At 41.0% G+C, this 72,089-nt stretch overlaps 2 protein-coding genes across 2 annotated transcripts; one reads left to right on the forward strand and one right to left on the reverse strand.

Annotated features, from left to right (window-relative positions):
• Positions 1–11,221: 11,221 nt before the first annotated feature.
• On the forward strand, positions 11,222–50,251 carry Hprt1 (hypoxanthine phosphoribosyltransferase 1). Its single transcript, XM_052739602.1, has 9 exons — positions 11,222–11,414; positions 22,222–22,328; positions 25,529–25,712; positions 32,552–32,617; positions 37,890–37,907; positions 44,281–44,363; positions 48,006–48,052; positions 48,225–48,301; positions 49,195–50,251. The coding sequence occupies exons 1-9, from the start codon at positions 11,364–11,366 to the stop codon at positions 49,240–49,242; spliced, it is 681 nt and encodes a 226-aa protein (XP_052595562.1). The 5' UTR covers positions 11,222–11,363; the 3' UTR covers positions 49,243–50,251.
• On the reverse strand, positions 39,534–41,145 carry LOC128111223 (heterogeneous nuclear ribonucleoprotein A3-like). Its single transcript, XM_052739592.1, has one exon. The coding sequence runs from the start codon at positions 40,888–40,890 to the stop codon at positions 39,787–39,789; it is 1,104 nt and encodes a 367-aa protein (XP_052595552.1). The 5' UTR covers positions 40,891–41,145; the 3' UTR covers positions 39,534–39,786.
• Positions 50,252–72,089: the final 21,838 nt, after the last annotated feature.

Consider the following 72,089-nt stretch of genomic DNA (forward strand, 5'->3'; position numbering starts at 1 on the left):
GGTGGTGGTGCACACCTTTAATCCCAGCACTTGGGAGGCAGATGCAGAGAAACCCTATCGTGAAAAAAACAAAAGAAGTTGAAAAGCACCTAATGATGAAAGGTTAACCACTGAAACTGTTTCTCATCAAAGTTGATGACTGTGTAGCACTCATATAACATTTGTCAATTTTTATCATCTACCTTTTGGACACAATGGAGCCGACCACATACACACCAGAAAGTGCAACTCTTAAGAGAAAAGGGAATGCATCAGCAAATGCCTCAAGACCTGAAGTTGTTCATGCCTGAAGACCCGTGGTTATTTGCAGATGGGCATACTGAAAGACAGTGATTTACAAAAGTGCTACTGCCCAGAGGATGGCTACACACCACCCCGTGAATCACGTTCGTGCTCAGTTTCCATAGCAAGTTTCCTTGACACAGAATGAAAAGTGATGCTATACTTTTTAATGAGTACTATTAGTTAGTCACTGAACTTCCCAGGCATCTCAGGAATGCAGGTTAGCTACTGGACATTTCAACTAGAAAATCAGTCCTATTATGTTGAGGTCTTCCACAGGAACAGCCAATCTATCTATCTATATCTCTCCAGATATTTATTTGGAGACAGAGGAGGTGGGGTTAGAGAATTTTTTAAATTTGACTTACGTGACTGTGAAGGCCTGGTGAGTCCCACTTTTATGGGGGTAGTCCAGTAGGTTGGAGACAAACTGACATTCTAATCCAAAGGCAGGCTGCTGGGAGAATTCCTTCTCACTCAAGGGAGGGCAGGCTTTACTCTTTAATAGTCATCAGCTGAGGAGGCCTACCCACACTGTGGAGCATAATCTCCTTTAGTAAAAATCCACTGATTTAAACATTCATCTCGTGCAAAAGCACCTTCACAAAAACACCCGGAATGATGTTTGACCAAATATCTAGGGACCAACAGCTGGCCAAGTTGACTCTCAAAATCCATCATCACTTTCTTTTATGCCAATAATGATTCAATTTAGCATCCAGTTCATGTAGCCAAAGTTGTGTGTTTGTATCGATGTAAAATTGCATCAATGTATTCTGATGAAGGTCACTTTACACATTTCAACGTCATGGGTTAGAGCACTTGCTAAGCAAGCGTGAGGACCAGAGTTCAGATCCATGTGATCTCCTGTGTGTCTGTAAGCCCAGGGCTTCCGGGGGCAGGAAGAAGGGGAGGATGGGGGATGGGACAACATGGAACTGGACAGGACTGGATGGAGACAGAACTGTGAGGCTGTATGGCTGCCAGCCTAGCTCTAGGATCAGTGAGACCTCCTATCTTAAGAGAATAAGGTAGAGCGTGATAGGTCCTTCTCTAGCCTCCCTGCTCACAGGCACGTATATTGAACATGCACATGTACACTACACACACACACACACACACACACACACACACACACACACACACAGACACACACACAAACATTTTTTTAAAAAATCAATGTTAATGATAAGTGTTTTGTATAATAGTTCTCATGGAAATACATATGTACATAAATCCTTCTTTTTTTCTTTCTTGAAATAGTGTCTTCTGCAGCTCAGACTACTCTAAATTATGCTATAGCCAAAACTGGCCTTGAATTCTTTATCCTCTTTCTTCAGCCTCCCAAGTGCTATCACAGCCAACTCTAGAAATTTGAAGGATTGTAACACTAAGGTTACAAAAATAAGGTCCTTGAGAACTGGGGGGCATGGCTTAGCGTGTAAAACACTTGCTCCACCAGCATGAAGACCAGCATTTATCTCCCCAGTACCCAGATAAATGTTGGTGGAAGAGTAGTAGCCAGCTGTAATTCCACATCACATTCGGAAGAAACGGGAAATCTCTGGAGCAAGCTAGCTAGCTAGACTAGCCAAATAGGAGAGCTCTGGGTTCGAGTGAGAGACCCTGCCTCAGTATATAAGGTGGAGTGTAATTGAGAAAGATGCCAATATCAACCTCTGACCTCCACATGCACACATGTGCACATATCCCTCTCAACACATATACATACATACAAACACACACCAAAAGCAGTAACAAAAAAGCCAAGGTCTTGCTTGACATGGTGACTCATTTCTATAATCCTAGCACTTCAGAGTACAAAAGCAGGAGCTCACCCAAAGTTCAAGTCCAATCTACAGAGGGAGTTAGAAAACAGAGAGAGATCTGAGCTAAGAGAGAAGTCTTGTCTCAAAAAGGAAAAGAGAAATCAAAGAAAAAGAAAACAAATCAAGAAACTTGTGGGGCAGAAACACATATACTTGGAGTTGTTTATGTGAACAGATAGTTCATAATTGTGTCCAAACAAAGGCAGGAGTGAGGTGGTGATTTCTTCTTTTTGCAGTGCTTGGCATCAGTCCCAAGCCTGGCACTTGTCGGAGAAGTGCTCTACTACTGAGCACAGCTCCAGACCCAAGGCAGAGAAATTTTGGTATCCATTGACTCTATATGACAACATGATTTTCAGTAGTCTCATTCAAGAAATAGTAAAATTCACTTTTTTGATTTCATATTAAATTGGAAAACAAAACTTTGAATGAACACACTTAAAATTTCAATTATAAATGCAACACCTGACTTCAGTAAAGCACTTTCTATATGAACCAGATTGTTCACTTTCCAAAAGAGCATTACTTCTTTCAGTTTGCATTCTGTGGGTTGCTTTCCACCGTACACTGAGGCGGGAAGGTTGCAAATTCCAGGTCTACAGGGACTACATAGCGAGACTCTGACTCAAAACAAACAAGGCCCCATAATCCATTATTAAAATATAAGAGGAAAAACCAGGTGTCTTTAATACTAGCACTCGGGAGGCAGGAGCAGGCAGATGCCTTGAATTTTGAGGCCAGCCTGGTCTCCATAGTGAGTTCCAGGCCAGCCAGAGCTATAAAATGAGACACTGTCTCAAAAAAACAAAACAAAACAAACAAACAAACAACAACAAAAACCAAGAGTAAGGGGCACTGATGGGATGGCTCAGCAGTTAACGGCCATTGCTGGTTTTGCAGAGGACCCACAAGGAAGCTCACAAGCATCTGTAACTCCAGTTCCAGGGAATACAACTCCCTCTTCTGGTCTCTATAGCCACCAGGAGGATTTACAACAGTTCAAGCTTAGCCTTGACCTACACATTGATACTCCACCTCAATTTAAAAAGAGAAAAAAAATTTAAAAAGCAAGATATGCTTAGTGGAACAAATTTGGGAAGCAATAGGATGAGAAGCTCAAGTCCAACTTCAGCTACACAAGAAGTTTGAGGCTACATGGGACGGACCCTGTCTCAACCCTCCCTCTCTCTATAGGAATATTTGGTATGCATGATTTAGGGAAAGAAACAGTAAGTCAGAAACAATCTGGAGAAATCTGAGTTGTTGAATATGTATAATTTAGAAACAAATGTGAGGGCTGGGGCTGGTGCTCCATGGTAGAGTGTTTATTAGCATGCAGGAGGTCCTGTGTTTTATCCCATGCATCTTCAAAAAAGGAAAGAGGCCGGGCGGTGGTGGCGCACGCCTTTAATCCCAGCACTCGGGAGGCAGAGCCAGGCGGATCTCTGTGAGTTCGAGGCCAGCCTGGTCTCCAAAACGAGTACCAGGAAAGGCGCAAAGCTACACAGAGAAACCCTGTCTCGAAAAACCAAAAAAAAAAAAGGAAAGAAAGAGAGGCAGGAGAAAAAAAAAGGAAGGGGAAGAAGAGAGGGAGAGAGGGAGGCAGAGGAAGTGAAGGTCTTGGTAGGGAAGGAATGGAAAAATGGATAACTGAGTCCACATGTGTTACGTGCCAAATATATAACTAGAAGTTCCCAGAATTAACTCTCAGGTGGGTCCCATTTCTTAAAAGGGTAAGAATAAAAAAATAAATAAATAAAAATAAAAATAAATAAAAATATAAAAAAATAAAATAAAATATATATAAAAATATTAAAAAGGATAAGAATAAAAATGTACTAATATGAACTTCAATGTCTATACCAAATGGACATGCACTCAAAAATATTTATATACTCAAGCATATATAAAAATGTTCATAATAGCCCTATTTGTAATAGCCCCCCACTTGGAAACTACTAACACGTTTATCAATAGGAGCATGAAGAAGTCTTAGAGGCCAAAGGGATAAACTGTGTGAAGAAATGTTTGGCAAAATTATGGAACACGTGACATTACCATGACCATACATTGAGCCAAGCACTCTGCTAGGAACTGTTACATATATTGTTTCATTTAATCTTTTGTTTTAAGACAGGGTTTCAAACAGCCCAGATTGTCCTGCAACTCCTGAGCCTCCTCCTGCCTCTACCTCCTAAATGTTGACATTACAGACATGTACTACCATGTTTGTTTTGTTTAATCTTTACCACATCCTCTAACAGAGACTCATTTGACTATGAAGAAACTGAGGCACACAGCTATGAAAAATCTTGCCCAAAGTCACAGGGGTAGTTAGGGATGAATGAAGTACTTCAACACAGATCTTTCTCAGACCAAGTCCCGATCTGTCTTTTCAATCATAGCCTCCTGACTCACCATGTTAGATAGGGAAGGCAGGAAAAGTTGGGAAGTATGGAGTTCACATATTAAAACTATTAAATTGGACTGGAGAGATGGATCAGAGGTTAAGAGCAGTAACTGTTCTTCTAGAGGTCCTGAGTTCAATTCCCAGCAACCACATGGCAGCTCACAACCATCTATAATGACATCTGGTGCCCTCTTCTGGTGTGAAGGCATACATGCAGGCAGGACACTGTATACATAATAAATAAATCTTTAAAAAATAAATAAAATTATTAAATTTAGTTCACACACAAATTCTAACAGCTAGTGTTTCATTTTTTATTTGATTGTTTCTTTTTTGTATTCCATTTTCTCTTTTTTTATTAAGAAAGTTTTTATTCATTTTACATACCAATCACAGATCTCCCTTTTCCCTCCTCCCACTCCTCCAGCCTCCCCACCCCCCACTCCCCATTCCCTCCTACAAGAAGGTAAGGCCTCCCATGGACAGTCAGCAGAACCTGGTACATTCAGTTGAGGCAGGTCTAAGCCCTTCCCCCTGCATCAAGGCTGTGCAAGGTATCCTACCATAGGTAGTGGGCTTCAAAAAGCCAACTCATGCACCAGGGATGGATCCTGATCTCACTGCCAGGGGGACCCTCAAGCAGATCAAGCTACACAACTGTCTCACTTATGTACAGGACCTAGTCCGGGCTCCACAACTGTCGGTCCAAAGTTCATGAGTTCCCACTAGTTTGGTTTGGGTGTCTCTGTAGATTTCCCCATCATGATCTTGATGCCTCTTGCTCATAGAATCCCTCTTCCTTCTCTTCGACTGGACTCCTGGAGTTTGACCCAGTGCTTGGCTGTGGATCTCTGCATCTGCTTCTGTCAGTTACTGGATGAAGGCTTTATGATGACAGGGTGTTCACCGATCTGATTACTGGGGAAAGCCAGTTCAGGCACCCTCTCCACTATTGCTAGTAGTCTAAGCTGGGGTCATCCTTGTGGATTCCTGGGAACTTCCCTAGCACCCGGTTTCTCCCCATCCCCATAGTGTCTCCCTCTATCATGATATCACCTTCATAAATGTTACACGAATCTTAAACGGTCTTATTAATAAAAAACAAACAAACAAACATGGGAGCCAGGTATTGGGGTGAATTCTAAAAGATCAGAGAGACAGAACAAGCCACAGCTAACCTCACCTTGCCAACGTCTCAGCCGATCCTGTTTCCTCAAACTGGAAGCCTCTGAGTCCTCATCCAATGGATCTCAGCTGAACTGCTGCTAAAAGCTTGAAAGCTTAAAAGCTTCTAGTTTCTGGTTTTCACACCTTATATACCTTTCTGCTTCCTGCCATCATTTCCTGGGATTAAAGGTGTGTGTCACCATGCCTGGCTGTTTCCAGTGTGGCCTTGAACTCACAGAGATCTGGATGGATCTCTGCCTCCGGAATGCTAGGATTTCTTTCTTTCTTCAGAGATTTAAAGTTCTTGTCATACAGGTCTTTCACTTGCTTAGAGTTACCCCAAGGTATTTTATATTATTTGTGGCTATTGTAAAGGGTGATGTTTCTCTGATTTCTTTCTTAGCCCATTTATCTTTTGTATATAGGAGAGCTACTGATTTTTTTGAGTTAATCTTGTATCCTGCCACATTACTGAAGGTGTTTATCTGCTGTAGAAGTTCTCTGGTAGAATTTTTGGGGTCACATATGTATATTATCATATTGTCTGCAAATAGTAAAAGTTTGACTTCTTCCTTTCCAATTTGTATCCCCTTGATCTCCTTTTGTTGTCTTATTGCTCTAGCTAGGACTTAGTTCGAGTACTATATTGAATAGATATGGGGAGAGTGGACAGCCTTGTCTTGTTCCTGATTTTAATGGAATCTCGTTGACTTTCTCTCCATTTAATTTGATGTTGGCTGTTGGCTTGCTGTAAAATGCCTTTTTTATGTTTACATATATTCCTTGTATTCCTGATCTTTCCAAGACTTTTATCATGAAGGGGTGTTGGATTTTGTCAAAGGCTTTTTCAGCATCTAATGAGATGATCACATGTTTTTTCTTTCTGTTTGTTTATATGGTGTATTACATCGACAGACTTTCATATGTTGAACCATCCTTGCATCTCTGAGATGAAGCCTACTAGGTCATGGTGGATACTTTTTTGATGTGTTCTTAGATTCGGTTTGCCAGTATTTTATTGAGTATTTTTGCATCAATGTTCATGAGGGAGATTGGTCTGTAATTCTCTTTCTTTGTTGCATCTTTGTGTGGTTTGGGTGTCAGGCTAACTGTAGCCTCATAAAAAGAATTCGGTAATGTTCCTTCTGTTTCTATTGTGTGGAATAATTTGAAGAGTATTGGTATTAGCTCTTTGAAATTCTGGTAGAATTCTGCACTGAAACCATCTGGTCCTGGGCTTTTTTTGCTTGGGAGACTTTTAATGACTGCTTCTATTTCATTAGGGATAATAAGTCTATTTAAATTGTTTATCTGGTCTTGATTTAATTTTGGTATGTGGTACCTATCCAGAAAATTATCCATTTCTTTTACATTTTCCAATTTTGTGGAGTACAGGTTTTTAAAGTATGACCTGATAATTCTCTGGATTTCCTCGTTGTCTGTTGTTATGTCTCCCTTTTCGTTTCTGATTTTGTTAATTTAGATGTTCTCTCTTTGCCTTTTAGTTAGTTTGGATGAGGGGTTGTCTATCTTGTTGATTGTCTCAAAGAACAAATTCTTTATTTCATTGATTCTTTGTATTGTTCTCTTCGTTTCTATTTTATTGATTTCAGCCCTCAATTTGATTATTTCCTGCTGTCTATTCCTCCTGGGTGACTTTGCTTCTTCTTGTTCTAGGGCTTTCAGGTGTGCTGTTAAGTCACTAGTGTGAGATTTCCCCAACTTCTTTATGTGGGCATTTAGTGCTATGAAATTTCCTCTTAGCACTGCTTTCATAGTGTCCCACAAGTTTGGGTATGTAGTACATTCATTTTCATTGAATTCTGGGAAGTCTTTAAGTTCTTTATTTCTTCCTGGATCCATTGGTGATTCAGTTGAGTATTATTCAGTTTCCATGAGATTCTAGGCTTTCTGTAATTTTTGTTGTTGTTGGAATCTAACTTTAAGTCATGGTGGTCCAATAAAATACAGGAGGTTATTCCAATTTTTCTGTATCTGTTGAGATTTGCTTTGTGATGGAGTATGTGTTCGATTTTAGAGAAGGTTCCCTGGGGTGCTGAGAAGAAGGTATATTCTTTTGAGTTAGGGTGGAATGTTCTGTAGATATCTATTAAGTCCATTTGAGTCATTTTAATGTCTGTTAGTTCCCTTATTTCTCTGTTAAGTTTCTATTTGGCAGACCTGTCCATTAGTGAGAGGGGGGTGTTGAAGTCTCCCACTACTAGTGTGAGGGGTTTGATGTGGGATTTAAGCATTTGTAGTGTTTCTTTTACAAATGTGGGTGCCCTTGTATTTGGGGCATAAATGTTCAGAATTGAGATTTCATCTTGGTGGAATTTCCCTGTGATGAATAAGTAATGTCCTTCCTGATCTCTTTTGATTGATTTTAGTTTGAAGTCTATTTTGTTAGATATTAGGTTAGCTACACCAAATTGCTTCTTAAGTCCATTTGATTGGAAAGTCATTTCCCAGCCTTTTACTCTGAGGTAGTATCTGTCTTTGAAGTTCAGGTGTGTTTCTTGTATGCAGCAGAAGGATGGATCCTGTTTTTGTTTCCATTCTATCAGCCTGTATCTTTTTATAAGCGAAATGAGTTCATTGATATTAAGGGATATTAGTGACCAGTGATTGTTAATTCCTGGTATCTTTTGGTGGTAATGTGTGTGTATTTCCCTTCTTTGGGATTTGCTGCTGTGGTGTTATCTATTGCCTGTGTTTTTGTGGGTGCATCTGACTTCCTCAGGTTGGAGTTTTACTTCTAGTACTTTCTGTGGGGCTGGATTTGTGGATAGGCATTGTTTAAATCTGGTTTTATCTTGGAATGTCTTGTTCACTCTGTCTATGGTGATTGAAAGTTTTGCTGGGTATAATATTCTGGGCTGGCATCTGTGGTCTTCTTAGTGTCCACATTACATCTGTCTAGGACCTTCTGGCTTTCAGGGTCTCCATTGAGAAGTTGGGTGTTATTCTGATGGGTCTGCCTTTATACTTGGCCTTTTTCCTTTGCTGTTCTTAATATACTTTCTTTATTCTGTATGTTTGGTGGTTTAATTATTATGTGGAGAGGGGACTTTTTGGGGGTGTCTAGTCTATTTGGTGTTCTATAGGCTTCTTGTATCTTCATAGGCATTTCCTTCTTTAAGTTGGATAAGTTTTCTTCTATGATTTTATTGAATATTTTTTCTGTGCCTTTGAGTTGCTATTCTTCTTCTATCCCTATTATTCTTAGGCTTGGCCTTTTCATGGTGTCTCGGATTTCCTGGACATTTTGTGTTATGACTTTTTTGGCTTTAGTGTTTTCTTTGACTGACAAATCTCAGCTAGTGTATCTTGAGCATCTACTGTGTGGAAAGTCTTATACCAAGTACTTTATTAAATACTTTTTCCATTTTCCATACTAACCTTTCAGAGCAGAAATTATTGTTCTAGTTTTAATTCCATTGCTTCATCATTTAGTTTGGAGATGCACTCTCACCGAGGCTGGCCTAAAACTCCTGGGCTGATCTTCCTACCTCCACCTCAGAGTAGCTAGGACTATAGACACAAGTCAGCATGCACAGCTTATTTACAGTTTGACAATCTTAAATGTCCATTTGTGTGTATGTATTCTATATGCATGGGGGAGGGTGCCCTCACCCGTGCATGTGTGTATGAATGAGGTGAGGCCAGAGATTGATGACTGGCATCTTCCTCTATTGCCCTCCGCATTATTTTTTTCAGAGAGAATCTCTCACTGAATCAAAAGCTCACCATTTCAGGTAGATTGTCTGGCCAGCAAGCCTGTAGATCTGCCTGCCTCTGTTCCACCAGGGCTGGGCTTATAGACAGACCCGGTGCCAGGCTTTTACAGGGGTGTTGGTGACCCAAACTTAGACCCTTGTGCTTGCACAGCAAACTCTACACCCACTGAGCCATCTTGTCAAGCCATTTATTTTTAGAAGAAATAGACTTCGGTTCTGAGAAGTACAATGACTTGCCCACTTTCACAAATCGACCTTCACATCTGTCATTTCAGTATCCTTACTAACAGCGAGGCCCCTGACTATATGTAGAGAACTGTGACAGGTGCTAGAAATATGAAAATGGGGCTATCAGGAGTAGCCTTAAGGGAAGCAATTGCTACCTGCACTTGAAAGTAAATCGAGGCAGACTTTGTTGTCTGATTCCACACCGGAAAGTCAGCTGCCTATAATCCCAGTACTTGGGAGATGGAGACAAGACGAATAGGGGCTCCAGGCCATACTCTGCTACATAGTAAGTTTGTGGCCAGCCTGGGCTATTAGGACAGCCTGTCTCAAAAACAAACTATTTAATAAACAAACAAAATATAAAACAAATTCCATGTAAGAAACTAGGGAGACAAAAATAAATGTCAGTAACAGCCACAGTTTCCATACATCATCATATGTTATATGTATGCCCACACAAATGGATGTGTAATCCTTTCATTCCCTCAAAGATTCTGATTATGTACTGTTAATATGCTCATTTTACTTATTTGCTTGTTCATTCCTTCTTTATTGTGGTATAGAAGATTGGATGTGGAGCCTCCCACATGCTGCTGCTGAACTATATTCCAGACTCTTTGAATTTTTTTCAATCATTAGTCAGTTGTTTTTTTAGTCAGGGGCTCACTTTGTAACCCAGGCTGGTCTAGAAGTCACAATTGCAATTCTCCTACCTCTGCCTCCACAGTGCTGGAATTACAAGCATGTGTCACCACACCTGGCTAAAATTCAGTATGTAAGGAATGACAACACCTTACTTGGTAACGTATGAACCTCTATCAGCATTTCTTGCCTTTGTGTGTTCGCATTGCAGTCATGTGCAGGTGTGCTCGCCTGTTCGGGAGCTTGAGGAGGTCAGACGTTGAGGGCAAGATATCTTTCTCAATCTCTATTCCACCTTATCAAATTTTATTTTGAAACAATTTCTTACTAAATTGTCCAGGTGGGTCGAATATATGATCCTCTTTTCTTGGTAGCTGGGCATATAACCCTTTGTACCAGACCCAGCTTAAAATGCTCATTTCATGTAAAGGTAAAAAGCAGTTTGGGGTCGATTTTACAAGGTTACAAAGCAGTTTTTGTCCTCTTGTATTTGTACCTTGATCTGGCTCTTCTGGGGTTGTAGGTCTCAATTCTTAAAACTAAGGTAAGATTTTTGAAAGAACTGGTCCTAAATTAGGAAAATGGAAGCCGGCCACCATGTAGGTCTTGGGAAGGGGGACACCTGGCTTGAGGAAGCACGTAGTGAATGGAACCTGAAGGGCTGTCCATCAGCTTAAGCGTCATGAGGGAAAAAAAAATGCGGACTGAGGTAGGTCTGATTACTTGGGAGTCCTCTGGGATACTGAAAGCGGGCTGGAGGTTGCGGTACGAGCAGCCCCGGATTTTCCCAGCAGAAAATTCCCACGGCCACCTGGCCTAAAGAGCCACGAGCCGCCGCTGGTGGAGGCGCGCCGAAGAATACGCAGCCACGCCGCTGGGGGCGGGGCCTGGGCGGGCCGAAGGGGCGGGCCTGGGGGCGGGGCTTGGCCAGCGGCGGCTGTGAGCGGTTGCTGGGGCGGCGGCGAAGAGCGTTGGGCTTACCTCACGGCTTTCCCGTGTCGTAACGTCTCCACTGCCGGCTTCCTCCTCGAACCGCTGTGGGCTCGCGAGCCCCCCGATTCCGATATGGCGACCTGCAATCCTAGCGTTATGGCGACCCGCAGTCCCAGCGTCGTGGTGAGCCCCGGGACTCTTCAGCAGAGCCGGAGAGCCGGGCCCACGAGGCTGGCTGCATAATGACGCCGGTCGGGGCCCTGAGGCGCCGAGGCGGGCTCTGGGCGGTGGGGCCGCGGAAGCCCGGGCACGGGGGCGGTCACAGGTTCCTGGAATCTGGCCGGCTGACCCTAGGGGGCGGCGGGCAGGCTGGAATGGCGGGGTTCGGGGGTGGGCTGTCCCTCCAGTGAGCCCCGAGAGGGCTGACTGCGTGTGGGCCAGCGAGGTGGAAATGGCGTTGGGCTTGACATGTGCAGCCAGAGGGCATGAGGCGGGGAGAGGCGGGGAGCGACTTCCAGAATGATCCGGCACGGGAAGGGCAGGGGAGCTCTCTTGGGAAAGACGCAGCTCTGGAAGTTTGGGGCTTGGCGGCCAGGGAGGGCTTCGGAGCACCTCTGGAAGGAGCTCTGGCATCCGTAGACGACAGCATGGGAGGGCACGTTCAGGACTGGGCTTTGCCTCTAATTCTGCAGATGTCATAATTCATATTTGTGGAATGCGCAATTGCTCCATTGAATCTGCGCTGCGGCCCTGCTAGTGAAAAATCACGCCTAGTTTCCACCTGAGGAGACTAGTGAAAAGGCAGCTCATTTTTCCCAAGGCCCAGAATAATGAGTTTTGGATGTAGACACGTTTGACTCCATAGCCCATGCCCTTGATGCTGCTAGGAATTTAAAAAAAAAAAAAAAATACGGATTTAGTCGTTAGGCAAAAGGACTTTCCCCCACAGTCGGCCCCTGATATTTTGCCTCTTCCCCCATTGGCTCTATTCTTTGTAAACCGCCAAGCTGCTTCCCGACCCTACCCCACTCCACAACCTTGCTTGCTAAAATAACTTAAAGCTCCTGCCTCTGATTAAATGCTTTAGCCTGCTTTATTGTGGTTATTGCCCCTGCTACTCGTTAAATGTCATATCATGCTTTATTAATATCATTGTTGTAAATTAGCAGTTACCTGGTTACTTGTTGATTGTCTCCCCCACTTATACAAACTTTATTTATTTTGATATTTTCAGAAAAGGTCTTACTATGTAGCTCTGGCTGGTCTGGAATTGGCAGTGTGAACCATCAGGCTAGCACTGAACTTGTGACAGCCCTCCTGACTCTTGCGTCCCAAGTGCAGCACCACCATGCCCTTCTGGTTTTTTTTTCCATGCTAGGAATTGAACCCAGAGCTTTGTTCCTGCTAGGTGATCTCTCTACCACTGGGTCAACAGCTTTGACCCTTAAACAAGTGTTATAAGGGCAGGAGTAACCACTGTAGCTTTTAGCATATAGCACAATGCCTGGTTTGTGGGGAGTTTTCATAAATAGTTTGTTGAGTGAATTAATAACCATTTGAGCCCTAAAAAATGCTGTCTCATAATCGTATTAGACACTGTGGCTTAAGGCAGAAACACTGTGTTCTTGATGACCTGGGATCCTGCTTGTTTAGAATATGTTCTGTGTGGCCTTCAGTGTCTTCACCTAGGCTCAAGCTTTTTTGTAGACAATTTCTTGCTGTGTAGCCCTTGATGCCTTAAGTAGACCAGGCCTTTAACTTACAGCCGTCTTCTTGCCCCTACCTCAGTGTGGGGATTACAGACAAGCATGTGCCATCATCTGGCTTTAAATTTCTTACATCTGAGGTGCTGGCTGCTGGTGGTGTTGAAAGGAGAAGATAGTTTATGCAAATAAGCAACCATTTCACAGTCCCTGGGTAGGAAGAGTAATAATAGCCATCATTGTGCTTACATACATAGTTCTAATTAGTTTTCAAAATAACCCTGTAACAATGGTATGTTGACATTATCAGACATAAGTCACACAATTATTAAGGGGAGAGAGAGCCCCCCCCCCCCATTAATTACTAAGCCATAGTTTAGATCAGCACCAGAAGAAAGGATAAATTTTAGAAGGTGGAACTCTGCCTCAAACCTAGGTCTGTCTCTGGGGCCTATGCAAGTAAATACTACCATAAGATACATTAAATGCTCAACAAATGGCTGTTATTTTTATTCAGTTACTGACTTCTACAGATGCTTTTAAGTTTTGAGATATGGTACTTGTTCAACGTAGAGTTAATTAGTTCTTATTGTTAGAAGTGGCTATTCTTAGTTTTGTTTGAACATCAAGAAATTCACTGTATTTTTAGTTTGCAAATTCCTGTTCCTTTTTTTTTAAGTTTCCTTCCCCTTAATTGTCTGCATGTTAGGAATAACAAACACTTAAATAGTGCTTACTATGTGCTAGTTGCTATTCTAAGCCCCTTAACTGGCTTGATTTTTTAAAAATTTCTGTTTTTTTTTCTGTGTATGGCTGTTTGGCCTGCATGTATGTATGTGCACCACATGCTTGCCCTGTGCCTGTGGAGTCTAGAAGAATTCATCAGATCCTCAAGAACTGGGGTTACAGGTGACTGTGAGCTGTTATAGGGGTGCTGGGAATCGAACCTGGGTCTTCTGGAAGAGCAACAAGCGATCTTAACCTCTGAGCCATCCTCTAGCCCCTACCTGACTTAATCTTAAAGAATCACAGAGGAGTGAGTTAAGTAACTTGACCTAAATCATTCAGTGCTAATACATTTGTACCTGTTATCTGGCCCCAGATTCTACCCTTAACCAGTAAATTTAAGTTAGGAGCTATAGTAGATGTTTATAAGATGCTTTCTCTGTCTTAGGCATTGACAAATGTTTTTGCAGACTTTATTTAATGTCAACACCCTAAAGTTACATAATATGTACCCTGTTGTGTAGATGAATACTGACATGACTGTGGTGACACAGGTAGACAATATAACTATGCTAGATCACCTTCATGAAATTGGCCCCTAGATGTGCCTGATAGATAGAAAATATGCTGCTTGTAACTTCGTTTAAGATAAAGCTTCTGGCTCTTTGCAAATTAGTGCGAAACATTAGGTATGTTTCATATATCATATCCTTGAATTTCAAAATGACCCAGATAAAAGTATAATATACTAACTGAGCTTTTACCTTGCTAAATGATTTTTTTATTTATGTTTTTTGAGACAAAAGCTCACTCTGTAGCTTACAGTGACCTGAAATTCACTATGTAGCCCAGGCTGGCCTTAAAGTCCTCCTGCTCTAGGGTTACAATCATGAGCCACCACACTTGTCTTAAAGTGTGGGTATTAGAGATAGACATATTTCACCATGCCTGGTATGCGAGGGAGAAGGTGAGAGAGAGAGAGAGAGAGAGAGAGAGAGAGAGAGAGAGAGAGAGAGAGAGAGAGAGAGAGAGAGAGAGAGAGAGAGGAGAATTTTGATGATCTAACTCAGGGTCTTACATGTGGTAAGCATATGTTTTACGACTGAGATATACCTCTATCTGCTACTTTTTTTCATTTGTTACGATTTATTTCTATTTTATGTGTATAAGTGTTGTGCCTGCATGTATGTATGTATGCATGATTAGCATGCCTGTGACGGTCAGAAGAGGGCATTTGATCACCTAGAACTGGAGTTACAGCCTCTATGTGGGTGCTGGGAACCAAATTCAGGTCCTCTGCAAGAGCAATAATTACACTTAAACACTGAGCCATCTTTCCAGCCCACTTTTCCCCCAGAATTGGTTAAAATATGGTGGGTTTTTTTTTTTGCCTATCACTATTTTATTTTTATTTACTTATTTATTTATTGGTTTTTCGAGACAGGGTTTCTCTGTGTAGTTTTGCACCTTTCCTGGAACTCGCTTTGTAGACCAGGCTGGCCTCGAACTCACAGAGATCCGCCTGCCTCTGCCTCTCAAGTGCTGGGATTAAAGGTGTGCGCCACCACCGCCCAGGCCCTATCACTATTTTATTGTTATTAACAGTGTTTAAAATAACATTCATTTATAAGTAAGACCAAAGTTAACTATTTATGATCACCAAAAAATGGGAACAGTTCCTCTTAGAGGTTTCTTTCTGTAACTTTTGTCCTGTGTTACCTATATATCCATCTTAATTAGTTTGTATCCTGGGTATTATAGCAGGTGGGAAAAGAACTAATCATACCAGAAAAAAGATGCCTTACAGTTTTATTATTGTTGTTTTGAGTGGGCTTCTTTATTGGGGGATTGGTTTATTTTAGTTTGAGACAGATTTTCTTTATATAGGCCAGGCTGATCTCAAACTTGGAATTCTTCAGTCTGTAAGTGTTGGGGTTATAGGCAAGTACTGCCATGCCCAGCTCTTGTGGGTTTTATTTTATTTTTTTATTTTGAACTCTTTTAGATGTAAGAGGGAAAAAGCCAGCTAAGTTATTTTATTATTACAATTACTAACTGTCATGAATTGAATTTTCATTTTCTTTATTTTTGTGCAGAGTTGATAAATCAGACACCTTTACAGGTTTTTTAAATTCCATCCATTTTCTTTTTTAAAATTTTCACTTTCAGCCAGGCGGTGATGGTGCACACCTTTAATCTCAGCACTCAGGAGGCAGAGGCAGGCAGATCTCTGTGAGTTCAAGGCTAGCCTAATCTACATAGTGAGTTCAGGACAGCCAGAGCTATGTAGAAAGACCTTGTCTCAAAACAAAACAAAACAAAACAAAAATAAAATGAAAGTGAAAAAAATTTTTGTTGTTGTTGTTTTGTTTTGCTTTTGTTTTCCAAGACAGGGTTTCTTTGTGTAGCTTTGTCCTTCCAAGTGCTGGGATTAAAGTGTGCCATGTGTCACTACACTTGGCAAATTTCCACTTTTTAAAAATTGAAGTAAGGGGGCTGGAGAGATGGCTCAGCAGTTAAGAGTACTGGCTGCTCATCCAGAGGTCCTCAGTTCAATTCTCAGCAACAATATGATGACTCACAACCATCTGTAATGAGATCTGGTGCCCTCTTCTGGCCCGCAGGCATACATGTAGGCAGAACATTGTATACATAATAAATAAATCTTAAAAAATTGAAATAAAGTTGTATCACTTTCCTCTTCCCTTTTCTCCCTCCAGCCCCTCCCATTTGCCCTCCCTAGAATCCCTCCAATGCCCCCACTCTCAAGTTGATAGCCTCTTTTTCTTTATTATTGTTACATACATATATGTATGTATCTCTGCGTACACATACATATTCTTGTTTGTGTGTAAATGGTTTCAAGGTTGATTGCTTGGCACTGAACAACCAATAAAGGGGCTCTTTTCCTGGGAGCAGCTAATTCTTCTCCCAGCTGTTATTAGTTACCTATAGTTCTTTGTCTAGGGGTAGGACCCAGAGACATTTCTCAAACTTGGAATCCTCCTACCTTAGTCTCCTGAGTGCTGGGATTATAGGCATGTACTACCATGCCTAGCTCTTATAGTTTTTATTTTTATTTTTTGTTTGACTTTTGAGATAGCATCTCATTATATAGCCCTGGCTGTTCAGGAACTCTCTATGTAGACCAGGTTGGCCTCGGCCTCAATGGAAATTCACCTTCCTCTGCCTTCCAAGTGCTGAGATTAAAGGCATGCAGTACCACACCTGTTTTCTTGTAGTTTTTAAAGATATTTTAAATTTTATTTATTTATTTACGTGTGTGTGTCTGTCTCTATGTATGTATGTGTGTGTGTGCGCGCATGCATGCATGCATGCATGTACACTTGTGCTTTTGCCACTGTGTATGTGGAAGTCAGAGGACAGCTTGCCATAGTTGATTCTTTACCTCCATCATGTGAATCCTGAGGATCAAACTCAGATCAGGTTTGGCAGAAATTGCTTTTATCCAACATGCCATCTCAGTAGCCCTTAAATACTATTTTTTAAGAGATGGGATCTGGCTGTGTTGCCTAGGCTAGCCCTGCCTTTACTTTCCATGTAGGTAGGACTATAGGCACATCACCCCACACCCAGTGGAATGTTTTTTATTCTTCCATATTTAATTAGTCAATGATCCATGTCATTTTTCTCCCCCATAGTAAAGGAATGCTAAAAATGTGTTTGTAAAGTCTTTCTGTAATTTTATGTTATGTGGATTCACTAACATTGATAGATCACATAAAAGTGTTAATTACTACCAATAATAATAATATTGAGACTCAGTTGTTATTTTCCTGTTTGGGACTTCCAAATTACTAGTATTTAAATAATTGCTGCTAATATGAATTCAGACACTTTAAATTGCTGTGAAACTACCTTCTGTTTTTTTTTTTGTCCAGAGCGAACATACCTATTATTCCAGTATGTACATGAGTAAAAAAAAAATTATGGTATTAACTCATGTCCTTATAGATATGGTAGTTACAGGACCTATTTGCCTAGAGTGGTTATAATATATTCCTGGGCTGAATAGTCTATCTTATAGCTTTAACCCTTGGAAGGGAAATAAACAATATATGTATTTGTAGGATTGATAAAAAATTGGAAGATGAACATAGTACTAGTTTAAGTTGTTTTCACATTTAGGAATATCTATCAATAAATTATTATTGTGGTTTAATCATATCTAGAGGTAATATAAATTATCTCAAGATAGCATATCATCTGCTTTAATGTGTTTTATAATCACAGTACTTGGGAAGCAAAGGCAGGAGGGTGGGTTCAGTCATTCTCAGCTACATAATGAGTTCAAAGCCAGCCTGGGCTGTGCACCTGCCTCCAAAAAGAAAACTATTGCGAATTAAGTCTTGTATAATAATAAGCTAGGTGTAGTGGAACTAGTAATCAACATATCCAAACTCTAGAATGGACAGAAATTGCTAGATGTGGCCTCTACATATGTGCACCTGTGTTCACACAAGCATACACCCACATGAATACAAACACATGAGTGTCTCAAATGATAGGCATCGTAAGACTTTTTATTTTTTCCTTTTGGGGAGGAATTGTATCAAATGGTCTCAGTAAACTGGATATGATGGCTCATACCTGTAAACTTCATCATTTCAGAAGCTAAGGAAAATTGCCCTAGGATTGTGGATAGCTTGGGCTGTGTCAGGAGATTCAGACTAGCCTGGACTACAGAGCCGAGACCATCTAAAATCATCAAAACCAAAATTTTTACTCTTAAAATAACAAAATATAAATATTATCAAAAGAACAAAATAAAAATTCTCTGACATATAAATCTGTTTTTATTAGAAATCAAAACTTTTGTATTAGAAACCAGTTTGGTGTGTTGACAGAAATAGGAATCCTATTTTGGAGTAATTCCTGCTCATCTGTTTGGGTTCTTAGAATACATGACTGGGAATAGGATATGTTGGTGTACACCTGTAATCTCAGCACTCAAGGAGCAGAGGCAGGAGGATCATAGCAAGTTTGAGGCAGCCTGATCCATATATCTAGTTCCAGGACAGCTGGAGTTATATAGCAAGACCCTGTCACAAACACATCACAAAGACTGGGATGCTTGGCAGAGTTCACATTGAATTTGTCTTTGAAACAAACAATCCTTGAAGTTCTTAGGTTACCTGTAAAACCTGTAACCAGGCACTGAGCCAGTAGTCTGACGAATCCTGGGTGTGCTATGGTTTAAATTTATGCCAGAAACAGAGTGAGTGGGTGGAGGGGGTGATTATGGAAACCTCAAGGAAGTCATTGTGGTATTCTAATCTTGATTCTAAGGTACTTTAAAAATCACCCAACTTCATTTTTGTCAAATTACAGTGCATACATTCTGATGAGCCTGGTAGAAATGTTTATTGTATTGTCTGATAAAATTGAGCAGTCTGTTATCCTTTCCCAAAACATGAACTAAATTTTGCTTTATAAAACTTACAAAAATATTTTCTTGTAAAATACTCTTTGAATGATCCTTTTTTTTTTTCCTTTTTTGGTTTTTTGAGACAGGATTTCTCTGTGTAGTTTTGGTGCCTGTCCTAGAACTCATTCTGTAGACCAGGCTGGCCTCGAACTCACAGAGATCCACCTGGCTCTGCCTCCCAAGTGCTGGGATTAAAGGTGTGCGCCACCACCACCCGGCTTTGAATGATCCTTTTTATGATACAAGTGTCCAATTGCCATTTTTGTTAGTAAATATGTTCTAATGTAAGTATAAGTGAATATTAAACAGATGCACATTAGCTCCTCCTATTCTTTTAGAAATTGCCATAATGTTTCACAAACATTTTTTTCTGTTTGTGAAAAAATACATGTGTTTTAGGAATAAATCAAAATTTACCTATGCATGCTGCAGACCTGAAAATAAAATTCTACCAAAGGCTGAACTCAAAATAGACCTTTTGGGACTAAAAAGAAAAAAGAGAGAGAGACTACACAAGCCTTATTTTTTCTTCTGGGAGGAACTTCAGAATATATCTGAATTCTGAGCTGGGTGTTCACAGTCCCGGCACTTGGGAAGTAGAGAGAAGGATCAGAGTTTGAAACCAGCATGAGCCTATATGGTGTAATTCTGTCTCAAAAACAATAGCAAGTGAATTCTGCAAAGAATGTAAATTTATGTATTTTCAACTTTTTTCCCAAGTGAAACCACTTGTTGCCAAAGCAACCAATACAATGATAACTGAAAGAGAAACAGGGATTAACTGATACAAGATTTAGTTATTATTTGACTAGTATTCCCTGAAAACTGCCAGAGCTTATACAACCAGGTTTTCTTGTAGTCTAGTTGGTTTGGAGGATTTTTGGGTTAGAGGCAAGAGCTCACTATGTAGGCCACCTTGGCCTCTAACTTGTCATAATCCTCATGCCTTTGTCTCCCAAGTGCTGGCATTAGAGGTGTGTGCCACCATGTGCAGATTGATGCTCTAGTTCCTATGACACCATTCTAGGTACTGCCAACTTCTTAGATGGAGTTTGAAAGTTTTGAATATCATGTAAGAATGAATATTATAAGTCTTCCTTCTTGGCTTATTTTTCTCTGAATAAGTTTTGTTTATTAGATTAACTTACGATCTTTTAAAGTTTTCCTGTAGTTTTTTGGTTTGGTTTTTTTGTTTTGTTTTGTGTGTAAAGAGGGCTGGAGATGTAACTCAGTTGATAGAGTGCTTGCCTGGTATGCATGAAGCCCTGGGTTTGACATAACACCACATAAACTGAGTGTGATAGCACATGCTTGTAGTCTGAACACTAAGGAGGGAGAAGCAGAAGGTTCAGAAGTTGAGGGTCAGCTGCATAGTGAGTTTGAGGTTAGCCCTGGGATCCATGAGACCCCCATCTCACTGTAACACTCACTGTGATTTTGGAGTTTGGGGATACTTTTAAAGACAAGGTCTTGCCTTGTAGACCCTAGCTGGCTTGGAACTCACCTAGTAACCCATACTGGCCTCAAACTCCGAAACTTCTACCTCAGCTTCCCAAGTACTGGGTTAACAAATGTGTCTGACAGATTTACCCTGCTTTTATAATTCTGCTGTACTTTTTTTCTGTGTATAGGTACATGCATATTTATAAAACTGTCATAATAATATTTTGCCACCAAAGGTACCATATCATTAACATTAAATTTTTTGTATGCTGAGTTCTGGGCATACTAATATAACCAATATGCTACAACTCAAAACAATTTTGGAGTATCTACTGTAAAATGACCTTATTAGTGGATTGTAACCATCACATACTTACTGGAGTTTGGGTTTTTAAAGGATCTGTTGGTTTCTTGGTGACACCCCTGTTGCACGAATCCTAAATTGTCTTATAATAAAAACCTGGGGCCAGATATCAGGGTGAAAGCTGAAAGATCAGAGAAACAGAGCAAGCCACCTCTTAACTTACCAGCTCCTTAGCCTGCAAGAGCCTGAAAAGACCTGAGTTCCTGTCTCCTCCCACCTTATATTCATTTCTCTGCCCAACCATATCATTTCCTGTCTCAGTCTTCCCAGTGCTGGGATTAAAGGTGTGTGATCCCAAGTGCTGGAGTTGTGTAGCTCAACGTGACCTTGAACTCACAGAGATCCAGACAGATCTCTGCCTCTGCCTCCCTAGTGCTCAGATTAAGGGGGTGTGCCACCACTGCCTGACCTCTGTGGCTAACCCTGTGACTAGCTCTGTCTCTGATCTTCAGGAAAGCTTTTATTTCTTAGATTACAAACAGTATATCAACACACACACACACACACACACACACACACACACACACACACACACACACACACACACACAAAGATAAGTACTCTTAGGATTTGGATGGTTAACACCAGTTTTCATTTTCTGTATGAGATTTTGTTTAACTTACTAGAATATACTGTGTTAAATTTAAAAATGTTTTAGGGTATTGGGGAGATGGCTCAGTCTATAAAGTGCCTGCCATGTCATCTTCAGGACCTGAGTTTGGAATCCCAGCACCTGGATAAAAAGCAGCACATTCCTGTAATCCCAGCACCAGGGAGGCAGAGACAGGGGAATCCCTGGGACTTCCGGACCAGCAAGACTAGCCAATTTGGTTAAACAAGTTCAGTGAGAGACCCGGTCTCAAAACAAATGAGTGTTTTAGACCCAGTTTCAATCTCTGGACTCCACACATATATTCACATGCACCTGCATATAAATATGCACCCCCACATGCAATGTTCAAATATATTCCAAAATGTATAGGGTAGAAACTGCATATACTAATCTTTCATGTTTAAAATATTTTTGCCATATTTGTCATACCTCTGTAAATTTTTTATCTTTTTCTATTTGTGATCTGAAGGAAATTCTGTGTCATGTTTTGCTTCTCATTCTTGACCCTATTCAGCAATAAGACACATGGTTTTCTTAGAGAAGTATGATTTATTACAAAAGTATAAAATTAATTCCCCTTTATACCCTCTCATACCTAAATTCTTCTGTGAACTAAGGCTGATTTTCTAAATTTAATTAAATGTGGGTATCTTGTAATGCTCTGATTTGAAACAGCTATCTTTCTTTTTCAGATTAGTGATGACGAACCAGGCTATGACCTAGATTTATTTTGTATTCCTAATCATTATGTCGAGGATTTGGAAAAGGTGTTTATTCCTCATGGACTGATTATGGACAGGTTAGTAAGATCTCAATTGAGGTTTTCTGGGGGGTTTTTAGGTCTGTGTATGTATGATATGTGTGTATGTGATGTATATGTATAGTATATGTATTTATATGAAAGCCAGAGAAGGACATTGGGTGTCTTATTCTGTTGCTCTCTGTCTTATTCTCTTGAGTCAGTGTCTCTCACTGAACCTGGGGCATGCCGATTTGGTTAGGCTGCCTGGCTAGCAAGACCCAGAGATCTGTCTGTCTCTGTCCCCTAGTGCTGACGTTAAAAGCAGATACAGCCACAGCTGGTTTTTATGTGGGTCCTGATGCTTGCACAAGTGTTCTTACCCACCGAGCCACCCCTCCAGCCTAAACTGAAGAGTTTTCTTCTTGTATTAATTCTAACTTAGCAACTGTTGAGTAGTTGATATTTGAATATAATCTAGGCCAACTTATTTATGAACAAAGGTTTTCTATTTTAAAAAATATTTGTTGTTATTTTATTTGCATGTATGAGTGCCTTCATGCATGTATGTGTAGCATATGCATTTCAGGAGGCCAGAAAAGTGTAGTGAATCCCCTGGAACTGGAGTTACAGACCATTGTGAGTCACTGTGTGGGTGCTGGGAATTGAACTTAGGTCCTCTGCAAAAACAGCAAGTGCGCTTATCTACTGAACTCTCTCTCCAGCCCCAGTATTTTTTGTTTTTAATATTCTTTTTACAAAAAGAAAAACATCAGGAAATCTTACTAATTAATTTCCCAGTTTGAGACATAAATAGGGGACTCCATACTGAGTACAATAAACATTGAAGAGAGGTTGGAAGAGCCTCTAGTCGGTCTGTACATGGGATTATAATTTTGTTCTGTCAGCTTGCTACACACATTCTTACCTAGACCCTCCCTGTACATGTACACAGTATCACTGTATGTGAAGTGTGTATACACACACACACACACACACACACACACACACACACACACACACACACACACAAGTTACATATTCTCATATAGTACTAAATTTTTTTTTTGGACTTTTTAATAGTAGTACATCTATAGCTCTCACATGTATTTATCTTTTTTGTTTTGAGACAGGGTTTCTCTGTGTAACTTTGGAGCCTGTCCTGGATCTCACTTTGTAGACCAGACTGGACTTGAACTCACAAAGATTTGTCTGGCTTTGCCTCCTGAGTGCTGGGATTAAAGGCGTGTGCCACCACCGCCTGACTTGTGTGTGTGTGTGTGTGTGTGTGTGTGTGTGTGTGTGTTTATCTTTTAAAAATTATTTTATAATTGTGTATGTGTGTGTGTACTATTTTTTCTTTGAGATAGGGACTCACTATTTAACTCAGTCTGGAACTTGGAACTTTCTATATATCCCAGACTGGCCTCAACTCAGCAGTCCTCCCTGGCAGCCTCCCATGTGTGGAGATTACAGGTATGTGCCACCATGCCCAGCCCTACATGTTATATTGTTTTTGAAATATGGTCTCAAATAGCTGTGTAGCTGAGGGTGATCCTACTGCTTCATCTCCTGATAATAGCATCATGCACAGTTTGCACAGTTCTGAGGATAGAACCTAGGACCTCCTGTGCATACTAGGCATGGACTCTACCAGCTAAGCTACATTCCTGGCTCCCCAACATTTATTTTAAAGGTGATAGGTAGACAGAAGTTTTCCTGTGTCCTGCCCAGTCCCACAGCTGCTCTGTCCCAAGTAAATACAGAGGCTTATATTAATTACAATCTGTATGGCCTATGGCTCAGGCTTCTTGCTAACTAGCTCTTTCATCTTAAATGAACCCATTTCTTTTTTTTTTAAAGATTGATTTATTTATTATGTATACAACATTCTGCCTGCATGCATGCCCACATGCCAGAAGAGAGCACCAGATCTCATTATAGATGGCTGTGAGCCACCATGTGGTTGCTGGGAATTGAACTCAGGACCTCTGGAAGAGCAACCAGTGTTCTTAACCTCTGAGCCATCTCTTCAGCCCCCCAAATTAACCCATTTCTATTAATCTATATGTTGTCATGTGGCCAAGGCATTACTGGTCTGCTGGCATCTTGTTGCTCCTTGGACAGCAGGCTGGCATCTCTCCTGACTCCACCCTTCTTCGTCTGTCTTCAGTTTGATTGTACCACCTAACCTTATTCTGCCTTGCCATTGGCCAAACAGCTTTATTTATCAACCAATGAGAGCAACACATATTCACAGTATACAGAAAGACATCCCTTAGCAGTGATATGCTATTGTATTCATGGATGTACCATAACTGATTTAACTCTGTATTGTTGGTGGACACTTTAAGATCTTCATTATTTTGCATTTAGCAGAATATATTAGAGGAATACCTCATAAACACATTTTGGCACTTAACTCAGCTTTAGGCAAGTAGAAATTCTGGGTCAAGGAAAAGATGTTTATTGAATGTTTTCATACTGCCAAATTAACCTCTAAAAAGTTACATACTTCCAGTGGTGAGTTCATTTTTCCTCACAATCTCTTCTAATACTTTATATTAGAGGAATACAATTTAACCGAAATTTGCCATCTAGTAAGCTTTGAAAATTATATCTTGTTTTTATTTGTATTTTTAAATTTTATGATAGATGTTGAAGTGTACCTGTTTTTTTTCTTTTCTTTTCTTTGAGACAGGATCTTATTATGTAGCCCTAAGTGTTCTAGTACTTACTCTGCAGTTTAGGATGTCCTTCAACTCATAGCAATCCTCCTGCCTTAGCCTCCAGAGTGCTGGAATTATAGGCATGTACATCATGCCTAGCATGTACCTGGTTTTTAAAAGTTTTGGGGTTGGGGATTTAGCTCAGTGGTAGAGCGCTTGCCTAGCAAGCGCAAGGCCCTGGGTTCGGTCCTCAGCTCTGGAGGGGGAAAAAAAAGTATCAAATTTTAATTTTGATTGAGCTGTGTGTGTGTGTTGGTGTATATCTATAGTCTCAGCACAGGGAGGTAGAGACAAGGACTATGAGTTACAATCCATCCTGGGCTACATAAAGGGATCCTGTGTCACCTTCTTCTCCCCCAAAAAATCTTACCTTTGGCATGTGGAAAAAAATAAAAAAAAACTCTTTATGAAGCAAGGATTCCCTTTATGGGTAAAAAGGATGTGTCTTATGGAGGTTTAATGCTTAACAGGTGTTTATTATAAAATATACATATTTGGAATCTTTTTCAATTCCTGATTTTATTTTTGCAGGACTGAAAGACTTGCTCGAGATGTCATGAAAGAGATGGGAGGCCATCACATTGTGGCTCTCTGTGTGCTGAAGGGGGGGTATAAATTCTTTGCTGACCTGCTGGATTACATTAAAGCACTGAATAGAAATAGTGATAGATCCATTCCTATGACTGTAGATTTTATCAGACTGAAGAGCTACTGTGTAAGTATAATTAATTTATAATTTAAAAAAAAATATGGCAATTATAGTTTTGTCTGTGTTTTCTTTGACGTTCTGCAAGCTATACTATATAATCATCTCACTCATAGTAGAATTACTATTATTTGTCTATCTATCTATCTATCTATCTATCTATCTATCTATCTATCTATCTATTTATTTATTTTTCTAAGCTGGGGATGGAACCCAGGGTCTGAGTAAGTATGCTACAACTGAGCCTCATCCCAGTTGTTTTTTAGAATTTTAGTTTGAGACTCTTTCTCACTAACTTGCTCAGACTATCTTCGAACTCATGACATAGGCTGGTCTAGAAATTTCAGTCATCTTGCCTCAGCTTCTCAAGTAGCTGGGATTACAGGCAGGTGCTACCACTTCTGGCTATGATTGTTGTTATTATTATTAATTCTTTGGTACTTTATATCACAACACAGAATACTAACCAGTGTATTTCATGACCAACATTGAAGTGAATATCGGCTGTTATATAGTCACCCAAGAGGGATATGTGCTTATTTTGCATGGTTTTTCTGTTGTCTTATTTTGACCTGGATTTTGATTTGTTTTATGATACTGCTCAGGCTAGTCTCAAACTATGTAGCTCAAACAGTCCTTCTGTCTTAGCCTCCCAAGTTCTGGGAGTATAAGTGTGCATCGCCACACCTGGCTGTGTTTTGATATTTTTTTGTTTTTGTTTTTGTTTTTTCCAGACAGGGTTTCTCTGTGTAGTTTTGGTGCATGTCCTGGATCTCGCTCTGTAGACCAGGCTGGCCTCGAACTCACAGAGATCCGCCTGGTTCTGCTCCCCCCTCCCCCACAGTGCTGGGATTAAAGGCGTGCGCCACCACCGCCCGGCTTCAAAAAACTCTTAAGAATTACTATTGAGTAGAGCTGGAGAGATGGCTCAGCAGTCACAAGCACTTGTGGAGAGGCCTGGGGTTTAGTTACTAGCACCAGAAAGATGTCTCACAACTATGTAGCTCCAGTTGTAGAGGATCTGATGTCCTAGCCTCAGATAAAAAGAAATAAAGTAAGTCTTAAGAGAATTATGGGACTGGTGAGATGGCTCAGTAGTCAAAAGCACTGGCTGCTCTTCCAGAGGACCCGGGTTCAATTCCTAGCACTTACATGGTGGCTCACAGTGGTCTGTAACTCCAGTCCCAGGGATCTGATGCCCTCTTCTGGCCTCTGAGGGCACCAGGAATTCACTTGTTGCACAAGCAGACATGGTGTTGAAATACACACATACATATTTAAAAAAAAAAGAATTGTTGTTGAGACTTGGTGTTTTCCTGACTCTATGTGCTGGTGGCAAATGATTTCTCTGGAGCTAAATTGCTTTGAGTGGAATCCTAAGTTATCTGAAGCAAAGTCTGATTATTAAGGTTAACAATTATTTCTCAGAAAACAGAAACCACTTTTGAACTGGGGCCACTTTACCTTTGTTAGAGTCTGGAATGATTTAGAATATTGACACTGTGATGAAACAAAATAAATGTGACCTTTACATGTAAATTCCATCATTCACAATTTTGATTGCATAGTTTATTTTTCCTCTTTTTTTGAGACTCTATGTAGCTCTTGCTGTCCTGTCACTATGTAGATCAGGCTAGCCTTGAACTGAGAGATCCAACTGCTTCTACCTCCTGAGTGCTGGGATTAAAGATGTGCACCACCACTGTCTGGCTAAAATAGGTATTTCTTTTTAAAATAAAACTGCAGAAAATTATAGAGAAACTAAGTCATCCCATATTCTACTTTTTAAAAAGGCTTATTTTTATTTTATGCTTGTGAGTGTTTTGCTTGCATGTATGTATGTGCACTATGTGAGTGTCTCATGTCTGCAGAGGCCAGCAGAAGACATCAGATCCCCTGGAACTAGAGTTTCAGTGTTTGTGAGTCACCATGGGTACTGGGAACTAAATCTGGGTTCTCTGCAAGAACAGTACATAACACTTAACTGTTGAACCATCTCTCCAGTTCCTGTCATCACTTTTTATTTTTTTGAGACAGGGTTTCTCTGTTTAACAGCCCTGGCTGTCCTGGAACTCACTGTAGACCAGGCTGGCCTCGAACTCACAGAGATCAGCCTGCCTTGGCCTCCCGAGTGCTGGGATTAAAGGTCTGCGCCACCACTGCCTGGCTCTGTCATCACTTTTTATTTTGAGTATTTTAAAGAGTTTTCTCTCTGTATACATGTACACTCGTGCTACTATAGTTTACATAATCAGTGTTATCCCAGATGTTATTTAAGTACCTAGGTGGGAAAGAGCCTGGGGGTTCCAAATATCTATTTCATTAAATGAAAGAGTCCACTAGTTAAAACCACTATATTTTTTGTGCTTCTAAGAAAGAAAATACCTTCAATTATAGTTGTATGGTACCATGAATTACGTACGTTTTCAGAGGTAGTAAAGTATGAATGTGCATCTTAAAACAGTGTTATATATTTGGTAACATTTTCTGTTCCAGTGCTCTGTAACCTTCAGGAAAATGAAACATTTTTGATAAGTACACAAATGTGTTTCTTCTAGTTTGAGTTTTACTTCAATTTTATAAAATTCTACTAAAATAGTTGAAGAAAAGATACCGAGATTTGGGGAGAAATGGTTGTTAGTAAACAAGTAATGTTTTAAGTTTTATTTTTTAATTTTTTCTTTTTATATTTTAATTTTTTTCTAATGTGTGTATGAGTATTTGCCTGCATGCCAGTATGCAGTGTGTGCAGTGTTCACTGAGTCTAGAAGAGGGTTTGAGCGCTCCTGGAACTGGAGTTATAGATGGTTATGAGCTACTGTGTGGATGTGGGGAATCAAACCTGAGTCCTCTGCAAGAGCAGCATGTGTTCTTAACCACTGAGCCATCTCTCCAGCCCCTAAGTTTTTTGTTTGTTTGTTTGTTTGGTTTTTTGAGACAGGGTTTCTCTGTGTAGCTTTGGAGCCTGTCCTGGAACTCACTCTGTAGACCAGGCTGGCCTCGAACTCACAGAGATCCACCTGCCTCTACCTCCCGAGTGCTGGGATTACAGGTGTGCGCCACCAGCGCCCGACCTAAGTTTTATTTTTAAATTTGTAATCATTTTGAGTGTTGGATGAATCCAAGATCTCAAATATGCCAAGCAAATATGCTCTAAAGCTGGAGCTCTTATTGCTACTTAAGAGATTTTCAAAAATCTTAGGGGTGGAAAATTAGGAATAAAACTTCTTTCCTGTCATCTGCATTAAGAGGTAGACAAAGCAGAAACAAACGTTAAGACTGGGTTTTTAGACCCCTGAGATTCTCTGGGAATTAAAACACATATTTTTATGTGTATGAGTGTTTTGTCTACATACATGTCTGTGCACCACACATGTGCCTGAAGTCTACAGAGGCTAGAAGAGAGTGTCTGACTCCCTAGAATTGGAGTTTACAGACAGTTGAGAGCTGCCATGTGGTACTGGGAATTGAACCTGGGTCTCCTGGAAGCCAGTGCTCTTAGCCACCCCCAGCACCCTCTGGGGATTTTGGTTACTGAAAGTGACACCTAAATGAAGGATACTGTGGGCACTTCTGCTTAATGAAGTGATGAAAGGGGAAAGAAGAGATAGGGCGAGTCTGCTATAATAGTTAAAGATGAGGCCTCTATAGAGGCACTGAGTTAAGGGGATAGTGAGTTCCAGACAGACAAGGAGGGGCTATAGTTTTCTGGCCACTCAGGTTAGGGAATTGATTCATGGATAGCATTTGTAGACAGTGTAGGCACTCACATATAACAGCTATTAAATGAACCTTGTTTATTAGCCTCATTTAAAAGGAGGCTGTTTTCCTTGAAAAAAGTTTCAAGGTCACATAAGCTGAAACCTTGAGGTCAATGGGACTGTGAAAATTGGAACAGTCTTGGGTGTCATTGGGTTTTTTGTTTGTTTGTTTTTTGTTTTTTTCGAGACAGGGTTTCTCTGTGTAGTTTTGGTGCCCATCCTGGATCTCACTCTGTAGACCAGGCTGGCCTTGAACTCACAGAGATCCACCTGGCTCTGCCTCCCGAGTGCTGGGATTAAAGGCGTGTGCCACCACCGCCCGGCTGGAACAGTCTTAGAGTGCCAGTGTTCTGTGTACTTTGGAGTTCTGTTGCCTCAGACCCTATAGCCATAGCCTTTGGATCACAGCTCCATTCTTAGGTACTTACTCCTTTTGGCCTTTCCTTGAAAAAGGAATTAATTGGTGTTGGACTGTAATACCATCTTTCTACAGAAGATGTCAGTATTTACCAAGGTTTGTTATTACTTTGTAGCCCTCTTAGCATAATTCCCTCTAAACTAGTTTCAGATTTCATACAGTTCTTTTTCTTTTAGTCATTAATCAGTTCTGTGTGTTTGAAATTCTGGGTTTTAGGCTAGACTAATATGAGAAATAATATGCAAAATTACATTAAAAAGCCAAACATTTAGTTGACAGCATGTACTATTAGTATGGTTTTATTTATTTTGTTCCCTTCTCTCCCACTTCCCCAAGCAAACATTCTACCAACTGAGCTATCATTTATTTTGTTTTTTGAGTCATGGTTTCTCTGTGTAATCTTGGCTTTCCTGGAACTCGCTCTATACACCAGGTTGACCTCAAACTCACAGAGATCCACCTACCTCTGCCTCCCCAGTGCTGAGATTAAGGCGTGTGTCACCACCACCTGGCCATCTTTTTTTTTAATGATATTTTGAGATAAGGTCTGTTAGGTAGCCCAGCCTCCATAGAGGTGTGATTACAGGTATGTATTACCAATACCTGCCCCAACATACTTTTAAATACAGAACAAAAAATACCTGCCTCAACATACTTTTAAATACACAATAAAAATACTCTTATAGGTAGCATATTGGTCTACTACTTGGTGTTATTAATTAGTATAGATCTATATAGTATATATTAGATTTTGTGATTTTTTTAATAGTTCCATAGTATTATTGTTGTATACATTAACTTCATTAATTTAGTTAACTCCCTGTTAAAAGACATTTTGATTCTTTTTGATGAATAACGGATACAGTGAGCATCCTTTAATGTTCTTTCGCATGTTTGTGAATGTTTTTTGTGACATTGATTCTTGGAAATGGGATTGTTAGATCAAAATGGTGTGCATGTTTACAATTTTAATAGGCATTACTATATTCTTTTCAAAAAAGGTTATATTGGTTTTTGTATTCTAACCAACAACTTGAGTATTTGTTTCCCCTCAATGTATTACCAGGCTTAAGTTCTGTAAATGTGGATGGGTGAACACTAGAATCACATTTTTCCAGTAGTTCCTTTTTTTGGTTTGAGACAGGGTTTCTCTGTGTAACAACAGCTCTGGCTGTCCTAGAACTTGCTCTGTAGACCAGGCTTGCCTCCTCTCCTCGAACTCATAGAGATCTGCCTGCTTCTGCCCCACTGAGTGTAGGGATTAAAGGTGTGCTCCACCACTGCTGGGCTCTAATAGTTCTTTTTTAAAAAGGATGTATTTATCTCACTTTATGTGTATGTGTGAATGCCAGTATGTATGTATGTGCACCATGTACATGCCTGATGCTTTTAATGCAAGAAGTAGGGATCAGATCACCTGAAGCTGGGGTTGCAGGCAATCATGAGCTGCCATGTGGGTGCTGGGAACTGAACCCAGGTCCAATGCAAGATCAGCAGGAGTTCTTAACTGATGAGCTCTCTCTCCAGTCCCATCTGATGGATTCTTATTTTGAAGTGTAATATGCATTAGAAATACTGGTTGTAGATCTTTTCAGTTGGGGTTCATGACTAGTTTTTTGCCCTTTCTAAGAATGCAAGGAAAAAATATCTTCCTACATTTTCTTCCAATCCACTTATAGTTTTATTTTTTACATTTAGATTTTAATCCATCTGGAATTTTATTTTTGTGCATGGTGTGAGGTAGGGACCATGCTTTATTTTTTCTCAAATGGATAAGTAATTGACCAAACACCATTTGTTGAATAATTCATCTTTTAATTACTGACTCAAAATACCATCTTCGTCCTGTACTAAATTGTCATATGTTTTTGGGTCTGTTTCTGGATTTTACTTGGTTCCTTTAACTTCTGTCAATCACTGTGCTGATTGACATAAGGTAATTGCCGTAGCTTTATGATACTTGTTACTGTCTCAATAGAGCAAGTCCAGGCTCTTTTATTCATCTGTTTTCAATTCAGTTTTCTGTCTTGATTCCAGCACATTCAAATTATAGTTATTCCCACCAGCTATACTGAGTGTTAAGTACTCTTCTTTGAAACCCCTATAAGGGTTTCCGTTAATTTCTATGAGAGCCGAAAGTGAGAACCTAAGATGTATGTTCTAGCAGACTAGTAATCAGACCTGGTTTCTCAGCTCTGAAGATGACTTGGATATAGGCTGGACTTTTAGGGGGCATATCCTCGGGGTTGGATGTGATCCAGACCAGCTCCTTCAACTTGTATGACTCACAGGAATGTTACAGGGCCAGAAGCAGACACCTGCCATGCTAATAAATTGTCCTTTGTGGTTGAGAAGTGCCTGATTGATGATGAATAGCTATAATATGCCCACTCAGAAATGGATGTACTCTATTTTTAGGACTCTTCGGAACATCAAAAACCAGTAATGACCAATTAGGATTTTTAATTTTTACTAATCTTTATGTGAAATTTACCTAGTCATTAATTTCTAGAAACCTAATTCTTATAATTCATATAATTTAGAATACCATAATGCTGTGGCCATTAGATAGCTAATGTCTTAAATGTTGTGGCTTACATCTGATAATTTGAGAAGTTTGTGTGTACACAAAAATATGCATATAAATGATGTAGTTTTTTTTCAACTAGAATGATCAGTCAACAGGGGACATAAAAGTAATTGGTGGAGATGATCTCTCAACTTTAACTGGAAAGGTATGTATCTTGAAGGGGAAGGAAAGAATCTTTTTTATACCAGGAATCAGTTAGTAACTGTGCTTTCAATCACTCACTCAGAGTACTTTATTAGTATAAATAAGCAAGTGTTGTTTAACTCTTGGAAAGTACCTTATGTAGTTTATATTATCCCCTGGACTGTATAGCCAAATGAATCTAACATAACAGCAGAATCTAACATTAACCCTAAAAATCCATATTGCTAATTACTGCTTTCTGTAATACCTTTTTGAAAATCTAATTTGGAATCTTTCAGAAAATACAGATGGAGAGAAAGGCAGTCTTAAAAACGATTCACATGTAGTTTCATTTTAAGATTTCTCTCTGTGTGTGTCTCTGTGTCTCTGTGTGTGCGTATGCCAGTATGCAAGCCTGTGTGTGCGCACAGAAGCCAGAAGAAGGTGTTAGATTCGTCAGAGCTGTAGTTACAGGCATTTGTAGGTTACCCTGCTTGTTATATGGGTGCTGGGATCTTAGCTCCAGTCATTATGATTGTGCATCAAGCACTCTTAACATTCTTAACCACTGAGCTATTCTTCTAGCCCCACTTACATCTTTAAAAGAATAGAAAATCAATATTGTATGGTGGCTAAAAATGTGAGTTGTGGAATCTGATAGCATTGATCAAAAACTTGGGCTCGATATTTCCTAACTCTGTGACATTGGGGAGGATATTTTAACCCTGTGTGCCTCAGAGGTAGTTAGAGCTAAAATGGTAGTGGTAACTACCTCAGAGTTAATAGGCTTAAGTGATACAATTGTAGAGCTATTATAGCAGTTTCTCGTAAATAAATACTGCAAATAAATTCAAATATACTACTATGAGAAATCTGTAGAATTTCTTGCTTTATTCTGTTACTTTTTTTTTTTCCAAGACAGGGTTTCTCTGTATAGTTTTGGTGCCTGTCCTGGATCTCTCTCTGTTAGACCAGGCTGGCCTCGAACTCACAGAGATCCGCCTGGTTCTGCTCCCCCCCCCCCCACACACACACAGTGCTGGGATTAAAGGCGTGCGCCACCACAGCCCGGCTATTCTGTTACTTTTTAACATTGGTTTATTTCCATGTGTGTGTGTGTGTGTGTGTGTGTGTGTGTGTGTGTGAGAGAGAGAGAGAGAGAGAGAGAGAGAGAGAGAGAGAGAGGGGAGAGGGAGAGGGAGAGGGAGAGAGGGAGAGAGGGAGTTGGGGGGGAGGTACATGAGTGTGTGGAGGTCAGAGGACAACTTATAGGAGTCAGTCCTCTCCTTCCAGCCTGTAGGTTCAGGGAATTATGTTTCCATTGTCGGACTTGGCACCAAGTGCCTTTACCCCCTGAGCCATTTCACCAGTACTTGTTTCGTTTTTTGAGACAAGAGTTTCACTTTGTAGCCCCACACCATCCTGGTATCTCATTTGTAAGCCAGGATGGCCTTGAACTCATGGTGGTCTTCCTGCTTCAGCCTCCCAAGTGCTGAGATTGCAAGCGTGAGCCGCTATACTGGACTGAACATGTTTTCTTTCTTTTTTCTTTTTTTTTAAAGGAATCTTTTTTTAAAAAAATTTTTTTAAGTTTTATGTACATTGGTGTTTTGCCAGTTCCCCTGGAACTGGAATTACAGACAGTTGTGAGCTGCCAGATGGGTGCTGGGAATTGAACCTGGGTCCTCTGGAAGAGGAGTCAGTGCTCTTAACCACTGAGCCATCTCTCCAGCCCCTGAACATGTTTTCTAAGCCGCTAGTTTTTGTTTACTTTCAGACATTGTGCTACATATAAACGTATTACTCTGGTAAATTTCATAGTAGTCTGGTGAGGGAAGTTATATTCCCATTCTACAGCAATATAGTTATAGTTGAAAACTACATGGGATTATGAGACAAAAACTGTCTCACAATCTCGAATTCACACAACTAGGAAGTAGAAGAGCTTGAATGCAGACACCAAAGCTTGCTCTTTCTCTAGCTTTTAGATTTTCGTGCTCACTGTTTACTTCACTGAACATCTGTAGGGAACTTTAACATAAAACACTTGTGAAATTCTACACTCCTGTATTGGGGTCATGGCAAACTAATGTTGCCATCAGCAGTGTTTGGAACCTTCAGAGAAGTTGTAGTCTGTTGGTTCTTTCTCTCTCCTGTCCATTTGGTGTACAACTGCCAGACCTCCTTCCCTTTCATCGTGCTTTGTCCATATTTAGAAGCCATTCGAAACCTGCACTTCTATAATCAGTTTTCAGTGCTGGAAGGGGCCTAGCCTTCAAGGTCTTCTGTGATTTAGTTTGACCTTGTCTTTTCACCTAATGGCTCTGTCCCACTGCACATCTCTGTGATCTTAAACAGAGCTCTGCTTCTAAAATAACTTTTTATGATAGTCACAGTAGACTATGTTTAGGAACAAATCAAGGAATAAAAATTAAGCACAGTTAAATCTTGGTGATGAGATTACGGGTTTATTGAAAACATTTTTCTTTTTTCTTTCGTGGAAATTTACCTTATGTGTGTACAAGTATAGACACACACAAATATTTTCCCATTACTACTTGAGAATATAGGCTTGGGATCCCAATCTACCTTTATTCAAATCGTTCCTCTTTTTTGACTCCTGAGCCTCATTGTTCTCATTATTGAGTAGACATGTAGGAACTTGACATAACAGAAACTCTCAGTGGTAGCAGTTCTCAGCCTCTGTATTAGAGCAATAGTCTAATGCTGTGCTGCATTCCTTGGACAAATTTTAATCTTTCTGGACTTCGTTGATTTGAATAAGCTGTCTTATGCTAAAATCTACAGTTAGGGTCCGGCAAGATGTCTTGATGCAGGAAGACACTTGCCACTTAGCCTGATGACCCAAGTTCAGTACCTCTGACCTCCATATTTGATCTGTATTACAACCTCCCTAATGAAACAAAAAAATGTAAAGAATTAACATATATACTTATGACTGAACCAACGTTATTTAGTGTTAGACACAAGATTAGAATTCAGTCTCTGTCCCAGAAGCCCATGCTGTTTACCAGTCTATAATTCTATAATACTGCAGCAGCTATTACTGCTGCTATGAGCCACTTATTGATGGGACTGTTACCTTTCAAATGTTCAAGGTAAGGGACAGAAAATGTTGAGAAAACTGCATAGTGGATAGGGAAACAGTTACTGACTCATGAGCTAACTATATATTCAATTTTGCTAAAAATATACATTGTAGTATCTTACGTTTATTATTTCATGTAATACTCATAGTTGCCCTGTAAGGAAGATGTTGAAGGATGTTGAAATTTAGTCATATAACTATTAGGTGACAGAACCACAATTTGAATAAATAAATGTCTTAGTCCAGTGTCGGTGTTTCTTACACTATGCTAGGATTTATTTGAATAGCTACAGTGCTTTTTTTAAATCAGTATATTAATGTATTTTCAGTTTACTTAGAATTTCTGTAGACCTCATAATAAAATCATAGTTATGTTATTCATCTGTTCTGTACTCTGTGCCTTTAGATTGCCCCGAATTTTTATATCTGTTTTATTTTCTGTGCATATCCTAAGTTTTACTTTAAAATGACCTTTTTCTTGTCTGTAGAATGAGCTGCAGCTGTGAGTTGCTTTCCAGACGTTCTGAGCTAACCTTGCATGATTCTATTCTTAGACCCCTGCAAGACTGTGAGATACTGCCTTCTATGATAAATTGCTTTGAGACGTGGACATATTAGAAGTTTTTCTTGGTTACAATTTACTTTTAATGCATAAGCTGTGATTCTCCAAACTTTGATTTCCATGCCCAGTCACTAAACAGTTTTTCAAGGATTTACCCACAGCATATGTATTTGTAAATTATGTATGAATTTTGGTAGTAATTTATGTTGTAAAGTGCTTAAAATTGTAGGATAAACAAAATGAAGTATGTCTTCAGTTACTTTTCTATTGCTTTGAAGACACACCATAACCAAGGCAATTTATAAAAGAAAGCATTTAATTGGGACCTTGGTTACAGTTTCAGAAGGTGAGTCTAATCTGTGGCTGATATGTAAAATTAAATTAAATTATAAAATAAAAAATAAAATAAAACAAAACAAAAACAAAAACAAAAGAAGGTGAGTCTATGACCATCCTGGAACCGGGTGGCAGGCTGGCAGCATGACACTGGAGCAGTAGCTGACAGCTTATATTTCATCTGCAAATGGGATGCAGAGAGTTGTAGAGACTGGGGCTGGTGTGGACTTTTGAAACCTCAGGGCTCACTCCCAGTGACACACCTCTTCCAACAAGGTCACACTGACTAAAACTTCCCAAAGCAATTCCACCAACTAGGGACCAAACATTCAAATGTGAGAGTTTATGGGGGGCATTCTCATTCAAACCACCACAAGGTGAAAAAGTTGAATTTTAGTGAAACTTAGTGGATGCTATATACTCTACCTTGTAACCACTAGCTTAGAATAATATAGAAGACATTACAATTCTGATGTTAATGGTTGTTTGGCAGAGTGCATTGAGAATTATAGATAAATAGTAGAGAATATATCTTCTGTGCAGTGTTTATTATGGACATGGGAAATGCTGCCTTGTTCCTCTAACTAGCATAAACATAGAAAGTGGAGGGAGTGAGGACCCAGGCATGGTAAATCACAACTGTAATCTTAACATTCAGTAGATTGAGACAGGAATGTTGCTGCCAGTTTGAGGTCAGCTTTGGCTACATGATGAGTTCTGGGCCAATCTGGGCTACAAAGTAAAAGAAAAAAGAGTGGGTTGGCATGGGTTTAGGGGTTTATGGTAAATAGAAGTATTGGTATTTGTCCTTAGTGTAGGCCCCCAGATATGTGCACAACCTTACTAGTTTTTGATTGATGGAAAAATAAAATTTTAATTGCATTCTCTCTTATGTTAGATACATGATTTTTGGAGGCATTTGTACAGGTTATAGTTCTTAGAATTTTAAAGTCAAGATACATAAAAGGCCAGCTGGTTCAGGTTTCTCAGTTTACATATAGGACACTGAGATTCAAAGAAATTTCACAAGTTGTCTAAGATCTTGCATTAAGGATTAAAAGCTTTTTATAAAAAAATGGACATATGGGTCATATATTCTTTATGAAAGATTTAATATTAAGGACTTCTGAGTTCTAATAGAACACTTGTTTCAAGCAGGATTCAGTATAGTCAACTACTTATAAGCAAGAGTTTGGGTAATTTCTTAGAGTTTGTTGTATGATTTCACTGATAATTGGAAAATATCTTACTTCATGTAATAATTTTCATTTCTCTTTTTTCTTCTAGAATGTCTTGATTGTTGAAGTAAGTTCTGCATTTACTTTTTAATATACTATTTAAATTTTTCTAACTTAGTGTGTATTATAATAAAGGTAAACCAGAGAGAGAAATCTGTTTTAATGAGGGGCTTGTGTTTCCTAAAGATTAAGAGAAGCCATGTACAGTAGGGCATGACTGGAATCCCAGATACTCAGGAGGCTCTTGAATTCCATTGATGTTAGCCTGGGTTTCATAATGGGTTTGAAGCCAGAGAGTCCTTGTTTTTAAAACAAAACAAAATAACAACAGCAATAACAGCAAAACACAAACCAAAAAGTATAAGTGATGTATTTGGCTGCTCATAAAAACATTTACACACTATCTCTTTTGGTTTTGATTTTTTTCTTTAAAACCAGCTATAATTATAGAGAGATATGTATGTTGTTTAATGTCCTAAATTTTATTTTATGGACTATCATAAGATTCTTATTTCATCTTAAATGAATATCAAATATTCTTATAAAAGAAGAAAAATATTTATAGTTCATGTGTTATTTTCTCTTTGCTATTATGTCCTTGAGTACTTTGTATGTAATACCAGTAAAGTTTATCCAATGCTCACTTTGCCAGCTACTACTGTAAATGATGTAGAAACAAGCACAGGAAGGGTAAACAGATTCCCAAGGTTACCAGGCAGTGAGTGGAGTAAAGACTCAAACCATCTCTGTCTGTAGCCCATTGCTTTTCAATGTGATCCCTAAAAACCCAAATCATCAGCCAAGAACCTACTGACTCAGAATCTTTATGATGAAAACTAGCAAGCTTTTCTTGAGCAAACCTTGAGCTGATTCTGATGCATGCTAAGCTCTAAGAACCATTGCTTTACTCAGAAGTCACTTTCTCATTAAAGTTTTCTTTGGCTATTCTACGTAAAATCTTACATTTCCATGTCAACTTCCTATCCCTTTCAATATTTTCACTTATCACTGTCTAATGGCCTACATACATACCTCTTTAGTTTTTTGTGGTCTCCCTATTTCATGTCTGCCTTACTGAACTCTGTTTGTGATCATATGTATGTTGTTGAAGTAAGTTCTGCATTTACTTTTTAATATACTATTTAAATTTTTCTAACTTAGTGTGTATTATAATAAAGGTAAACCAGAGAGAGAAATCTGTTTTAATGAGGGGCTTGTGTTTCCTAAAGATTAAGAGAAGCCATGTACAGTAGGGCATGCCTGGAATCCCAGATACTCAGGAGGCTCTTGAACCCACTTACACCTGTTTGTGATCATCCTCTTACCTTGACGCTATTCCTCAATTCTTCAGTAAACATTTTTGTTTTGTTTTGTTTTTTTCGAGACACGGTTTCTCTGTGTAGCTTTGTGCCTTTCCTGGAACTCGCTTTGGAGACCAGGCTGGCCTTGAACTCACAGAGATCCGCTTGCCTCTGCCTCCCGAGTGCTGGGATTAAAGGCGTGCGCCACCACCGCCCGGCTAGTAAACATTTTAATAGGTTTTTCAGTGTGGCTTCGGAATACATACCAACCTCCTTCTCCATTTTCTTTTCTTCCTTTTTTTTTTTTGAAAAGTTAAAAATTCCTTTATTTTTTATTCCTGGTACTACTACCACAATTTACAGGGCAATAGACCTGATGTAATAAAAAGAAAAAGACAAAGCTACAACAGATAAAAGGCCTCAGGAATGTACATCGAATTGACACTATATTGCTTGAATCAATAGCTGCACTTTTTTGCAAACTGTGGCTATGACAGTCCTGAACAAGAAGGGTTTCCAGTAACTTTTCTGACTATGGATCATCGCTCCTTCTGTGGCAGATTTTTACAGTTCCTCTAATGTATTTAGGACGACTGTCTCAAAGGAACCTGCAGCTTTCCTGACAACTCCTCGCTCTCCCTCCTGCTAAGAACTGTAGCCCTTTTCTGCTTTTTTTTTAAACCTTCTGCTACCATATCCACCACTTCCACCACCAGATCCATAACCACCACCATAGGGACTGCCTGAGCTTCTTCCACCAAAACTGCCCCCTTTCATGGGCCCATAATTTGATTGCTGTTGTCCACTATAATTTCCAAAGTCATTATAGTTCCCATCACCACCATAGTTACCTCCACCAAAATTTCCTCCTTCATTGTAACCATCATATCCTCCTCCACCACCACCATATCCACCACCTTGGTTTCCATATCCTGGTCCACCACCACCATAGCCTCCTCTACTACTGTAACCAGGACCACCACCAGAGCTGCCACCATCACCTCCAAATCCATTATATCCACCATCACCACCTCCATAACTACCTCTGCTGCCACCACCTCCACCACCATAGCCTCCTCTTCCACCAAAGTTTCCACCACGACCAAAATTACCTCCACCACCTCCAAAGTTTCCTCCACGACCCATAAAGTTTCCAGATCCACCTCCACGACCTCTCTGTGATCCAGCAGACTGCATCTCTTGTTTAGAAAGGGCCTTTTTCACTTCACAGTTATGCCCATTAATAGTGTGGTATTTCTGAACAACAATTTTATCAACTGTGTCATGATCATCAAAAGTTACAAAAGCAAATCCTCTCTTTTTTCTACTCTGCCTGCCTTCCATAACTTCTATGGTTTCGATTTTGCCATACTTTTCAAAGTAGTCTCTGAGATTATATTCTTCTGTATCTTCTTTAATACCACCAACAAAAATTTTCTTCACGGTTATATGGGCACCAGGCTTTACAGAATCCTCTCTAGAAACAGCTCTCTTTGGTTCCACCACACGCCCATCAACCTTGTGTGGCCGAGCACACATTGCAGCATCCACCTCTTCAACACAAGAGTAGGTCACAAAACCAAAGCCCCTGGAACGTTTTGTTTGGGGATCTCTCATTACCACACAGTCTGTAAGTGTGCCCCATTTCTCAAAATGTTCTCTTAAGCTATCATCTGTGGTTTCAAAGCTCAGACCACCAATAAACAGCTTCCTCAACTGTTCTGGTCCCTTTGGATCATGGCCCTCCATTTTGAGACCGGACTCGCCTCTTCCAACTCGAGTTCAATATGGGACCAAGAGGTCCTTCTCCATTTTCATCTTCTCTGTACTTTGCACATTTTCCAGAACATCATTTTTCTATCATCATTTTTCTGCTCCTAGTTGCTTATTCATTTTTGTAATCTCTTTGTTTCCTTTCTGCTTTTTGTAATATTTATTTTTTGTGCATGTGTTTTATATGTCTGAGTGTATATGAGTATATGTGCAAGTATGCATGCCTGTGCACAAGTACAGAGACCAGAAGATGTGTCTCTCCGAACCCGGAGCTCACATTTTCTTATATAGGCTGGAAGCTGGCAAACCCCAGCAATCCTCCTGCCTCTTGCCTTCTTAGACCTGGGTTGCAGGTGGGAGCAAAATGCCTGGTTTTTATGTGAGTACTGAGATCCAAACTCCAGTCCTCATGGTTACATAGCTAATATACTTAACCACTGAGCCACCTCTCCAGCCCTTATTTTGTTTTTTAACAAAGGAAATTTTACTTCTTTGTTTTTACGTGTGGTGCTAGGGATCAAACCCAGAGCATGCTAAACAAATGTTCTACCACTAGGCTTCACCCTCAGTTCTTTGTTTTGCTTTTTGTTTGTTTATTTGTTTGGAGAATGAGGTAGCTAAATAGTCCAGGCTAGACTCTTAACTCCATCCACCTGCCTGCACCTCCCAACTCAAGTGCTGAGATTACAGGCATCTACCATCTACCTCCCTTCCTCCCTCCGTCTCTTTCCCTTAGTCCATCTTCCCTCCCTCCCTCCTGCAAGGTCTTGTTGTGTAGCTCAAGATGGCTTTTTTGCTTTTATGAGACCAGGTATTAGTGTTAGCCCCATCTGGCCTGGCTCTCATAGTGTGGATCAGGATGACCTGCCTCTGCCTTCTGAATGCTACCATTATGGTTGTGTGTCACCATACCTGGCCTCCAAGCTGGCTTTGAACCCACTGTGTAACCTATGCTGACCTTGAACTCATGATCCTTTTCCCCCAGCTTCTTACAAGATGGAATCACAGGTGTGCACCACCATTGTTCAGTTAGTATTTCTTTTTAAAATTTTTCTTTTTTTTTTTTTTTTTTAGTTCTTTGAAAATTTAGTACAATGTATTTTGATTATGTTTACGCCCTCTCCCGACTCCTCCCAGATCTGTCCTCCCTTCCCTATCTACCCAACTTTGGGTCGTCTTCTTTTTTTAAAATCCAACAATACAGTTAGTTCTGCCCATTACTCTTGGATGTGTGGCTTTCACTAGAGAGTGATCAACCCACCAGGAGCCACATTCTTAAAGAAAACTGACTCTCGTCTTGCAGCAGCTATCAGTTTCACTGGAGCAAGACATGATGCCCACCTCCCCTCTCCATCCTGGAATTTTGTCTAGCCTGACCCTGCGCATGTTTTGTACATGCTTTCTCAACTGATGTCAATTCATAAATGTAACTGCAGTACTGTGCCAGAAAACATTGTTTCCTTGAAGTTATCCTCCACTTTTGACTTTTTCTTTAATTCAAAGTTTGTTGCCAGGTGGTGGTGACGCACACCTTTAATCCCACCACTTGGGAGGTAGAGGCAGGCAGATATCTGTGAGTTTGAGGCCAGCCTGGTCTACAGAGCAAGTTCTAGGACAGAAACCTACACAGAGAAACCCTGTCTCAAAAAAAGTTTGTGTATGTTTGCATGGGTAAACATGCCACAGTATGCACATGGAAGTCAGAAGACAACTTTGTATAATTGGTTCTTTCCTTCTACCTTTTACATGGAATCTGAGGATTAAATTTAGGTTACTAGGCTTACATGGCAAATGGCTTTACCCACCAAGCCATCTTGGTGGCCCTTATTTTTTTTTTTAAGTAACATTATAAAAACATCATTTTCCTACAGAAAAATCCAGTCTCCTTAGCCTTCATTTCTTATTTCTTCCTTTCCCTTTTCCACTTTCTAAGATTTGCCAATTGAGGACATACATATAAATAGAATTACATAGTAATTGTACTTTGTGTCTGGCTTCTTTCATTGATTTTTGTTTGGTTGTTTGTTTTGGTTTTTCGAGACAGGGTTTCTCTGTGTAGCTTTGCACTTTTCCTGGAACTCACTCTGTAACCCAGGCTGGCCTATGATCCTCCTGCCTCTGCCTCCTGAGTGCTAGCTGGGATTAAAGGCGTGCGCCATCACTGCCCAGCTTCACTCATTTTTTTTTTTTTTTTTTTTTTAAGGATCGGGTCTCACTATGTAGCCCTGGCTGTCTTGGAAGTAGTTATGTAGACCTTGCTGGCTTTGAACCATGGCAAGTGTGTGTACACACACAACGCACAAATAAATAAAAGTTCATTCAGGATAATAGCACCGTATAATTCCTTGTGTATTATCCAAATGAGGGACAGTTTTCTCCCTGACTGATGACTGGGGGTGGCTCACTTCTACAAAGATCATCCCTCATGTCCTACTACACAGCCCTCTCATAGCATGACAGCTCACTTCTTCAAAATCAGCAGGAGAATTCTCTTTCTAGTCTGCTAAAATTGTTGTGTACAAGGTGACTGTCGTATTGTGTTCATGGATTGTGGTCACCTCTAAGAGGTAGAAGTTCTTCCAGTGTGTACTCCAGCGGGCAGTGATATTGGCGCCCATCCTGCCTGCCACATCCTAGAATCTTCATTTTTCACAAGTCTCTAGCCCTCATATTTCTTGTGGTCCACGCTGCTTTATGGATTTTTATTTGTTTTCTGATACTGTTTTTGGTAGTACTGGAGATATGGGGCCCAGTGGATCTTATGCAGGTGCTTTATCTTTGATAAAGTTTTATATAGTAAAATATAGTAATTTGGATGTCTTCAAACCTAATACAAAACATTGTTGCTCACATTATCAGAATTTATGATGAAAGAGTCCCTATCTTGAAATTACAAAGAAAAATCTAATATACTTTTACAGAATTAAACCTGGTGGCTTATGCCTGCCATCCTAGCTGTCAGGAGTCTAAAGCAGTAGGATCTTGAGTTTAAGGCTACCAGCCTGAGCTATATAGCTAGACCCTGAGTGAAAAACAAGAAGAGGAATTGCATGTATGTCCAGTGATTACATGTACCCGTTTCAATTCATTGTTTTTTACTTTGCCACACCTGTGCAGTGTAGTTCTGGGGACTGACATTCCCACTACTTGCTGAGAGCCAGATGGGTTACAAGTTACAGACTATCTCTGTGTGTGAATTATGGTGAGGTTTTTTTTTTATATGTGCTGAAAAAATAATGACATTCTGCCATGGAATACCAGAACATTGAGGTTCTGGTATTCTGTGTTTGTATAGCAACTCTGATTTTAAAATGATGCTGGTTTTATTTAACACTTACCATTAAATGTCTCTTTTCTTTTTAAAAGGATATAATTGACACTGGTAAAACAATGCAAACTTTGCTTTCCTTGGTCAGGCGGTACAACCCCAAAATGGTTAAAGTTGCAAGGTATGTATGACATTTTAAAGTAAAATGTTTTCTTCATTTGGAGCATTAAGTAATTGCTTCTTTGTAAGGAGAAATGCTTTCAGCTCTCATTTTATCTTTAAATAGTAATGTAATCTTAAAATTTAGACAGTATCCTTTGTGATTTTATTATATGTTAATAAAGCCTGTCATTATAGTCAGCTCCTTGTCTAATACAGTATATACAGAGCTTTGGATTCACAACTACCTCAACACTAAGCTCCCTAGATGTTCAAGTCCTTCATAAAAAATGTCAGAAGGGCTGGCAAGATGGCTCACTGGGTAAACTCACCTGCTGCCAAGCCTGACAACCTGAGTTCAAAGCCTGGACCACATGGTGGAAGGAGAAAACTGACTCCTAAAAATTTCCCTCTTAAATCCATGTGTGTACCACAACACATGCCCCAACCCACACACAAAGAAAATAAACGTAATTTAATTTTTTTAATGTTGAGTGTTTACACAGAACCTATGCATATCCTTCCATATACTTTAATACCTGTTATAATGTTAGTGTCATATAAATACTTAACTGAATCATTTAGGGGAATATGTATATTTTTAGTATAGTTTCTTAGAATATTTTGTGTGTGTGTGTGTGTGTATGTGTGCGTGTTAACTTGCAATGTGCAGGTGAGTACACACATGCACATATGCAAAGGCCAGAGCAAGATTGGGTATCTTCTTCTATTGCCTGAGACAGGGTCTCTAACTGAACTATAAGTTCAAAGTTTTAGCCATGCAGGCTGTTTGGTGGGTGAGCTTCTGAATCCATCTCTAAGCTCACAGTGCTGGGGTCACAAACACATACAGGAATGGTCAGCTTTTTATGTGAACACTGAAGATCCAAACTCAGGTGCCTGTGCTTACAGACCAACTTGCTATACAAGTTTTTAGATACGAAATGCACACACATATGTAGAGTCAAATAACAATTGGTTTTGCAGCATGCTATTTATATCAAACTTGTCCTGAGTAGCATGAGACGATCTAGAGTTCCCTTGGGAAATGGAAACCAGTGATACCAAAGGTGATACCCACAAGGGTGGGGCCCTGAACATTTGAATCTCCTGGAGTTGAGTGGTGGATAAGGCATCCTGTTTTGTGTCATCATTGAAATTTTATAAATGCCTACTTCTTTTTTCTGAAGCAGTCCCACATCTTCCTTGCTATATCTAGGTGTTTGGCTTTTGTTTTCATAGTTCTTTCTGTTTTTATTTTTAGTTATAGTTTGATCCTCTAATAGTTGTTATCTCCACCTTACAGATGAGAATGTTGAAGCATAGGGAATTGCCCACAGAGCTAATAAGCTTACAGGGAACATGGCTCAGTTGATGCTTCTGTTATTTTAAGTTGGGTTTTGTCATTAAAAGTAACATTGTTTTTGTTTTGCTGCTGTTGAATTTTGCTTTGTTTTTACTTTCACAATTTCATTTTATTTTAAAATCTTTTGACTAATCTGTGGTTTTTGTGTAGAGGAAAGTTCAGGTCTTTTTTCTTTTTTATTCCTGAATCATAACTGATTCTAAAATTTTTTTCATTACACTTATTTATTGTGGCAGAGATGTGGGCATGTGCCACATGTACTTGTGTAGGTCAGAGGACAGCCTAGGGGAGCTGGTTCTCTCTACCTTGTTGGTCCTAGGTGGGGGTGGAATACAGGTTGGCAGAGTTGGCAGCAATAGCCTTACCCACTGAACCATCTCTGCTGACCATAACTGGCTTTTTATAAACTCTTTTTAAAGGATCAAAGTGTCTGTGTAAAGTCTTTGAATCTCTATAATTTTCATGAAGCCTGTTTGAGCAGTTCATCCTCGTGGATTTTTCTGATAGATGGTATAAATGTACCTCAATGAGTTTTTTTATTGCTGGAGGTGAGATGTGGGTAATTTTTTGATAATGTAATTGTCCTACACAAGTGTGTTTTGGTTTTTCCCAAAATAAAAATTAAAAAGCTATTATTTGATAGGAATATAAGATAGTATGGCCACTCTAGAAAACAGTTTCTTTTAAAACTGCACATATAACTACCAGAAGGCCTTACAAGTTGTACTGAGTACTTATCCCTGAGAAGTGAAAATGCATGTTGATATAAAAATCTGTATAAATTGATAGCTAGGTATGGTGGTTCACTTCTGTACTACCTGTGATCTCAGCATTTGGAAAGTAGAGGCAGGAGGATCACATTGAATTTGAGATAAGCAGCCTGAGCTTTCATACCTGTCTCATACCTCCCTACTCAAATCTGTACAAGAATCTTCACACCACCATTTGTGATAGCCCAGAATTCAAAGCAACAAAATTTGGACAAAACTGTAGTACAACTAAACCATCAAATCAGCAATAAACAGGAACAACTATAATACACAACAGTTCAGATGAGTCTTATTGGAACTGTACCAGTTATGACACTTTCAGCAGTACGTAAGACAGGTGTTTTGCTCTGTTTAAACTGCTTACCTGCCCCCTGTTTTGAAAATTCCCTAATTTTTTTCAAGGCTATTATAATAAGACCCATACACATACCCCAAAAAGAAAGGCAAAGTAATAAAACTGCATGCTTCTACTTGTATAACCTACTTTAAAATGGTAAAGTCATACAGATGAGAACAGATCAGGGATTGCCAGGGGTTAAGGGAATGCAAGAGAGAGCCTTGCATGTTCAAAGTATCTTGATTGTGGTAGTGATTAGGAAATTGCCTGAACTGCACAGAAAGATGAGTTTATATGAAATTGGTGAAATCTGTACATGGCCACTTAGTTCATTGGTGCCCATGTGCTGGTTTGATAATCTGCTAAAAAGGGACACTAGAGACCTCCCTTGTGTATGATATTTTTCTTTTGCAACTTTCTGTGAAAATAAAAAAATTTGAAAGCCATTAACATTTTTTGGTGGTAGTAGGGATTCAACTCAGGGTTGTATATATACATGACAAGCATTCAGATAATTAACTAACTATATAGTTGTATATAATTATGTGTAATCAAATTACATTTGCAAATTCATGATTTCTATGAATAACAGTATAATTTTAAAAAATAAAACTGCTCAAAACTGTTATGTTTTTAGCAATAGTCAAGCAGTTGAAAATATAATAACTAAAAAATGGAGTGGATAGCTCAGTGGTATTATACATTCTTAACATGATCAAGTCTCTGGGTACAATCTCCACTGCAAAAAAATAAAAAGTTCTTTTAACACACTTGTTTTGAGCCTAAAGTTCCCATTTGTGAGCCACTTATTAAAAGTCTTGATGAAAGAACATTTGTTACCTACCTCCTTTACAAGTTTAGGGGTTGTATTTCAAGGATTCTGGATCTAGATCCCTTATCTATTCATCTGTGCTTATTGGCACCCCCACCCATTCATTCCCCTCAGTAGCTGTGCTCTAACAGACGTACGGGTAGTTGGGATTCTGCTCTCAGAAGCATCTTACCAGGTTCCACGTGGAGATCAATCAAGGGCCTTGTCTTCTTGTGAACTCTGATTAGTTTCTGTCTTCCCATGGGTATGCAAAGCTGACCGTATTCTTTATGCAGATGATACTTAAGAACACTGATGTTTTCTTTCGTAATGCTTTGTTGTATTTCCATATGTCACGTTTAATATTTTGTAATTAACAGCTTGCTGGTGAAAAGGACCTCTCGAAGTGTTGGATATAGGCCAGACTGTAAGTAGATGCTCTTTGGTCAATCATTTATCCATCTTATAGCTGAAAAAAGTTGACTATGAAATGGCTTAGAGTTATTTTAGAGAACATTTGTAAAGAAGGCACATTTGCAACTATTAGATTTGAAAATACTATTTTCTCTATCTAAATAATAAACTGTGATTGTTTACAGTTGTTGGATTTGAAATTCCAGACAAGTTTGTTGTTGGATATGCCCTTGACTATAATGAGTACTTCAGGGATTTGAATGTAAGTAATGCTTCTTTTTTTTTTTTTCTCAATCTCATTTTTCAAAAACCCACATAAAAATTTAGGAAAGGGAAGAATTGTTTTCTCCTTCCAGCACCTCGTAATTTGACTAGACTGATGGTTCCCATTAGTCACATAAAGCTGTAGTCAAGTATAGACGTCCTTAGGACTGGAACTTGGCCAGGCTAGTGTGACACTTCTTGCTGACTGAAATAGTTGAACAGCTTTAATATACAAAAATTGTCTCATTGTTATTTCACATGATAAATATGGTTGTAAGTAAGAATTCCATTTAAATCTTATAATTAACTCTACTTCACATACCTGCCTCCCACTCTGGAGGCAAGAGTCCTTCAGGTGAGTTTATGAACATTGTCCAGGAGTAGTTAAGAAGACTACATGGGCAGCATTATCTAAAGCATGGTTTTTATTTCATCTTTTTAAGATCACTTATCCTGACCACCACCCCTTATTCATTCATTCATTTATTTGTTTGTTTGTTTTGAGACAGGGTTTCTCTGTGTGGCTCTGGCTCTCCTGGAACTAACTCTGTAGACCAGGCTGGCATTGAACTCACAGAGAATCCATCTTGCTCTGCCTCTCCAGTGTTGGCATTAAAGGCATGTGATACCACTACCTAGCTACACTGGCCCCTATTTTGATATGCCTTCAATGCCCAGCTTTATATGTTTTTCAAAGTTACATAGTAAGACAAAGAAAAAAGCACACTATTGGAAAATATTTCTGCTTTGTTTTCAGAATGTGTTTTCTTCAAGTTACTGGTCCGAAGTACCTTGTTTGGTAGGAACCCAGACAATGTGGTAGTATTCTCTAATGCTGTTCTTGTCTCTCCAGAATACATTTTTCTAATGTGAATTTCTTTTATTTTATAGCATGTTTGTGTCATTAGTGAAACTGGAAAAGCCAAATACAAAGCCTAAGACGAGAGTTCAAGTTGAATCTGCAAAGATGAGGAGTCCCATTGATGTTGCCAGTACAATTAGCAAGCCTTCTAGCTCTGCGGCCATCTGCTTAGTACAGCTTTTTGCATGAAACTTCTACGAATTTTATGTTTTTTATTTTTAGAAATGTCAGTTGCTGCATTCTTGATCTTTTTATTTGCACTATGAGCCTATAGGCCAACTATTGGTTCCCTTTGGTAGATTGTCGCTTACCTTGTGAGCAAAATAAATCTCTTAAATTACCACTATTAAATAATACTAAGATTGTATCTGTAAGAAGCATTTAAAGAGAAGATATATTAGTTTTTTAATTGGTATTTTAATTTTTATATATCCAGGAAAGAAAGATGTGATTGAATATTGTTAATCAGACCACGTGTGTTTAGATCAGTCTGAAGCCCTCAGCTTCATGTCAGTACCCATCTAAGAAGTTTTGCTCAGTGGAATAAACATGTTTCAGCAGTGTTGACTGTATTTTCCCACTTGGATTGTTTCAGTGAATCGTTGTCAACAGTTCCTTTTAAATACAAATAAATAAATTCTAAAAATTTACTACTTTTTGAATTCTTGAATGTGAAAGTCCTTAAACTAAGGACTATCTCTTATAGAACTCTACATGCCTGTCATTTCCCTAAAAATTACCTTGGTACAATTTTCCATTGGTTACCTTTTCCTTAAGTTTTAGTAGGTAATTTAATTGTTATTTAATTGCAAGTAATGGTTATCTGGTAGAATGGTTTGGTAGCACTAGGAAAGCTCCTACCTACTTGAGACTGTAAATTACAGGCAGTACTATTTACTACACTTCCTTCTGTTAAAAGAACACGGCTCTCGGATTTCTGAGAGGTTGTTCAGACTGCAGTTTGACCTACAAATTTGTTTTCAGACATGTCCTGTTACCTTCTTTGTGTAGATAAAGCTTTATTAACCAAAGAACAATAACAATAAAACATTGTTTTGTGTTTTGGGAGCAAGAGAAATATTTTAACCCAAGAGTCCTATTTGCCTTTCTGTTGTGGTGAGATGAAGTAGGAAGCTTTAAATAATACCAAGTAAGAACTTGCTGCAGTCAAGCTGCTGAGCTAGATGAGCAGGTGAAGGTTTGCCTAGGACCACCTGCGTGGTGACAGGAGAGGACTCCTGCAGGTTGTCCTCCCACCCTCATGAGCATGGGCGCACGCGTGGACATGCACCTGCATGGTGACAGGAGAGGACTCCTGCAGGTTGTCCTCCCACCCTCATGAGCATGGGCGCACGCGTGGACATGCACTAAGCTGACAAAACAAATGTAATTAAATAAAAAAAGATTGCCACAGTCCTACAACTTCCTAGTTTACAAAACATTTCACTTCTGTTTTCTCCTTTGTTCTCCGTAGCCTGATGTTGCCATATGTGAAGACAGTGTCAGGAGTAACTTCTGAGCCCTTTCCTCCCCGAAAATTTCATCCATTGAGGTCCACCTGGCTACTTTTTTAAGTTGCACTATTGTTCCTGTTGGCTTGAGCCGTGTGAGATGACCCTTTTTGTTTTTTGGGGTTTTTTGTTTGTTTGTTTGTTTTTTGTTGTTTTTGTTTTTTCGAGACAGGGTTTCTCTGTGTAGCTTTGCGCCTTTCCTGGATCTCGAGCTGTAGACCAGGCTGGCCTCGAACTCACAGACATCCGCCTGGCTCTGCCTCCCGAGTGCTGGGATCAAAGGCGTGCGCCACCACCGCCCGGCAAGATGACCCTTTTTGTAGCTAAAACAATACACCCCTACTTGGCTATTGGCAGTTTGAAGTGATTAAATGAATAGCATGCCACATAATTTACATTTGTGTTCATATTTTGCTATTTGTCCAACCCCCTGCTAGGATGTAAGTTCCATAGGAGGCAAACCACTTTCTTTGAGACAAGGTCTTTCCATTTTATAGCTCTAGCTGTCCTGGAACTCAATATGTAGACCAAGCTGGCCTCAAACTCCCAGAAATCCACCTGTCTCTGCTTCCCTAGAGCTCAGATTAAGGGACTGTGCCACCTTACCCAGCTGGCAAAATCACTTTGATCTGTCTTTTTGTCTGTGTACTGAGGCAGTGCTCTCTTAACCTAGACTGGCTTCAAACTCACGACACTTCTGCCTCTGCCTCCACCTCCCAAGAAGGTGAGTTAATTACAGCTGAGCTGCCATCTGTCTCATTCACTGGTGTGATTAGGTGGCTTGATCAGTGCCTAGGGAGTAGGAAGAGCTCACATGGTTGTTGAATGAGTAGGTAGCTAAGAACTCTGGCCCTGCTCTGGACTAGGACTGTCTAGTCCTTAATAGTGACTTGGCATCGAATTATTTACCTTTAGAGCCTGGTTGTGGAGGGGTGCTGTATTTTTTTTCTCCTTTTACATTTTTTGGAGGGGGTGCACTCATGCCATAGAAGGTATGTGGAGGTCAGAGGACTGCTTTTGGGAATAGGTTATCTTCCTTCCATTGTGTGGGTGTCAGGACTCGAACTCAGATCGTCAGGCTTGGCAGCAAGTACCTGCTGAGCTTTTTTGCTGGCCTAGTGCTGTCTTCTTCATGGACTTAAGGATTAATTAGCTACAGTGAAGGTAAGACAGGACAGTAACCTGACACACAGCAAATGCTCCAGCAGCATTAGTTGTTGCTAGAAAACGAATAAATGGTTCAAGAAGTTATTGTTAAACCATGGCAGCCCTGATTTAACTCAGACCTGCCTGAACTTGCTGCAGTTCATCATGAAATAGTTTCAGTTTTTAGTACGTTTTAGCTCGTTGCCTAATCCAACCAGAACCGTAGCTAACAGCTGGGAAAGAAATGCCTCTTTGCGTTTACTTACCCTAATTTTGAGAGTATGTAATTCTAATAATTTTGTTGACTCGGAGGTCTCATGGCCGAGGCTGGCTTTGAACTGAACTCTGGTGCTGAGGATGACCTTGCACTTTCAATCCTCTTTCCTCCACTTCCCAAGTTCTGGAATTACATCCTGTGTATGTAGTGCTAGGGGTTAAACCCAGGGCTTTGTGCATGTTAGTCTACTTTCTGACAATATCGTCACCCCCCAAGTTATGTAAATTTTTAAAAACCAACTTTCTACAGATCAAATATAGTCAGTTTGTAAGACAGGAAAGGGGAGTTACTCAGAGGAACAGCAGTCATTTTCAGGGTAACAGTTTAAGATAGGTGAAGTAAAATTTGAAAGAAAGCTGTATTTTCCTGTGGCTAGTATAGGAGCAAATGGTCATAACTGTCCTATCTCAATTCTCTGGGGCTTCACTTTTACTGCAGTCCTGAAAAATTATGCTGATAAAGAAAACAAAATTGAATTGAAGTTGTTCAGGGAAATAGCAAAGCATATATCCATTTTAGGAATTATAATTGGAGTTTTTTGAGGGGTGAGCAGAAGCCTGGGCCTTAGCAACCCCAACAAGCTAGGCTTAGCCACCCGTCCCCAATATGCACTAAAAAGACAAGTCTTTGTGAAAAGCAGGAGACTTAATGTCCCAACGTTAAATATTTAATATTTAAGACTTATTTAATGGCACAACATTGAAAAGGATAAATAAAGGGGTCCAGTGGCTCCAAGGTAGTCCTTCCAGAGTTACCAGCATGAGCTTTGGGTTGCAACAGATGAAGCTGGGGAAAGAATGTGAGTGGCATAATTAAGTAGTGTTGATATTTGTCTCAGTTTTGGTTTTGCAAGATGAGCCCGGGCCCTTATCCTGCAAGTATCACTCTGCTGCAGGGTATGCCCTAATGGATAATTACTCCCACCTATTCTACAAGATTCTGCTGTCCCATGATTCCTAGGTAACTCGAGGAAAGGTTAAGGCTGACTTACCTCTGTCCTTTCAGCTGAAGTATCGGAGAGACAGTGTATTGCTTTTAGTTAACTTGGTTGGGTCTAAGTGAGGCGTCAAGTGTGTTTTAGCAAATATCTAAGTGCTTCTTTCAGGAATATTGCTGCCCAAGAAAGTGTTGGTTTGTTGTAAAAAAAAAAGTGTTTGCAGTCGTGCATTACAGATGCTTAGAATCATTTCTATAAATATTGGCAGGTGCCTATTTTAATTCTCTTTGTAGATTTATAGATGCTAACTGAGCTACCATTGGGCTTGTAAGGTTGATCAGTTGGTGTCCTTCCCTGAATCTGAGATTCTGGAAACAGTCTTCTCCGTTGTAGAAGTTCCCATGTGTTAGAGAACACTAGCTAGATTCATTCTAGTTGGAGAGAGAAACAGTAAACACGACATTTCATTTGTATTATTTTTGCAACAGGTCTCTTGTAGGTCAGACTGATAGTACAGGTGTGTACCTACTACCACACCAGGCTTAAAAATTAGATTGGGAGAGCTGGGTGGTAGTGGCGCACACCTTTAATCCCAGCACCTGGGAGGCAGGAGATCTCTGTGAGTTCAAGGCCAGCCTGGTCTACAGATCGAGTTCCAGGACAGCCAGGACTGTTACACAGAGAAACCCTGTCTTGAAAAACAATAGAAACAACAAGAAGTATTAGACTGGGCCTCATACATGCTAGCCAAGTTCTCTACCCCTGAGCTATCTGCAGCCCTAAGACAACCTGTGCAATGAAGGAAGTAAATTTGGTATGCTGGACGTGAGAAGCAGGCCCTCTCTCTTAGACAGGGTGATTAGGAAAGATGATGGTCGAGCTGAAATGCAATAAGTCTACCACCACAGGGAAAATCTAGGGCTAAGAAAGCAGAAGAAAATGAGACAGTGGCAAGCCATTGGAGTTGCTTAGGGAAGAGTGGTAGGAACTAAGACCAGAAAAGAAGGCCAGAGCTGGACCATGAATGACTTTGAAGGTTATGGCAAGAACAAACTATGAAGTTTCTGCATTCCACAATGGGAAGGCCCTTGAGGGTTTTAATGCCAGAAATGAGATTTCATTTGCATTTTTAAGGGCACAAGAACCTCTTAAGAGCCTTCTGAAAAGCAGGCTCCTGGGCTGCAATGGCAGCTAACTACTGTTTACTATAGTCAGAGCCTATGCTAAGTGCTTGGTACGCACTATTTTCATTCACATCACATTTCACAGAGGGACGGCCATCTCAGGTGTTCTGTGGCCAAATTAAGCAAATCTGCCATGGAAAACTGGCCATGGTTTCCTGTCTGGACTGCTGTAGTAGCCTATATCCTCATCTGCTTCCACCTTGGCCCACCTTCCCTCATACCCCTCTCTCTTTTTGTAAAGCCCAGCACAAGAACTAGCACATTCTAAAATAAATAAAACTTTTAAAAAATTTAAGGTGCTAGAATGATGGCTCAGCAGTTAAGAGTGCTTGTTGCCCTTGTAGAGGACCCGGGTTCAGTTCCCATCACCAAAATGATTCACAACCATCCATTATTCCAGTTTCAGGGGATCCGTGCTGTCTCCTGGCCTCTGTGGGTATCAGTTATGCGTGTGATATGCAGGCAAAACACTCAAAGATGCCTGGGGGAGAAAGCTAGCACACTCTTGTAATGAATCCCAGCACTGGAAAGGGAGACAGGAGGACCAGAAGTTCAAAGTCATCCCCAGCTACATAGAGAGTTCCAGACAAGGCTGACCTCTGAAAGATGCCGTCTCAAGAAACCAAGCAAACAAACGAAATCCTTTAGTTGGACCTAGGAGTGATGGTGAGAACTGTTCATTACGGCTAGGAAGGGGTCACTTGACCCCTAAAGTTTGAACCAGCCTGAGCAATATGGCAAGACCCCATCTTAAGGATAAGAATGAAAAGAAAAGGCAAAGAAAAGCTTTAGTCATGGTGAGTTTCTCTTCTGATGGAATCCTTTGTGGAACCCTGTTTTACAGAAAAAGCCAAGTCCCTTCAGTAGTGAAGAATATTCGCCCTCACAACAACCTGGTCACTTCTAAGCAGGCTCTGGCATCTCTCAGCTGGCCTCCAACTTAGTTGAAGCACTGGGACTGCCATCAGTTGCCTCGCAACTGATCTCCCTCTCCTCTTCTCATCCAAGTCTCCTCCCTGCACTTGAAGTGATCTCTCTCCACATTTGGAGTGTGTGTGGACCATGTTCATGTAGAAGTCAGAGGGCAGCCTGTGGAAGTTGGCACTCTTCGACCATGTGGGTCCTGGAATGGAACCCAGGGTGTCAGGCTTGGTGGCAAGCGTCTTTGCCCACCGAGCCATCTCACCAGCTCTATTTTTGTGTATTTTTACTATTGTTTTGTTTTTATTTAATTTGTTCATTTCACTTTGGGGAGGAAGATGATCTTTTCAAAATATAGATCAGATCACATCACTTCCTTAGCACCTCAGAAAGCAGACTGCTCTGTGGCCTCCTAACCCGTGCAGAAATCAGCTCTGCTCACTTCTCTAATCTACCCCCATCTTACCCTTATTACTCCCTCCCTTCTACCAGGCCACCATTTGTCCAGGCCTCAACCCTGTCTCCTCCGTGCCTCGGGATCCCTGTAACTCCTGCCCCTTCTCTCTGACACTTCCCTGCCCCTCAGCAGAACTGGCTGCTTCACAGGTCCCCTTGGGGAACCCTGCCCCCTCTAACTGCCTCAGTATCACTTTTCATTAATTACTTCGGTTATTTTCCTCAGCGTTGTCAGAGGCAAGCAGTCCTGATACAGCAACACCTACAGAGGCTAGCTTGGACTCTGTCCCTCTGGCCTAGATTCGGCTGAGAAAGAAACAAGCCCAAGTGCATCTAGATAGTTTTTCCCTCAGAAAGACCGCGGAAGCCAGCATAGTGTCAGCTCCCCACACCCCTGGACCCACGGTGGGTTGCTCTGTTCTGGGAGGTCAGTTCCAGACTCCAGCCTAATGATTTTATAGCCTGCAGCTGTACCCTTATTGGGGTGGCAAGGTCAAAAGTCCCATGCCTTTCCAGAACCTGGGAGGCAGTCTCCCCAAGATGGGGAGGTGGGTGACAAACAGCCTTGGGACAGCTCACAAGACTGTTCAGGGAAGGATCTGAGGGCATTCCTTCAAGACAGGGCAGGCTGCAGTTGACCTTGTCAATAAGTCTGTGTGGAAAATTCATGACACCACCTCCTGTATATTTTCAATCATCTTTAGACTACCAGCAATCTGTAGCACACAATATGAAAGCTATATGAATAGTTGTTCTACTGTATTGTTGAGGAAATAAGACAGAAAATACAGTTCAATGTGGGTGTAAATTTGTTTTTCAAAATTTATAATTTGAGTCTGGTTGAATCCGAATACGCGGAACCTGCATGTACAGAGAGAAAACACTTTGAGGGGGTCGAGGGGAAGAAGCCTTAATTGTTGGTTATTAAGAATAGCTAACTTTTTTACCATTATTGTGTGTCTGTTAGTCAATAGAAATGCTCTAAGCGCTTTTGAAATCTGATGAGGAAGTTGGGCTTGCTTTTTTGTATCGTCCCAACTTTACAGATAAAGAAATGCGGGTCCAGAGAGGGTTGCATGTTCCCAGGTCACGCAGCTGGTAAGTATCAGATAAGGAACTTAAACAGAGGCAATTTTATTCCAGAATCTTCCTGAGTAATTCACTGCCACATAAGTCAGCTTTTCTGTAGAAATGACTATACTAACAAGGAAGAAAATGCATTAAGCTGATTGCAGGTAATAATCAGAAATGACTTGGACACCTCGCATGACTTTTGGAGGTTCCTGTTGAATTTAAAGCATGCTTCTTGACTTCCTGTGCCACTAGACAGCATTTTCGATGGCTTGCAGACCTCCTCACCAATGTGCTCTTCACGTTTTTCTTCTGGCCTATTTTACGATCTTGTGGGCAGCTTCAGACAAAGTAACTTTCTAGCATGAAGGATTATGAGTGCTCTTTGCCATTGTAAATGTGAATTTTATAGACACTCCCAGCCACTTGAAAGAGTAATGCTTTTTAAATGGTTTTTGATGATTATTTGTAACCTCGAGTGTTACTGATAAACCGTCAAATTAAATTTCAAGTTTTTGCTTTATACCATATGAGTGCATTTTGTAACAGGCTTCCTCATTCTGATTCATGACCAGTGACTTTCCAACTTGGTAGCTTTTCAGCAGAACTTGCATTTCTGACATGATTTTCTCCCTATTCAAAGGTTCAGTTGTAGCACATATGGCTTCCTCTATCTAGAAAGTTTACTTGGTATCTATACATGGTGTGTGTAATGTGTGCAGGTACATGCATGTGTGTGCATGTGGAGGCCAGAGGTTGTCATTGGATGTTTCCTTCAATCTTTCTTCACTCTATTTACTGAAGTGGAGTTTCTTACTGAATCTGGAGTTTGCTGATTAGGCTAGTCTAGCTACCCAGCTTGCCCTTGGAACCCACCTCACCTCCAGGGTGAGTGCTGGGATTACATTTGGGCCGCCATGCTACAGGCTTCCTTCCTTCCTTCCTCCCTCCCTCCCTCCCTCCCTCCTGACTGTCCATCCCCTTCCTTCTTCCCTCTCTTTCTTTCATTTGCTGGTGATGGAGCCCAGGTCCTTATGCATACTAAATTTGCTTTACCACGGGACCACACCTCTAGTTACCTGTTTTTTCCTCACATTTTCTGGGTCTTTCTAAAACTCAGCACTTCTAAAGTCACCTTTCTGCAAGCATTCAGATATCTGTTGAAAGCTCATGTTGAAAACTACTCAGGTAGTTTTTTGGTTGATACTTGAGAATAAATAAATATTTTCTTCAGTTGGTACCTGCCTCCATTTCTTTCACTAAGCACTTGTCTAAAGCCACAGAAGCAAAAAGAGCTACCAAATTCAGTAGATAATTCTAGGCCTTCCTGCATCTTGAACTTGGTTGGCACTAATTGTCTTGGGGCTTGAAAGGAGTATACTCTCCCTGTCCTTGAGAGATTTGAGGTCAAGTATTGACAGTGACACGTGCCTTTAATCCCAGCACTCTAGAGGCAGAGCCAGGTATCTCTGATTTTGAGGCTAGCTTGGTCTATAGAGTGAGTTCCAGCTCAGCCAGAGCTACAAAGTAAGACCCAGTCTCAAAGAAAAAGGAAACTATTCAAAGGAAGACACAGCTAGTGTGTGTGTGTGGGGATTTAAGCCTTCAGGAAGAAACCACATTAAAAAGGAGACTTGGAGCCAGGCGGTGGTGGTGCACACCTTTAATCCCAGCACTCGGGAGGCAGAGCCAGGCGAATCTCTGTGAGTTCGAGGCCAGCCTGGTCTACAGAGGACCAAAACTACACAGAGAAACCCTGTCTCGAAAAATAAGAAACAAAAAAGAAAGAAAGAAAGAAAGACAGACAGACAGACTTGGAGAAATATTTGGCCAGGAAGACAGGAGGGAAACAGAGGGAAGGCTTTTTCCATAGGATCTGCCTTAGCAAAGGGTTAGGTTTAAAAAAAAAAAAAACAAGCTGGGCAGTGGTGGTGCACATTTTAATCCCAGCACTCGGGAGGCAGAGGCAGGTGGATCTCGGTGAGTTCAAGGCCAGCCTGGTCTACAGAGTGAGATCCAGGACAGCCAGGGCTACACAGAGAAATTCTGTCTTGAAAAACCACAACAGCAACAACAAAATCTCCAGATGGTATGAGAAAGGATTGAGTTGCCTAAGTTGGTTGTGTCAATATAGAAGAGAACAAAAAGGAGTAAAAAGGAAGCTCTGGATGATGGCTGGGTCGGGTCATCATAACAACCTCTGGCCCAGACAGACTGCCCAGCTCAAACCTGCTCTCATAACAGGAGCCCACTGGCTACCTAAGTGGGAAGTCCAGACATGTTGGTCCACTGTTCCACGGTGATGTCAAGTACCTACGTAATTTCCAGCCGTTGTCACTGCTGCTCAGAGGCTGCTCCTGGGTATTGCCAGCTCCAGGTCCTAAGGAAGAGCCCCAGGACCAGAAGGGAGGAAAGTGGGAGTGAGGGGGAAGGAAAAGAGAAAAAGAACACCAACAGTTGTCCTTCCTTGTGGTCACATGAAGGCTGCTAGTAGAAATCTGAGTAAAAGTTTCCTCGAAACGGACTTCTGTGTAATTGTCTTCAAAGGAGTTGACACTCTCCTCAGCTCTCACTGGCCAGAATGGAAGCCCATGCCTACATTTTAAAACATATACCATAGTTTTTAGTTATTTATTTATTTTGAGACAGAGTCTCACTATGTAGTCCTGGAACTGGTAGCTTGGGATTGGCTGTGTAGGCCAGGCTGGCCTCCCACGCCTAGAGATCCACCATCCTCCGCCTCCTGAGTTCTGGGATTAAAGGTGTGTGCCACCATGCCCAGTCTTAAAATTAATTTTTCTCTTGTTGGACAGCTTCATACATGTGTTTAATGAATGTTCACGCTTTTCACCCCCTAGTGCTCTATTTGTAACCTCTTCCTTCTCCTGAAGCCTGCCTTCCTGAGACGGCTCATTGGTGGACAGACACTTGCTGCCAAACCTGATTGATGATCTGCGGCCTGTCCCTGAGACTGACATGGTGGGAGGAAATAATTGACTCCCAAAAGTTGTCCTCTGACCTCCACACAGGTGCTGTAGCATGCTCACCACACACACACACACACACACACACACACACACACACACACACACACACCCCAAACACTGAGTGGATGAATGAATGAAATAAAAAGGCCTCTTCTTGCTCCAAACAACACCCCCTTCTAATCCTCATATCTGTTTTTGAAGCAGTCACTGGTAATTGTGTGCCTAGGAAAGCTTACATCTGGAGCAAACTTGGAGTCCACTTCCCTCAGAATGCGTTGGACTTTTTCAGGACTTGATAAGGATAGCAGAGTGGAGAATTCTGCGTGAGAAACAACTAGGAACAACTGATGTGGTCTCGAGTGTCAGAAAAGTAGAGTTTTGTGCTTGTTGAGGCAAAAATAGGGATCGTGGAAAATGTTTTAGGTGGGGTTTCTGGCTTTCTGTTTTTGAGGGACTGGTGTGGGATCGTCTCAAACTCTTTACATAGCTGAGTGTGCCCTTGGAATCCAGACCCTCTTACTTTCGCCTCAGAAGTGCTGAGGAAGTAAACTGCTTCCTTCAATTCAGTTCTCAGAACCCGCGGAAAGAAGCCGAGCTTTGTGGAGCTCGGTGGTAGAGCGCTTGACTAGCGTGCACAAGGCCCTGGGTTCCATCACCAGGCCCCACACAATGGAAGGAGGAAACCGACAACTGCAAGTTGTCCTCTGACCTCCATGTGCTCACTATTAAATGTGCACTACCCCCCAATCGACATGTAAAAATATTGGTGTTTTCAATATGCTAGTTTTGTACTTGAATCCTACGTGAAGAGGTAACAATTGAACTTGCGTTAGGAAAAACAGAACACTGGTGAGTCAGAGCCCTTCCTGTCACCTGCTTTTCCAGAGTGGCTTCTGCCCTACAGTCAGTTGCACCTGGCCACATCCATCTGCTACTTGAAAACAGCTATTATCATTTTGTTTTCCGGCCAGATAACATTTTCCCAAGTTTTAAATATTTCACATCTTTCAGCTGGGCATGTTGAGTTTGAGTCCATCTTGGGCCACATAGAGACTCCAAACAAAACAAAACAAAAAAACAAGTTATGCATCTTTATATAGGGAGTCTGGATAAATAAAAGAACTTTTAAAATTAGAAAAATCCAGACTAAAGATAAACTACAACCATCAAGTCTTTCTGTGCTTCGTGTAGTACTCTGTGTTCAGAGCGTACCTTTTTCTCATCTGCTGCCTCCTCCCTCACACACCCTTCCTGCTCCTGACAGCCCCTCTCCCTCTAGGTTTCCACCTTCCTCTCTGGTTCTTGTTCTTCCCAGGTACAGAGAGAGGGAGGGAAGAAGTCCATTAGTCTGATATAGAAGGATCACAGTTTGGGGATAGAATGTTTCGGGCGGGGGGCGGGGGGAAGGTTTGGTAGTTTACTTAAACAGAAAAGTTTTCTAAATAAAATACAGCCATCAGAAATCGTACTGAGATCCTCACGGTGTTGACACACACCTTTAATCCCAGAAGCGGGTGGATCTCTGAGTTCGAGGCCAGCCTGGTCTACAGAACTAGTTCCAGTATAGTCAGGGCTACACAGAGAAACCCTGTCTTGAAAAACCAGAAAAAAAAAAGAAATCATATTTATGGGGCTAGAAAGATGGCTCAGTTTGCCACCAAACTTGCCCACCTGGAACCCACGGAGGGGAAGAAAGGAGAGGATTGACTCCAGCAATTTATTCTCTGAACTTCACATGTGACATGGAGACACACACAAAAGAAATAAACAAATAAACAAAATAATGCTTATGAAGGCTATGTAGTAATAATTTTATAACCCTTTTCTAATCCATTGACTGCCTAATCTTCCAAAGACTTCATGTTTACCAACCTGAACCCTGACAATAGACTGTGGAGGCTGTAACATTAGGAGAACTGAGTTTCCCTAACAGTGTGGCCCTAGACAAGCAACCAGCCTTCGTGTCTCTATGCATCCCGCTTGTGAGAACAAGGCTCCTGCTAGCAGTTATCTCTACAGGGGCTCAACTTTCCATTGGCACAGGACCTGGGGTAAGTGCACACTAAACGTCTAGTGTCACCAGAAAGCTGTGGGTGTCCTCAAAGTTTCAAAATGACAAAGATCAACTCATGTCAGCACCAAAAGAAGATTCTGGCGAACAATGTTTATCATTCTGGATTAGGTAAGACTTTGTAAAAAAAATTATTTATTTATTTTTATTTCATGTGCATTCATGTTTTTACCTGCATGTATGTCTGTGTGAGGGTGTCAGATCACCAGAAACTGGAGTTACAGGCAGTTATAAGCTGCTGTGTGGTGCTGGGAATTGAACCTGGGACCTCCGGAAGAGCAGCCAGTGCTCTTAACCACAGAATCATTTCTCCAGCCCTTAGGTAAGACTTTTTAAAAAAAATTTTTTTTTTATTTTGAGACAGGGTCTCACATCTTACAGGCTGGCCTCAAAATTGCTATGTAGTGGAAGATGACCCTGACTTTCTAGTCCTCTTGACTACCTCCCAAGTGCTGTGATTATAGATGTGTGCTACTGTGCCCACTTTATGCAGGGCTGGGGATCAAACCCAGGACTTCATGCATGCTAAGCCAGCACTATCCCAACTTAGCTACATCCCTGACCATAGCAGACGCCTTTCTAAGCATCCTATCTATGGCAGCACCAAAGGCCAAATGCTGAAAGAGCTGGCCATACAGTAAAAACCACTTCTAAATGATAGAAAACACGAAATCAGGGCTGGAGAGATGACTCAGCAGTTAAGAGCACTGGCTGCTCTTGCAGAGGACGCGGGTTCATTTCCAAGCACCCACAGAGTGGCTCACAACTGTCTGTAACTCCAGTTCTAGAGAATCTGATAGCCTTTTTTGGCTTCCATGGGCACATGGCACACTTGTGGTACCCATGCACACATGTGGGCACAACACTCATACATATAAAATAAATAAGTCTTAAAAGTTTGATCAGTCAAGAGGAAGATTTCTACAAGTGTAAATGAAACTAAAAAAGAAAAAAACTCATTGGAGGATGAGAATAAGCAGAGAAAAAATGAACTATTTTATAGACAAGATTTTTAATATACAAAAAATTGAAAACATGCATTCAAAGAAATTTTCCTAGAAAAAAATGGGCAAAAACCATAAATAGTCAAGCAAGTCACTTTGATATGGCCAAGTTATTCACGGGGTCAGAACGCTCTTGACCCAGCTACTCCCTACAGCCACTGTGGGACAGTTGCCCTGCTGAAACATGTGGCTCCTGGCTCTTTCTCTCTTCCTAACCTCTAGCCCACGTGATCTGGGCTTCCTAGCACACAGGATTCTTTTCTCGTTGTTCAATGGCCTTTTATAAATATCCTACTTTTAATCGGGAACAAAGAGAGAAAATCCTGCTAAACTGTCTCTTCTGATGGTTAGTCAACTTCATGCAACCTAGCCTCATCCACTAAGAGAGTGTCAATGAGTGATTGGCCTGTGAGCATGTCTGTGGGAAATTGTCTTGATTGCCTTGATTCATACTGGAAGTCCCAGTCTGAAAGTATCTGACACCATTACCTTGTTTGTCGTCTTATATATGTAAAAGTAGAGAAAGCTACCGGACTGGAAAGATGACTGAGAGGCTAAGAGTACTTGTTGCCCTTCTGGAGGACCCAAGTTCAGTTCCCAGCACCCACATCAGGCGGTTCACAACCACCTGTAACTCTAACTTCAGGGAACCAATGTCTCTGGCCTCTGCAGGCACCTACACTCATGTCCTCATACCCACATGAAGACACCCACACTTACACATAATTAGAAGTAATAAAAACCTTTAAAATGAGAAGAGAGTGATGGTGGGGCATGCCTTTAATCCTAGCAGTCAGGAGGCAGAGGCAGGCAGGTATCTGTGAGCTGGACGTCTGCCTAGTCTACATGTGGAGTTCCAGGCCAGCCAGAGAACACAGTAAGACCCTGTCTAAAAAACAAAAGCAACCCACACAAGAACAAGAAGGACAGTAGATAAAGTTGTCTGAGCATTAAACATCTGTGTATTCATTTCTCTCTCTTGGCTGCGGATGTGGTGTGAAAATGTTTCTCAAGCTCTTGATGCTGTATGATTTCCCTCCTGTGATGGACTGTAGGTAAAATAATTCCCTTCTCCACTAAGCTGCTTTTTGACAGGGTGTTTTACCACAGCAATGAGATGAAACTAAAACTCCCCTTAAGAGGGAACTACAATCACCTCTTAAAATGTTTAAGGATGACCTACTGGATTTGACCAAAATTCCATTGTACTGATATGTGAAATTCTCACGTAATACGAAAGAGCAATAGAAATGTTTAATGGCAGAGCAGGGCATGTAGTTTAGTTGGAAGACACCAAGGATGCACAGAGCCCAGCAAAATATTAATTAACAAAAACATTAATTAACAAAATATTAATATAAACATAATATTTTTGTACTCAAATCCTAAAAGAAAATGATTTAGTGGGGTATTTCCTCTGAAGTCTGCAGCTAAAAGTTAGGAGGTTTGATTTTTTTTGAGACAGGATCTCATGTAGCCAAGGCTGGCCTCAAAATCACTATGGAGCTGAGGACGACCTTGAGCTTGTGATCCTCCTGCCTCCATCTCCCAAGCACTGGGATTATATGTATGTACTACCATGCCCAATTCATATGGCACTGGGAATGCATACAGGGCTTCATGTATGTATGATCGGCAAAACCACCCTGCCGATTAGGCCATATCCCTGGGCAAAATCTTTTGGTTATGTTCCCCAGGCTTTACCTCATGAGGGCTGAGGAATGCTGGGATTGAGTGTGTGTCACCAAGGCAGACTGTTAAACTAAAGACTATTACTCTTCTCCAAGAACCTTCCCTCAGTACTATATATCTGGCTCATTCACCCATTCCTTCTGTGAGTAGTGAGCCCCTACTGTGTACCAGGCAGTAAGCTGGGCCTGAGGATCCAGCAAAGAACTGGAAACAGTTTTCATGCCCTCATGAAGCAAACATTGAGGTTGGGGGTTGGTAAGGCGACAAGCCAAAAGGAAGTCAAGATTCATGCATATATTGTCAGGTGTGAAGAAATGAAACACAGGAAGTGCATGGAATGGCGGGGGCTGCTGGTTTGAATAACACAGTTGTGACGGTGTCTGAGACAATAGTTGGGGTATAGACAGAGTTGGGGGGCTTTGGGAGCAGGTTGTGCAATTACCAAGAACACTTCAGACAGAGACACTGCTACAACTTCAGCCAAGAGCCTGAAGCAAGTAAGGCTCTGGTGTGTGGAGGCGCCTTGAGCTTGCCATTGGCTGGGTCGGGGAGAAAGAGAAGAGGGAAACGATGGGAGATGGGGTGAGCGAGGTAAGAGGGAGGGAAAGCTAAGCAGAGCTCTGGCCATGGAAAAGACATTGGCTTTTATTCGAAGCGGTGGTGAGCCTAGGGATGTAGCGTAGTTGGTGGAATGCTTGTCTAGCATGCATGAAGGTCTGGGTTCGGAATCCCTAGGGCTCCATAAATGGAGTGTGGTAATGTATGCCTTAACCCCAGAACTTGGGAAACAGAAGCAGGAGGCTCAGAAATTCAAGGCTATTCATAGCAAATTTGAAGCCAGCCTGGGCTACATGAAACACTGTCTCAAAAAAGAAATAAAAATAAAAATATTCTGGGGCTGGAGAGAGATGGCTCAGTGGTTAAGAGCATTGGCTGCTCTTCCACAGGACCCAGGTTCAATTCTTAGCGGACACATGATGTAACTCCATCTCCAGGGCATCTGTGTGATGTGCTCTTCTGGCCTTGGGCTCTGCATGCATGTGCTGCGCAGACAAATGTGCAGGCAAAACACCTACCTACATAAAATGAAATTAAAATGCAAAACAAGAAAAAAAATCTAAGATCTGAGAAGGTCGATGTAAGAATCCAGTCTACATGAAGAAGTGTCCTTTGCTGAGTGAAATGGAAGAGAGTCATTTCCATTAAACAAGTAACTCCTCGTATGGGTGAGGTGCAGTCGAAAATGGTCCCCAGGTCCTCATTACCATCTAATTATCTCTCACTCCCTCATTCAACCCGTCCCTCAGAGTGACGGGTGTTAGCAACATAGAAATCTTATGCTTGGATTACTGTGAGGTATAGTTAGCTCAGCGGGTTTGGCGCCTCCATCCTTGCTTGTCTCCAAAGAACTCTTAATCCTTGGGAACTTGGCCTGCGGAGTACTCATGCCACTGATGGGTTGATGATTTCATTGTGCACACTTGTAATACTAGAGCATGCTGTGCCATCTTGGTATGGTCGCTCTGCATGAAGACTGAACATATATATACATACATACATACATGTGACTGAACACATATATGTTCATATGTATATACGCTTGCTTTCATTGTTGGGAGCCTGTGTTTCAGTTGCCATAGACAGCCACTAGCGAATGAGTTTATGTGACCAGCAGCAGCCATATGGGCCACAGACCTTGCAATACCCAGCAGGCTTCCCTGTGCAGAGGCATTGGATCCATGTCTGCAGTTTGCTGCTACACAGAAAACATGCTGTGTGTGCTTTCACCTTATATGAAGGACAGTGGAAACCTGGGCTAGAGTCCTCCAAGTCTGCTGACATGTGCCTTTCCCCTGCTGTAATAAATCTTAGCTATTCAAATGAATGGCTATCAAGCTGGGTGAATCTGCTCACTCACTCTTAGGGCATGAATTAGGTTGCCTCGATTTCCCATGTTGTCATCCTAACTCACAATATCTCACTGACTATATTTAAACAGAGAGTCTTACTTTTATACCAACATATTCCTTTTGGTTTTTTGTTTGTTTTTCTCTGTGTAGCCCTGGTTGTCCTGGAACCCACTCTGTAGACCAAGCTGGCCTCGAACTCACAGAGATCCACCTGCCTCTGCCTCCTGAGTGCTGGGATTAGGGCGTGCACCACCACTACCTGGCTTCTTTTCAATTTCTTATGTGTGTGTATGTGATTGTTCATGTGTGTGTTTGGATGCACACATACCACAGTCCACATATGGAGGTCCAAGGACAGCTTGAGGTGTCAGTCCTCAACTTCTCTTAGTTTTGAATATTGCAGGCTACCTGGCCTGAGAGCTTCCCAGAGATTCTTCTGCCCTGCGGCAGCACTGATTTCTAGCCAGGCTGTCTTCAGACTCACGAATATCCCCATGTGTCTGCCTTCTGAGTGCTGGGATTAAAGACATGCAGCAGCATGAATGCCTGCCCACCCTCTTCCTTCCTTCCTTCCTTCCTTCCTTCCTTCCTTCCTTCTTTCCTTCCTTCCTTCCTTCCTTCCTTCCTTCCTTCCTTCCTTCCCTCCCTCCCTCCCTCCCTCCCTTCTTTCTTTTTCTTTCTTTCTTTCTTTCTTTCTTTCTTTCTTTCTTTCTTTCTTTCTTTTCTTTCCTTCTTTCTCTCTCTCTCTTTCTTTCTTTCTTTCTTTCTTTCTTTCTTTCTTTCTTTCTTTCTTTCTTTCTTTCTTTCTTCTTCTTTCTTTCTAATATAGGGTTTCACGCTTCCCAGGCTGGCCTCAAACTTGCTATATAGTGGAGGATTGTCTTGAACTTTGGAACTTCCTGTCTCCACTTTGCAAGTGTTTGGATTACAGAAGTGTAGAACTACATCTGATTTATGCTGTGGATAGAACTTGAGGCTCTGTGCATGCTAGGCAAACACTTTACCTGCTGAGTTCCAGCCCCTATGTCTCTCACACATGCTGTAAATATATAACATACAGATAACTTTAAGTAGTATTTTTAGTGCACCTCGATTTTGACTATGATATGTTACATGAAATAAAACATGTCATTTCTCACTTGTGACATCATGTCAGGGCTCAAGACTTTCAGATTTTATTATCTTTTGATCTTGGGGTTTTTAGATTAAGGATACTCAACCAGAAGTGGTTATGACATAACTCATACATTTACTGAATGAAGAAGTTGGTCAAAAATTCTTTGTACTGGTTTTGTAACTTTTCTATGAAGTTTGAGCTTTTGTATTGAAGTTTAAAAGTTTAAAAATGAAATGAGACAGAAATGACAGCACCACTATTAAACATGTAAAGGGGTTCTGGAGAGATGGATCAGAAGATAAGAGCATTTCAAAGTCTGCCCTCACACCCCCACAGGAGACCTCATTTTATTATGGCAACTTTGGCATCTGTGAGCTTAAATGTACGGTCCTATCCATCCTAAGTGTGTGGGTTCAGTCACTGAACACCAGCTATGGGCCAGTCACTGTTCTAGGTCGTGGAGATATATCATCAAACAGGGACAGCAATGAAACCACGTTAGTTCTTCTCTCTTGTGCTACTTGTAATGCACAATAAGCAGAATGTGCATTTAGCCAGTATAGCAGAAGCAGAGAAGGAGAGAGGAGACTTCGAGGCAGAAAGAAAAGCAAGCTTGGAGCTTGAAATATGATATGCAAGGTCTGGATTGTGACCCTGAAACATTCTTTCCCACTGCTAGCAACAGGACTCCTTGGACAAATGGCTAATTCAAGGTCAGGGTCAAGAAGCATGCAAGAAGAACCTGGAACATTTTGTTGCACCAGAAGGATAAAGTAAAAACAACACTTGGCTCATTAGTCATTGTTGGAGGTTAGAAAAGCAATTTACAGCTTGGCATCATGGTATAGGCCTATAATTCCAGGAATGAAGAGGTTGAGGCAAGAGGACTGTGAACTTGAAGCCAGCTTAGGCTAAGGAGTAAAAGCCTGTCGAAAAGAAAGAAAAAAGAAAGGTAAGTTGGTTGGGGGCATTTACTTACCATGTGCAAGGTTCTCGGGTTTTGGATAATAAAAGGCACCAAATTCTGGGACTCATGCATGCTATGCAAGTTCTGTACACTAAAAGCTTTTTGGAAAATTATACTAATGAAAATTATTGTTGTTGTTGTTGGTGGTGTGTGTATGTACAGGTGTGTGTGTTCAGGTGTATGTGTGTATACAGGTGTATGTGTACAGGTGTGTGTGTGTGTGTGTACAGGTGTGTGTGTATATATATGTGTGTACAGGTGTATGTGTGTGTACAGGTGTATGTGTGTGTGTACAGGTGTGTGTGTATGTGTGTGTGTGTGTGTGTGTGTGTGTGTGTGTGTGTGTGTGTATGTGTGTGTACAGGTGTGCGTGTACCACGAAAAGAATGTAGAGGTGACAGGACAACTTGAAGGGTTCCATTCTCCTTTCGTCACGTGGGTGGCAGGGCAGTCTATTGCAGGTCATGAGGCTTAGCAGCATCGCATGCCTTTACTCACTCAGTCATCTCACTAGCCCTCCAAAGTTGGTTGTTTTTTTTTTTTAATAGAGTCTTGCTCTGCAGACCAAGAAGGTCTGGAACTCACTCTGTAGCCCAGGCTTTTCTGGAACTTGTGGAAATCCCCCTGTCTCAGCCTCACAAATTCTGGGATTACAGGTGTGAGCTTCCACTGAGTTCCTCCCCTAAACTTTAATGATTATTATCTCTGGAAGATTTTGAATTAAAAAAATAGAGTAATAGACGCATAGCATAGCAGTCTCCATTCTAACCATTTAAAATACACAGTTCAGCATGTTTTGATTGCTATGCTACCAACAGCCACTATACAGTTCCACAGGTCTTTACCCTCCCCAACTGAAGTCTATATTTATTAGTCATTAATTCCCTTCTTTCTGTTGCTCAACTTACAAGCACCACTGTGTGTGTGTGTGTGTGTGTGTGTGTGTGTGTGTGTGTGTGTGTGTGTGTGTATGTGTTTCCTTTTATTTTGACAGGGATTCATTACATAGTTTAAATTGGCCTTGAACTCAGTCTTCCTGCCTTGACTCCCCAAATGCATGCATTATCACTTCTGGCTTAAATCATAGCAGTCTGGCATGAGGAGGAGTTGATGTGTGTGTGTGTGTACATGTTTATGTGAGTGCACACGTGTGAGGGCAGAGGCCAACACAAGATGTCTTCCTCACTCACTCTCACCTCAGGCTTTGGAGCAAGTTCTCTCACTGAACCTGGAGCTCAGCTATTCAACTAGATTGACTGGCCAGCCAGCCCTGGCCTCTTCCTGACTCTGTCTCGTCTCCCTGGTGCTGGAATTACAGACATGCACATCAGTCCCCAGCTTTTTACATGGGTCTTGTGGATTTTAACTGAAGGCCTCATGCTTGCTCAGCAAGCAAAATACCCACTGAGCCGTCTCCCCAGCCCTCTCAGCAATTTTGAAGGCAGAATAATATTCCATTGCGTAGATATTTCTTCACCCATCAATGGGTCCTTTGGGCAGTTGTGAATAGTCCTACTGAAGACAGAGGGCACACTTGAAAACATTGGCCGACTTGTAGCAAGTGACTGGATGTGGCATGTGGCAGGAGTTCAGAGGAGGTCCTGTGTGGGCACAGGTGGATGAAACAGTGCTCAGTAGAAGGCAGTACTTGATTGAGTCCTAGATGGTAAGTGGACTGGGGCAAGGAGTGGACAAGTTTCCTTCAGCTAGCGTTTTAACGTTAGTGGCATATGGACTTCATATGCACACAGGCGAGGTGGGGGTATCCAATGCGACCAGGCCAAGGGCAAGAATATGGAGCAGGCTGGGAAAGACTGGACTGAAGGACACAATGAGCAGACAGGAGAGGGCAGGAAGACTGGGTACAAACTATTTCCTGGAAGGATCTTATTTTCATTCACAATTGCTTTTCACTGAAGGGACTTTGAATCATCTATGCCATCCTGCTCATGAGGTACTGTAAAAGCTGAACCAATCAGGGCCAGGTGTGGGGAGCACAGAACTGTAATCCCAACATTCAGGACGCTGAAGTGGGAGGCTCACAAGTTTAGGCCAAGTAGGTTATGTACTGAGACTCCATTTCGGTTAAAAAGCAAAAAAACAAAACAACAACAACAACAAAAACCCCCAAACCCCAAATTCCGCACAATATGCATGGAATCCAGCACGGGAGAGGCTCAGGCAGAGGTCAAATTGGATGGAAGCCTGGGTTACATAAAGAGTTCAAAGCCAGGCTGAATTGCATATCAAGACCCTGTCTTTAAAACAAAAACCAAAACCAGAGAGATATCTCAGGGCTTCAGTGCAAAACTGTTCCGGCGGAGACTGGACATCAATTCCCAGCACCACACAGAGTAGCTCACGACTAACTGCCTGTAACTCCAGCTCCTGGAGGATCTGATGCCTCTAGCCTCTGCAGACACCTGCATTCATATACACATACCCACACAGAGACATGCACATACACCTAGTTAAAAATAAAAATAATTCTGAAAACAACAACAAACTATGGAGCAAATCTAAGTACCCCAAACTCCAGCCTTTTAGGATCAGAGGCAAAAGGCACCTACTACCAAGCCTGAGGAGCTGAGTTCAGTCTCCTGAACCCACATGGTGGAGAGAGGGAGTACAGCTCCGAAATTTCTCCTCTGACCTCCACAAGTGCCCTATGCACACTCATGCACATGCACTCCCTCCCCACGGGCACACACAAAATAAATCAATAAAATGTAATAAAATGTGTAATTTCAAACAAAACAAATAAACAAAAAACCAAACCAACCTACCAACCGACCAAACAACAACAATAACAAAACGCTGGTCGGCAGTGATGCATGCCTTTAATCCCAGCACTCAGGAGGCAGAGGCAGACAGATCTCTGTGAGTTCAAGGCCAGCCTGGTCTACAGAGTGAGTTCTAGGACAGCCAGGGCTACACAGAGAAACCCTGTGGTGGTATTGTGTTCCCGGAAATACTGTGTACCCTAATAAACTTATCTGGGGTCAGAGACAGAACAGCCACAATATTAAACATAGAGGATAGGCAGTGGTAGCACACACCTTTAATCCCAGCACTTGGGAGGCAGAGCTAGGGAGAAATCCGTGTGTTCAAGGATTCAGCCAAGCATGGTGACTCACGCCTTTAATCCCAGAAAGCAAGCCTTTAATCCCAGGGAGTGATGGTAGAAGGCAGAAAGATATATAAGGCGTGAGGACCAGGAACAAGAAGCATTTGGCTGGTTAAGCATTTGGCTGGTTAAGCTTTCAGGCTTTTGAGCAGCAATTCAGCTGAGACCCATTCTGGATGAGGACTCAGAGGCCTCCAGTCTGAGGAAACAAGACCAGCTGAGGATCTGGCGAGGTGAGGTAGCTATGGCCTGTTCTGTCTCTCTGATCTTCCAGTATTCACCCTAATAACTGGCCTCAGGTTTGATTTTATTAATAAGAACTGTTAAGATTCCTGCTACATCTGGTGCCCAACGTTCGTGTGACGAATTCATGAAAAAGCTGCTTGCCTTGCAGGCCCCAGCTCAGCCCCAAGCTACACTTGGCCGGTTGTGGTGGCGCAGGCTGGTAGGATTTACTGAAGGAGGCAGAGGCAGGAGGATCCTGAGTTTGAGGCCGGCCTAGGAGGCTTGTTAAGGAGAAGCTTCAGCCCGGACTGAACCACAAAA

Source organism: Peromyscus californicus, unplaced genomic scaffold (assembly GCF_007827085.1).
Source record: "Peromyscus californicus insignis strain IS unplaced genomic scaffold, ASM782708v3 Scaffold_10__1_contigs__length_136768540, whole genome shotgun sequence".
Taxonomy (NCBI): domain Eukaryota; kingdom Metazoa; phylum Chordata; class Mammalia; order Rodentia; family Cricetidae; genus Peromyscus; species Peromyscus californicus.

Bases quoted from the DNA above. Each gene is read 5' to 3' on its own strand.
- LOC128111223 (XM_052739592.1), bottom strand. From the start codon at position 40,890: ATGGAGGGCCATGATCCAAAGGGACCAGAACAGTTGAGGAAGCTGTTT.
- Hprt1 (XM_052739602.1), top strand. From the start codon at position 11,364: ATGGCGACCTGCAATCCTAGCGTTATGGCGACCCGCAGTCCCAGCGTC. The intron at 22,329-25,528 runs GTTAGTAAGATC...TTATTTTTGCAG, and splicing joins CATGGACTGATTATGGACAG to GACTGAAAGACTTGCTCGAG. The intron at 25,713-32,551 runs GTAAGTATAATT...TTTTTCAACTAG, and splicing joins TCAGACTGAAGAGCTACTGT to AATGATCAGTCAACAGGGGA.